General features: G+C 42.6%; 1 protein-coding gene across 10 annotated transcripts; it reads left to right on the plus strand.

The window, feature by feature from the left end:
• Positions 1–4,005: 4,005 nt before the first annotated feature.
• Positions 4,006–43,706, plus strand: MCUR1 (mitochondrial calcium uniporter regulator 1). Of its 10 annotated transcripts, none has more exons than XM_036348794.1 (9): positions 4,008–4,553; positions 14,380–14,499; positions 19,948–20,051; positions 21,156–21,257; positions 22,101–22,142; positions 22,945–23,016; positions 26,540–26,593; positions 28,207–28,321; positions 29,139–32,444. In XM_036348794.1, the coding sequence occupies exons 1-9, from the start codon at positions 4,133–4,135 to the stop codon at positions 29,192–29,194; spliced, it is 1,086 nt and encodes a 361-aa protein (XP_036204687.1). In that variant the 5' UTR covers positions 4,008–4,132; the 3' UTR covers positions 29,195–32,444. The 10 variants fall into 10 exon arrangements, 7 of the variants coding, with proteins under 7 accessions (XP_036204688.1, XP_036204693.1, XP_036204687.1 ...); XR_004973962.1 differs by lacking the exon at positions 28,207–28,321 and adding an exon at positions 43,249–43,706 and having other exon boundaries at positions 4,010–4,553; positions 29,391–29,485; XR_004973963.1 differs by lacking the exon at positions 28,207–28,321 and having other exon boundaries at positions 4,010–4,553; positions 29,386–29,485; positions 31,783–32,444.
• Positions 43,707–72,089: the final 28,383 nt, after the last annotated feature.

Below are 72,089 nucleotides of genomic sequence, written 5' to 3' on the forward strand. Positions count from 1 at the left end.
TCGCCTGCCTGCCGGCCTGATCGCCCCCTAATTGCTCCCTCCTGCCAGCCTGATTGCCCCCTAACTGCCCTCCCCCCTTGCCAGCCTGATAGCCCCTAACCACCTCTGCCTCAGCCCCCGCCATCATGGCTTTGTCTGGAAGGACATCTGGAAGATGTCCGGTCTAATTAGCACATTACCCTTTTATTAGTATAGATGTGGTATGTAAAACTAAAACTTGTGTACACAAACAGCAATGTGGTGGTTGCCAGAGGGAACGGGGTAGGGGAGAAGGAGTTCTTAACCTGTGGGTCACAGCCCCTTTGGGGGTCAAATGACCTTTTCACAGGGGTGGCCTAAGACCTTCGGAAAACACATATATAATTACATATTGTTTTTGTAATTAATCACTATGCTTTAATTATGTTCAATTTGTAACAATGAAATTGGGGGTCACCACAATATGAGGAACTGTATTAAAGGCTCGCGGCATTAGGAAGGTTGAGAACCACTGTACTAATGTATGGTGACAGGAGATTTGACTTTGGGTGGTGGGCACATGGTGCAATATACAGATATTGTAACAAAAACCCACACTTGAAACCAATATGTTCATGTTGACCAATTTCCATTGGTTTTTAGAGAGAGTAGAAGGGAACGGGAGAGACAGAGAGAGGCACATGGATTGGTTGCCTCATACACCAGCTAGGGCCCTAGTAACCTTTCAAGAACGTGTCTATTTGCACCTTAATATTTTTTTAATTCTTTATAATTTGATATCCATTTACATCTCTTCCACAAGTATATGCACTTTCTATCTTACCAAAGAGAGCACTTTGTAGCTCTCTTATGCCTCATGTATATGTACACTTAAGGGTGTATAATAAAACAACTTCTGAAGGTCAAGAACAACCTAATTTTTCTTTATCTCCTAACCTAGGGCTTTGTGCATGTCATTCATTCGCTCAAGGAACACTATTGGAGAACCAAGATGGCGGCATAGGTTAACGCCGGAGTTTGCTGCCTTGAACAACTACTTCAAAAGTGAAACTAAAAAACGGAACGGACATCACCCAGAACCACAGGAACGCTGGCTGAGTGGAAGTCCTACAACTAGGAGAAAAGAGAAACGCATACGGACACTCAGAGGAGGCGCAGTGCTGAAGTCAAATTCTGAGGTGCGGAGTGCGCGGTTGGCGTTTTCAATCGGGAGGGAGTCGCAGACTCTGAGCTCCAGATACAGGTGAGTCTTTAGGGACTCAGACTCAAACGGGAGAAGCGGGACTGTCTGGCTTCGGTCAGAGCGAGTGCAGCTTTCTCTCTGAGCTTTGCAGCGGGTGCTGGGACTCAGAGAGGCAGAGCCCCTGGGGACAGGACTGAGAGCTGCCATAACTGCTCTCTCGGGCCCACCCTGTTGATCCTGTGCGACCCGCCCCGCCCAAGCCCTGCACAGAGCCATTTGCCGGATAGCCTCAGGCAAAGGCTAGATTAGCACCTCCCTAGAGGACAGAAATTCTCTCACTGCAGACACAGCTGATTCTCATAGCCACTTGGCCTGAAGGTCAAACCCTCCCTGGTATTAGCTACAACAATCAAGGTTTAACTATAAGACTGCGAACAAAGACCACTAGGGGGTGCACCAAGGAAGCATAACAAAATGCGGAGACAAAGAAACAGGACAAAATTGTCAATGGAAGATATAGAGTTCAGAACCACACTTTTAAGGTCTCTCAAGAACTGTTTAGAAGCCGCCGATAAACTTAATGAGATCTACAAGAAAACTAATGAGACCCTCGATGTTATATTGGGGAACCAACTAGAAATTAAGCATACACGGACTGAAATAACGAATATTATACAGACTCCCGACAGCAGACCAGAGGAGCGCAAGAATCAAGTCAATGATTTGAAATGCGAGGAAGCAAAAAACACCCAACCGGAAAAGCAAAATGAAAAAAGAATCCAAAAATGCGAGGATAGTGTAAGGAGCCTCTGGGACAGCTTCAAGCATACCAACATCTGAATTATAGGGGTGCCAGAAGATGAGAGAGAACAAGATATTGAAAACCTATTTGAAGAAATAATGACAGAAAACTTCCCCCACCTGGTGAAAGAAATGGACTTACAGGTCCAAGAAGCGTGGAGAACCCCAAACAAAAGGAATCCAAAGAGGACCACACCAAGACACATCATAATTAAAATGCCAAGAGCAAAAGATAAAGAGAGAATCTTAAAAGCAGCAAGAGAAAGACAGTCAGTTACCTACAAGGGAGTACCCATACGACTGTCAGCTGATTTCTCAACAGAAACCATGCAGGCCAGAAGAGACTGGCAAGAAATATTCAAAGTAATGAATAGCAAGAACCTGCAAACAAGATTACTTTATCCAGCAAAGCTATCATTCAGAATAGAAGGTCAGAGAAAGAGCTTCACGGATAAGAAAAAGCTAAAGGAGTTCATCACCACCAAACCAGCATTATCTGAAATGCTGAAAGGTATTCTTTAAGAAGAGGAAGAAGAAAAAGGAACTCTTACCATTTGCCACAGCATGGATGGAACTGGAGAGCGGATAAATACCACATGATCTCACTCATTTGTGGAATATAATGAACAACATAAGCTGATGAACAAGGACTGATCCAGAGACGGAGAGGCATTGATTGGACTGTCGGGACTTGGAGGGAAGGTAGGGGAGGGTGGGGGTAAGGGGGAAAGATCAACCAAAGGACTTATATGCAAGCATATAGGCCTAATCAATGGACATGGACAACGGGGGGGTGAGGGCATGAGCGGGGGGGGGGGGGGGTAGAGGGTAACGTGGGGACAAGGACACATATGTAATATCTTAATCAATAAAAAATATATTAAAAAAAAAAAAAAGAAACTTTGCAGGCCAGAAGGGAGTGGCAAGAAATATTCAAAGTGATGAATACCAAGAACCTACAACCAAGATTACTTTATCCAGCAAAGCTATCATTCAGAATTGAAGGTCAGATAAAGAGCTTCACAGATAAGGAAAAGCTAAAGGAGTTCATCACCACCAAACCAGGATTATATGAAATGCTGAAAGGTATCCTTTAAGAAGAGGAAGAGGAAGAAAAAGGTAAAGATACAAATTATGAACAAATATGCATCTATCAACAAGTGAATCTAAGAATCAAGTGAATAAATAATCTGATGAACAGAATGAACTGGTGATTATAATAGAATCAGGGGCATAGAAAGGGAATGGACTGACTATTCTTGGGGGGGGAAAGGGTGTGGGAGATGCGGGAAGAGACTGGACAAAAATCGTGCACCTATGGATGAGGACAGTGGGTGGGGAGTGAGGGCGGAGGGTGGGGCGGGAACTGGGAGGAGGGGAGTTATGGGGGGAAAAAAGAGGAACAAATGTAATAATCTTAACAATAAAGATTTAATTAAAAAAAAAAAAAAAGGAACACTATTGAGTTCGCACAATGGACCAGTAACTGAGATAGGTGCGGCAGGCATTCAGGACGTTCACCGAACTGAGCACCCCTAGTTTCAGATATCCTTTTATTGTACCAGTGGGTCGCATTCCACATACACGCCCCGCGTTTTAAATTTCCAGATTGAGACTTTCTCATTTCTATTGTGCACTAATCCGGAAATAAAAGCGCTGAACCTTTAGCCTTTAAATGTATTGACTATGTACAGGTCCTTCCCTTGGCCCTGTTAATAATTCCTTAAAACGCACCCAAGCGCCATACTCTGGGGGACTTCGAACCGGGAGAGTAAAATCGAGGGCAGCCTGGCGATGCAGGGACTTTTCACCGAAGTCTGAAGGGCACCAGGGTGGTGAATGGCTCCATAAGGACGCCTGTGTAATAGATATGCAAATCATGCCGCACAGGCTCGCTCCGGGTCCGGGAGCGCCCGCAGCCCCACCCCACTTCCCCGGGTTGCCTTACTCAGCGGGGCGGGATCGCCTCCCGCGCGGAAACCGAGGCCAGCCCCGCCCCCGCCCCGCCCCCCGCCCCAGGCGCGCGCCCGGAGCCCCGCCCATCCGGCTGGAAGGGCCGCCGGCGCTGCGGCACAGCGTCCTGCCGACGGATTTGGGCCGGAGCCGCCCGTGACCGGCGCCGCGCGCGGACGCCATGCGCGCGCGCCCGGGCCAGTGACAGCCTCCGGGATGGACGGTGGCTCTGTCTCGCGAGAGGGGCCGAAGCGCCCGCCCGACCGCCGGCGGCTTCTGCTCTTCTTACTCGCCGGCCGCTGCGGAAGCCCGGGCGGCGTCCCGGCGCGCCGCTGCCTGTCCGCGCTCGCAGAAGGTCTGGAGGCGCTGGGCCCCCGCGCCCCCGCGGCCCGCGTCGCGTCACGTGCCTCAGCGCTGTACCTCCTGGTGCAGGTGCCCGTCCCGCGCCTGGCCGCCGCCGCCCCGCGCCGACCCCGGGGAGACCGGGAGCGCTCGCGCCTGGGGCCCTCGGCACCCCCAGCCGGGCGCTGCTGCGCGTGGAGGTGCCAGCCCGGCCTCGTCCCAGGCGTCGCCTGTGCCGCAGGCCCCCTCCACCTGTGCCATGGCCGAGTGCCCGCCCTCGCTTCCGCCCGGAGAGGTAGGGTCCGGCGGTCGGAGGAGAGGGGGCTCGCCCCGTGGGGCTGGGACAGTGGGGCGGGGAGGAGCTGTGGCTTTGACCTCCCGGGGGAAGGCCCGGAGACCCAGAGGTCGGGTCACTTGAGGTCACCAGGCTCCTAGTGCGTGGGGACGAAGGTCTGTCGGGCCCCGCCCTTCTGGTCCTCGGTATACAGGACTTGGCCAGCTAAGAAGACCTGAGTTACTCGGAATGCCGGCCCAAGGGTTTGGGCGCAAAATTGAAATGGGATGCGGGGAGGTGGTGCGTGTCGGGGCGGTGAGTTTGTGCACGCCCCTGTGCAGAGCTACCACGTGGGCGCTAGCACACAGGTTGCTGTTTTGCCAGCAACTCTGATGAAGGGTGTGCGGAAGGCTTGCACGTTTGAGAAGCGGAGCTCTGGGAAATGAAGGGACTGTTTTACAATTTAAGTTTAAACTCTAATGGGTTCGTTGTTTCCTTCAATTAAGCAATAGCTCCTATTCTGTGCCTGGTACTTTCCTAGATACTTGGGATCTATCAGTCAACAAAATGCCTTCCTTCTGTTAACGTAAAAAAAAAACACCATTGAAACCTGTAACGAATTTTTGTTAGTTTATTTGAGCCAAACTGTTGACATATGCCAGGAAGCAGAACCTCAACGAATTGAGATAATGCTCCAGAGAATGGCGGGCTACGTCTGTATTTATACATTGCAATCAAAGGACAGACGTAGGTGGGTTACATGAAATCCATTGGTGATAGACTAGAGAGGCGGGAGAAAGCAAAGCAGGGTAAAAAGTAAAATAATAGAAACATACTTAGGTGGGTGCAGGAACAATTAACATAACAATGAAGGAATTTGTGGTATCTGTCCTGGAGCCCAGACACATTAGGTTGTGCCCTAAGGGGTCCAGAAAAAGGGAAGTCACAAGTTACCCAGACATTTCAAGGGTATGTTTTATAGATGCAAAAAGACAGATAGGCTCAGTTAAGATAAAGGCTGACCTTGTCAGTGAAGATACCAGCCTAGGACATAACTACCCACCATAATTGCTTTTAGTTAAAGTTTAATTTCAGACCATCCTTTGTGGTTACTTTAGGTCTCTGAGTTTGCAAGACCGCCATGCAGGCCCCCCCTGAGCTTGTCAGGTTAGCATGTGGCCCCTTTTGTCCACACTTCTTGAAGCTTAATTCTAGCAGAGGAGATGATACACAAATATGTTTAAATAGATAGATATAGATATAATTTTTGTATACATATACAATTTACATATGCACATATGATATTTATATGTACATAATGGATAAATACTACAGGAAAAAATAGAGGTGGTAAGGGTTAGGAAGTGAGATGGGCCTCCAGTTACGAATTTAATAGCATCATCAGAATAGGTTTCATTGAGAAGGTGGCTAAATACTTGAAGGGGATGAGAGCAGTCACTGTCCTACATGAGATTAAGGAAACCTAAACAGGTTCAATTTACTAGGTTTGGCTGGGGACGATACTGATTGGTAGAGCAACAGAGTGAACCAAGCTTGACATACAGAGGTTGGCGAATGAGTAGTGAATGAACTCTGTCAGTGTCCTGCAGTAATTTTGAGTTAGAGATGGTTTTGAACTTTATTTCTGTACTTTGCCTTTTGGTGCTCTTTTTTGACAAGCTGGAAACTTGTGATTTATTTTCCTCTAAAAACTCAAGATTATGGGACAAAAGGGAGAGTGTTCCTTCTCATCAGTTTTTTGACGAGCAAAGTAGTAATGTTGGTTTAGTCTCAGATTATGTCATTCTTCACAGTGTGGATGGATTAATAAATACTTTGGGGAAACACAGCCAAGACAGTTAAGGATCATGTATGCCCACTCACCATCAGTAAGTGAGAGTTTTGTTCCTTTGTCTTCAGCCTAATGGTTTGTTTGGTGCCGAAGGTTCTAAGTAGGGCTACTTAGACTTAAGGATGTTATGGATAGGAAATTTGTAGTTGGTTCCTTCCTCTGGTCAAGGGTAACTTTGGGCTTCTTTTGTGTGTTTTTTAATATCCTTTTGATATACTGAAGGTCCCCCAAAGGAGAATTTCATATTACACTTTAACATAGCTCGGTTTACTTGCTTCCTGGTTATAAATAGGAATTTATAGTTCGTGGGAACCGTTTTGTTATCACAATAAAAGAAGAAAAGTGAGTCAGAGGTGTTCTGGATGTCTGAGTATTGCTGTTACCCTTTGACAGAAAGCAAACTGGCATTCACCTTCTGTCAGCAGGGGTTGGAGGGCCAACTGGGAAGTGGCCAGCCCTTTTCTCCACTTCTCAGATGACAGTATTTCTTTGAAATAAGCTTGCAATTGAAATAAATTCCAATACTTTTTTTTTTTTTAAATCAGCAGTATCTAAGTTGGAGTTGGCTCTTGCTTAGAAAATAGTCATAATGCTTTGTTTTGTTGGGGAAGGGGGGCAGATTATTTTGTTATTAGAAACAAGGAAATTGGGAGTAGACTAATCATGTCATTCTTCATAAGCCAGCTTTTAGACTCCAATGTTTTCAAGCTCCCTAACTCATTACACAGTCCTGAACAGTTCTGTGATGGATGGGGTGGCCTGTGGAGAACCCCTTGAGAGGTGCATTCATTAATTCATTCATTCACCCACCCAATGTTTTTAGAGCTAGGTCTGTTTTGTGTCAGCAGACATTCAGGTTCTCTTCTCATGAGACCAGTTTTTGTCCCAGAACTGTAGATAAAGAATGAAAAAAGAGATACTCATTTATGTGAAAAAGGAAGACCATAGGCAAAGAGCAACACTTGTTCCTGTGATTTTTGTGAGCATATAATCAGATGTGCCTCCCTTCGCACAGTATCTGTCACCTAATAATTGGTGACAACCTTATTATTTTTGCCATTGTTACTCTGTCTTCTGAGCATGCTCCCAAGCCCTATCCCCACATGTGGTGGACACTCAGCTGCGTGCATAGACATTATGACTCTGCCCCCTAATCAGAAGTGGCTGGGCCCAGCAGGGCCTCTCAGAGGTCGAAAGGCTGGCTGTGCCACTAACCGGCAGTGACTTTGGGCAAGTGTCTCAACCTCCCTGAGTCTTATATTTCTTGTTTGGAACATGAGGGTCATAATAGACCTATATCCCCCATAGGTTTGAGCTGAGGCTCAAATGAGTTACTGCATGAACAGCATTTAGCACGTTGTGAGGCACATGGTAAGCACCTTTAGATATTAACTATTCGTGTTACTACTGACCCGTGTGACTGCAAGTTATTTGAGTGCCTATTGCAGTGATGGCGAACCTTTTGAGCTCGGCGTGTCAGCATTTTGAAAAACCCTAACTTAACTCTGGTGCTGTGTCAACATATAGAAATTTTTTGTTATTTGCAACCATAGTAAAACCAAGACTTATATTTTTGATATTTATTTTATATATTTAAGTGCCATTTAACAAAGAAAAATCAACCAAAAAAATGAGTTCGCATGTCACCTCTGACACGCGTGTCATAGGTTCGCCATCACCGGCCTATGGTATACCAAGCACTGTCCTTAGTGCTGCAGGTACATAGTGAACAAAACCAGGCACACCCTGACCTTGCAGAACTTAGATCTAGGAGGAGAAGGCAAACAATAAACAGGTAAATATAATATCCAGTAGGGAGCAGTGCAATGAAGAGCATTAAAGCAGGATGGGTCTGTGATACAGATGATTAAGAAAAGGGGTAACATCAAGCTGTTCACTGAATGTTTTGGGTTCCCCTTCCCGACCTTTGTGACTTGATTTGGCCAATGAAATATGAATAGAAGTGGTAGGTGTCATTTCTGAGTGGACCTGCAGAGGCACGGTGTGATTCTCCACACCCCTTTAAAAATATAAAAAAAAGGAACAAAAAAGAGGTACTACTTTATGTAAAAAGGGAAGATGATAGGTTAAGAGGAGAAAGGAGTTGATCTCAAAATTTCCTTCTAGACCAGTGGTTCTCAATCTTCCTAATGCCGTGACCCTTTAATACAGTTCCTCATGTTGTGACCCAACCATAAAATTATTTTCGTTGCTTCTTCATAACTGTAATTTTGCTGCTGCTATGAATCGTAATATAAATATCTGATATGCAGGATGTATTTTCATTGTTACAAAGTGAACATAATTAAAGTGTAGTGATTAATCACAAAAACAATATGTAATTATATATGTGTTTTCCGATGGTCTTAGGTGACTCCTGTGAAAGGGTTGTTCGACCCCCAAAGGGGTCACGACCCACAGGTTGAGAACCGCTGTTCTAGACAGTCTCATGATCCAGATCTTAGAAATCATCCAATTGAATTTTTGTTTTTAATATGTTGTTGGCCTGCAGTATGGCAGGCCCTCTGCTAGATGCTAACAATACAAAAATGACTAAGATTGGCTGCTCTTGGGGTTGTGGACTAACACATGATACAGATATGGAAATGATATAACAAGTGCTATGATAGAGCCATCTGTACCAGGCTGAGAACACAGATAAGGGAGCAATAAAGGCTGCTCCCTGACCTGGGTGGGGTTGGCAGAGAGAACTATAAACTGTATAATCATAACCAGAACATAATGAAGACTTAGGAAGTTGTCAAATTAAATGAAGGGGGTAAAGAAGGTGCTTAAAATTTACCAGTTGAGAAAGGGAGCAAAACAAGCTTCAGGATGGAATACCAAAGTATGAAAGAAAGTTCAGGAGGCAGAATAGCTTAGGTGGCTAGAAGAAAGCTGAAAAGGTAAGTGGAGGCCAAATTGGCACAGGCTTTGTGTGCTTTGGTAAGGACTTTATAGTATAGTCTGGCTAGTGATTTTTTTGAATGTAAGAGCCCTTTTTAACCATTAAACACAGATAGACAGTTGTTGCATTTTATATTATGTCAGTCTGCAAACTGTGTGCTACAGAGTGATTATTGGATCTCTTGATCTTACTTGATGCTGACTATGACCAGCAACCATACTCAGTCCAAGTCATCAGTAAGTTGGGAACCACTGCTCTAGGCTTACAGAGAAGAATCAGATCCGTGGGGTTCTGTCCATGTCATCTTTTTGCTTACTTTGCAGTTGCTATTAGAGTGTGTAAGGCTGAGAATAGGAGTTGATTAGCTGAAGTATCTTTCTGGTCATTTAGGAGATCTACTGAGAAAACCTTTGAACTTTGAGTTAGTAGATGACTGTTCTCTCTTCTACCACTCTTCTACAACACCTGGCATCATTTGAAAAGTAAGAACAAATATGTAGCAAGATTTACATATCTATGTTTATTACATTTAAATGGAGGATTTTTATTTTATGTTGTCCATCTCTTTTTTTTTCCCTTTGCTATCAAAATGTCTTTTTTAGTATGATTATAATAGTAAGGAGCTATTACGTTTACATGTCCTTTTTTGGCAAAATTATAAATTGACACTGCAGTTGTTCCATTAAAAAAAATAAATAAAACTATTATTGTGGTTCATGAAATACAAAAGCCAGGAAGCCATTACTATGCCACCTCCTTTAAATGAGCACCTTGAAATAAGTATACAAAACAGGTTGGATCTGTGGTTAAGTGCACAGAAATTCATAAAAGTGGTAATATACAAATCGTTAGACTTCATCTCTCCAAAAATGGGCTTTTGCAAAGACATCACAAGGAAAGAAAATGACAGATCAATGTCTCTTGTAAATAAGGATTAAAAAAAAAAAAATACTAGCAGACCAAATCTTGCCATACATAGCAAGAGTATACACCTTGACCAGATGGGATTTTGTCCCAAGAATACCAAGTTCATTTAGTATCTGAAAATCAATTTATGTACTGCACCTTATTAACAAAATAAAGGAGAGAAACCACATGATCATTTCAAAAGACAAAGAAAAGGAATTTGAAAAAATTTAGCACCCCTTCATGATTTTAAAAAAAGACCACTTGACAAATTAGGAATAGAAGGGAACTGCCTCACCTGATAAAGGGCATCTGTGAAAAACCCATGGCTAACATACTTAATTAGGGGCCCAGTGCACGAATTTGTGCACCTTGAAAGGAACTGTGGGCGTGGGGCAGGTCTCGGCCCATCCTCTGCGCCCCCGCCCACTTCCTCCCACCGCGCCCCTGGTCACCTGTTCATGGGCAGCTCTGCTTCTGCCACCGCCACTCCCACACGCTGACAGCACTGGCCCTGCTCGCACCCATCAAAGGCGCAATTGGGGCCGGCGCCAGCAGTGGGTGCAAGCAGCAGCTGCTGCCCTGTTCGCCCCTCAGGAGCAAGGGGAGGTGGAGAAGCCCTGGGGCAATCAGGGCTGGCAGCTGCTGCTAACACCCAGTGATGGTGCCTAGTGATTGGGACCAGCAGTGGGTGCGAGCTGGGCCGGCGCTGGCAGTGGGTGCAAGCTGTGGCTCCGGCACTGGCAGCAGGTACGAGTGGGGCTGTCACTGGCAGCAGGTGCAAGCAGCACCTGATCTCCCCTCAGGAGCAGGGGGAGGTGGAGAAGCCCTGAGGGGCAATTGGGGCTGATAGCCGTCACTCGCACCTGCTGACGGTGCCAAGTGATTAAGGCCGGCACCAGGCGCCAGCAGTGGGTCAGTGCCGGGCGGGACTGTGGCGCGTGGGAGCAAAGAATTTTCAGTAACCACCAGAGGCTCGCCCCAATGACAGCGACCGGTGCCCCGCCTTGGTCTGGAGGCCCTGCTCACCTGCTCCACCATCCCGCCGGGGCCAACGCCCGCCAAGTTCTGCTCATGCCCCCTGGTAGTCAGTGCACGTCATAGCGACCAGTTGTTCGGTTGTTCCGCCATTCAGTCTATTTGCATATTAGCCTTTTATTATATAGGTTGGGGAAAGACAGACTGCTTTCCCTCTAAGGTCAGGAGCAAGGATGTCTGCTGTCATCATTCCATTTAACATTGTACTAGAATTTCTAACCAGGGAAGTTAGGCAAGAAAATGTAAAAGCATTCAGATTGTAAAGGAAAAAGTAAAACCATCACTGTTCACAGGTGACGACCTTGTACATAGAAAACTCTAAGGAATTCACTAAAAAACTATTGGAGCTAATAAGTTCAGCAAGATACAAGGTCAATCTATTTTTTTTTTAATATACAAAAATCAGTTTTATTTCTACACACTAGCAAGGAAAAATCTGAAAAATCTAAAAAAGAATTCCCTTTATAGTAGCATCAAAGAGAATAAAACACGTAGGGATAAATTTAACAAAACATAAAATTTGTACTCTGAAACCTATGTAAGATTATTAAAGGAATTAAAGACATAAATAAATGGAAAAACATTCCGTGTGTGAATCGGAAGACTTTAATATTGTTAAAATGGCAGTACTCCTCCAAATTTATCTACAGATTTAATACAATTTCTATCAAAGTTCCAGGTGCCTTCTTTGCAGAAACTGAAAAACTGACCCTAAAATTCATATGGAAATGCAAGGGACTCAGAATAGCCAAAAGCAGTCTTGAAAAAGAACGGGGTTAGAGGATTCACTTCCTGATGTCGAAACTTACTACACAGTAATCAGGAAAATGTGGCACTGGCATAAGAACAGACATACTAGTATAGATCAATGGGATAGAATGGAAAACCCAGAGATAAGCCCTCACATTATAGTCCATTGATTTTTTTTTTTTTTTTTTTTTTTTTTTTTTTTTTTTACCAGAGTCACAGGACAATTTAAGGGAGAAAATAGTGCTGGGACAACTGGACACCCACATCGTTCAAAAGAATGAAGTTGAACCCCCTTCTCACAACGTCCTATCTAATAAAAGAGTAATATGCAAATTGACAATTTCTCCAACTCACAAGATGGCCACCCCCATGTGGACACAAGATGGCCTGCAGGGGAGGGCAATTGGGGGCAATCAAGCCAGCAGGGGAGCAGTTAGGCATCGATCAGGTTGGCAGGAGAGTGGCTAGAGGGTGATCAGGCTGGTAGGGGAGTGGTTAGGGGTGGTCAGGCTGGTAGGGGAGTTGTTAGGGGGTGGTCAGGCTGGTAGGGGAGTGGTTAGGGGTGGTCAGGCTGGTAGGGGAGTCGTTAGGGGGTGGTCAGGCTGGTAGGGGAGTGGTTAGGGGTGATCAGGCTGGTAGGGGAGTGGTTAGGGGTGGTCAGGCTGGTAGGGGAGTCGTTAGGGGGCGGTCAGGCTGGTAGGGGAGTGGTTAGGAGCAATCAGGCAGGTGAGCAGTTGGGAGCCAGCAGTCCTGAATTGTGAGAGGGGTCCCAGATTGGAGAGGGTACAGGCTGGGCTGAGGGACACACACACACCCCCTCCCCCATGCATGAATTTTGTTCACCAGGCCTCTAGTATACAAATATTAACTCAAATCGATCAAAGACCTAAATGTAAGAGCTAAAATTGTAAAATAATTAGAAGAAAATGTAGATGTAAATCTTTGTGAACTTGAATTAACCAATAGTTTCTTAGATATGACACCAAAAGCACAAGGAACAAAAGGAAAAAATAAATTGGGCTTCACTAAAATAAAAAACTTTTGTGCTTCAAAAAGCACTACAAAGAAAGTGAAAGACAACTCACAGAATGGGAGAGAATATATGAAATCATGTATAATACGGAACATGTATCTAAAATATATAAAGAACTCTTACAACTCGCAATAAAAAGATAATCCAATTTTTTTAATAGGCAAAGGGTCTTAATAGAAATTTCTTCAAAGGAGATATACAAATGTCCAATAATCACATTGAAAGATGCTGAACATCGTTAGCCATTAGGGAAATGCAAATCAAAACTACAATGAGATACCACTTTACACCCACTAAGATGATTATAATAAAAAAGTTAATACCAAGTGTTGAGGATGTGTAGAAATTGGAACCCTCATACATGGCTGTTGGGAATGTGAAAAGGTGCAGCCACTTTGGAAAACAGTCTGGCGTAACCTCAGAAGGTTTAACATAAAGTTACTGTATGGTGTAGCAGCTCCACTCCTAAGTATGTTCCCAAGAGAACTGAAAACATGTTTACACAAAAACTTATATACAAAGGTTCATAGCAGCAGCATTCATAATAGCCAAGAAGAAACAACTCAAGTGACATTCAATTAGTGAATAGGTTAAATAAAATTGGTATATTTATACAATGGAATAGTATTTAACAATAAAAAGAAATATGGTACTGACACGTACTACAAGGTGGATGAACTTTGAAAACACCATGCTAGGTGAAAGAAACCAGTACAGAATACCACATATCTTATGATTCTGTTCATATGCAGTATCCAGAGTAGGCAAATCCATGGAGACAGAAAGTAAATCAGTGTTTGCCTGGGAATAGGGGTGTTGGGAGTTTAGGTATAGGGCTTCTTTGGGGGATGATGTCAGTGTTTTAAAGTTGATTGTGGGGGTGCTTGCACAACTCTATCTATATATATAAAAGCCTAAGTGACTGTTATGACCGAATAACCGATTGACTGGTCACTATGATGCGCACTGACACCAGGGGCAGATGCTCAATGCAGGAGCTGCCCCCTGGTGGTCAGTGCATTCCCACAGCCAACCTCCTTCAGCTGGCCAACCTCCCACAGTCCCTCCCCCAGCCAGCTGGCCCCGATCAGGACTGGGCAAGATGGCCCTGATCGCCAGCCAGGCTGAGGGACCCCACCCATGCACGAATCTGTGCACTGTGTCTCTAGTATATAACAAAAACAATCAAATTATATACTTGAAATGGGTGAGTTGTACAGTAGTATGTGAATTATAGCTCAATAAAGCTCTCGTGAAAAAACAAACAGGCTTTTGAGGTATGACTGATTTTTTTCATGTTGCTGATTTGCTTTTGTTTACCATTATGTCTGTTTGAACTTTATTGTCCTTTCTGTTTTAGAGCTAAGCCTCTCTGCTGGGTGCCTACAGTTGGAGCACAAACGCCGAGATTTCACCTCCGCTGGGAGTAGGAAGCTCTACTTTGACACCCATGCCTTAGTGTGTTTATTTGAAGAAAATGGTAATCCTCTCTCTTTGGTCACTCAGTGCCATAGAAGAACACAATAAATTATGACTTCTCTTATGGTTTCATCTAATTTCTCTTATTTCTCTTTGACTTTTAAGTCTACAAGTAATCTTTTGGTCAGTCTCCGTTTCTTAAGTCCTCATTTTCTGTTGAAGGACATTTTTGCTCCATCAGGGCAGTAGAGATTTTCTCACACAGTCTGTCCAGGTGAAGCATATTCTTTTAACATCACTCCAGAAATACAGTGCTAAAGATACAAAGTTAGACACAAGTCAGCAAAACTCAGGGGTGGTTCTTATGATGACTACCTGAAGCACAGAGTGATGTTTTATTACTGCATCTTGTGTGCTCTTAGAATTTTTATGAAATTAAAATGTTGCTGAGCAGTAGTTATTGATATCAACTCATTGTGTTCTTTATAAAAAACATTCAAACTAACATTTTCCCTCACTGCTCTTGTGTTCATTAATGTAAAAGATTGCTCTGAATTTTGTTGAAAGTGCACTTAATCTATAATAATAATAGAGTATATGCAAATTGTCTGGGACGCCATCACAGTAATAATAACAGTAACGACCAAAAAGCAGGCTGCATGGGGCCACCAGGCCGGCAGGGGAGTTAGTGAGGGACGACCAAATGACTGAACAGCAGGCTGTGTGGGGCATCCAGGCCAGCACGGGGGGCAGTTGGGGGTGACCAGGCCGGCGGGGGGGCATTTGGGGGCAACCAGGCCGGCAGGGGGGGCAGTTAGGGACAATCAGGCCAGCAGGCAGAGGCGGTTAGGGGTGATCAGGCTGGCAGGGGGGGCAGTTAGCGGCGATCAGGCAGGTGAGCAGTTAGGAGCCAGCGGTCCCGGATTGTGAGAGGAATATCCGACTGCTGATTTAGGCCCCATCCCCAGGATTGGGCCTAAACCGGCAGTCAGACATCTCCCAAGGGGTCCTGGATTGGAGAGGGTGCAGGCTGGGCTGAGGGGACCCCCTCCTCCCCGTGCACGAATTTTGTGTACCAGGCCTCTAGTATATAGATAACATCCTTATATTTAATCTTATCAAGACAAATACACCAATACTGAGACACATATGCTCTCAAAATCAGAAACTCATATATCATAGATTATGCCTTGGAAATAAATATATGTGCTTTTACTTCATTGTATAGTTATTTACCCAGCTGTGCATGATTGTATCAGAAAAGCTGCCCTCTGTAGATGTACTGTATGTCCAGGGCAAGGTGATGGAATAAATTGTGTTCCTATGGGGCAATTAGAAGCTCTGGGTTCAAGCTGTGCTGGTTTCTAGCCTAGGCAGTCCTTTTATCATCCTCAGTTTCCATTACCTCATTGATGGCATGGGCATAATAAGAATTCCAAAGAACCTTTTAAAAATATATATATGTTTTTAGTGATTTTAGAGAGAGATAGAAACATCTGTGAGAGAGAAACATCGATCAGTTACTTCCTGCATGCCCCCTACCAGGGATCAAGCCTGAAACCCGGGCATGTGACCTGAACCCGTGACCTCTTGGTACATGTGCTCAACCACTGAGCCACGCCAGCTGGGCTCCAAAGAACCTTTTACTTTTTTTTCTCTATTTAATTTTTTTCCCCAAAGAGCCTTTTAAATATTAAATGAAATAATGTACGTAAGTGTACTCTGGAAAAAATGTCAAATGCTATATAATAATTTTGGCAACCATTTTCTTCTCAAACTTGAAATAATAGGCCTTTTTCACCAAAAACTTCTTTCATTGGCCAAAAAGAAAAGTGGAAGTGAGAAGAGGGCCATCTAAATTATCTTGATGAACAGCAGTCTTCCTAGTTTTTTTCTTATTCTTTTTTTGGGGGGGGTGGAGGGTGGGGTGGGGACTGTGTGTTTGTATTCAAAGTAACCAATTGTAAAAGGAGATTAGAGACAATGGGGACATTTCAACATCCACTAGGTGTATGATGGCGTTGAGGGAGCACAGGTAATTTTGTTAAGTGGAACAATGCAAGGTAGCTGCAGTGGACTCTAGATGGCCCCCAATCCTTCCAACGAGAGGTGGAGTTTATTGTCCCTCTCCCTCTTTCAGATTTGCTTATTTAGACAGGAATTGCATATGTCAAAAATATGATGTTTTGGTATATGTACTTTCTGCTTTTCTTGGGTTCAAACCTCGGTCCATGAATATTTGCATATTTCAAGAACAGCGATGTGAAGACCCCACTAAAGTGTGTGTAGGGTATGACCGTGCTGAGATCAGTGATGGATGTGTAAGTTGTCTGGGTTAGGGCAAGGCCAGGAAGAACCCTTCAAGGAATATTCCCTCCTTTACCCTTTTTTTCTTCAGTTATGTCTCCTGATTAACAAAACTTGCTATGTCTATAATCTCACTAACCCTGATGTGTCTTGTTCTCTCATTCCTACAAAAAATAATTTGTATCTGGTAAGTCAGCAGGTTTTCAGGCATCTGCTTTTCCATATTCCCTTTCACCTTCCACGGGTGCTTGTTAAATTTTAAGGCTTTGGAGTTTGCTTTTTATTATCAGCAGAAGTCTTTTCCAGTCTCTATTTTTATTTTCTTCATGATTGCCAGATCTCATTATGTTTACCTATGAACTTTTCTTAAAGTTTTATAAATTGCAAAAGACATGTTTATTTTCAAAAAATTAGGAAGACAGAAAAGAAACATGAAAAACTATTCTGAATCCCAATGTTAACACTTTGGTGGGTCAACCTTTTGGGTTATTTTTCCAGATGTGCATGACCTACACGTTGAAAACTAAAGGATTTTGAATGAAATAAAGGGAGTAGGTCTTCTTTTCTTAACTAGTTTTTTAGAACTTTATTGATTTTAGAGGAAGGGGGAGAGAGAAACACCTATTGTTTGCCTCCCACATGCACATGCCCCAACCAGTAACCTGGGTATGTGCCCTGACTGGGAATCGAACTTGCCACCTTTTAGTGTATGAGGTGATGCCCTAACTGAGCCACACCAGCCAGGCCTGGGAGTAAGTCTTTGAAGGTCTTTTTTGTCGCCTTTAAGTCTGTGCCTTGTTCTTTTTTTTTCTCTCTCTCTTTTTTAAAATATATTTTTATTTTATTTTAAGTGTGTCTGCTTTTTATTTTTTTCCCTATCAACATTATATTTAAAAATCTGTATTGTTGAAAATATTACATATGTCCCTCTCTTTCCCCCATTGACCTCCTTCAGCCCACCCCCCGACACCCCACTTCAGGCCTTCAGCACCCTATTGTCAGTGTGGCCATGGGTTATGCATATATGCATACAAGGTCTTTGGTTGATTACCTCCCATCCACCCACCCACCCTCCCCACCTTCCCTCTGAGATTCCACACTCTATTCCATGCTTCCATGTCTCTGGATCCACTCTGTTCATCAGTATATTTTGTTACTTAGATTCCACATATGGGTGCGATCACGTGATACTTATCTTTTTCTGACTGACTTATTTCACTTAGCATGATACTGACCCTTCATGCTGTTGCAAATAGTAAGAGTTCTTTTTTATAGCAGCATAGTACTCCATGGTATAAATGTACCATAGTTTTTTAATCCACTCATCTGCTGATGGGTACTTAGGCTGTTTCCAAATCTTAGCTATTATAAATTGTGCTCCTGTGAACATAGGGGTGCATATATTCTTTCTGATTGGTGTTTCTGATTTCTGGGATATATTCCTAGAACTGGGATTACTGGGCCAAGTGGGAATTCCATTTTTAATTTTTTGAGGAAACTCCATACTGTTTTCCACAGTGGCTGCACCAGTCTGCATTCCCACCAGCAGTGCATGAGGGTTCCTTTTTCTCCACATCCTCACCAGCACTTCTCATTTGTTGATTTGTTGATGGTAGCCATTCTGACAGGTGTGAGATGGTACTTCATTGTTGTTTTAATTTGCATCTCTCTGATGATCAGTGACTTTGAGCATTTTTTTCATATGTCTCTTGACCATATGTATGTCTTCTTTGGAGAAGTGTCTATTTAGGTTCTTTGCCCATTTTTTAATTGAATTAAAAATAAATAAATAAAATAGATTTTTTTACTTATTTCAGAGAGGAAGGAAGAAGGAGAGAGAAATAGAAATATCAATGATGAGAGACAATCATTGATCAGCTGCCTCCTGCACGCCCCCTCCTGGGCATTGAGTACTCAACCCTGGCATGTGCTCTGACAGAATCAAACCATGACCTCTTGGTTCATAGGTCAACGTTCAACCACTGAGGCACACACCAGCTGGGTTGTGCCTTGTTGTTTTTTTATTATAGTCTCATGCTTAATCTCATCCATATTATATCAGCTATAACTTTATTCAAACAAATGTGCCATTAATTAATTATAAGAATCAACAGAGCCCTAGCCCATTTGGCTCAGTGGATAGATCATCAACCTGCAGACCAAAGGGTCCCAGGTTCAATTCCTGGCAAGGGCATGTACCTCGTTTGCAGGCTCTTCCCTGCTCCAGGCCCTAGTTGGGTGCATGAAGGTGGCAACCAATCGATGTATTTCTCTCTCATCGATATTTCTGCCTTTTTCTCTCTCTTCCACTCTATCTAAAATCAATGGAAAAATATCCTTGGTTGAGGATTAAAAAAAAAAAAAAAGAATCAATAGATTCTTCTGAAATTCTTATAGATGGACATATTTAATAGAAAGAATTACTTTCCAGGGACTTGGTTTTAAACATTTTATTAGCATTTCCAATGTGAAATATAAATTACTATCTTAAGTTATTAAGAACAGTAATACTCCTGAGTCGAATCTTTATATAATTCAATTTAGCATCATTTCTTGAGTATAAAAGTATATATATTTTTTCCAGTGTGGGCCCCTATCACTAGTGACTGAAGAGAATTGTGGAGGAAAAACGAAAGGATTGATTTTAACATTATCTTTGAACATTAAATTAACAGCAAAATTATAATTTCCATAGTCAATAATTTGATTTATGCTCGATATAAAACAAATGAGCTTTTCTATGTAAGTAAATTATTTTTGCTAAATATATACATTTTAAAATTAAGGAAGTCACGTCCATTGAAGAAAATAAAAATTATCTAGAATCTTTGTTAAATCACAAAAGTGATAAATTCTATCTATAATATTGAGTCTTGCTTTTTTTCACTTGACCTTGCATGACAGGCATCCCCTATGTTGTTAGACATCTTCTGAGAACATGGTTTTTGACAGTGCAGAAGGACATTAGAGAGCAGTTAGCCCACTGCTCATTTCACATGAGGAAACACTCAGACGTGTCATACTTGTCCAGATGACAGACACATAATAGCCTGTGACTGTAGTCTCCTCATCTACTTCCCACCTGCTTCTCAAATTCAGACATTTGCTCCAGGTGTAACTTTGTGTTGTCTCCCTTTCTACGAAGGCTTTTCTTTGACAGCTAGAGTCTCCTGAGTGTGATTGTCTTTGTGTGTTTGCTTAGGGTTTACTACTCAACAAGCAGAAATCATTGTATCTGCATTGGTGAAGATCACGGAGGCCAACATGGATATCGTCTACAAAGACATGGTCACCAAGATGCAACAGGTTAGCTTTGTCAGGGCACCTTTGCAAATTTGAAATATAAAGGGAAGATGTCACTTGTAATATATATTTTTGGATAATATTGAAAAGTATGTAGTTAATTTTTATCATAGTTGAGAGGCTAATTATTGCAGTGGCATAAAAAGTATTTGCTCAAAGCTATTTAGTAAACTCTTGTAGAATCAAATTATTATGCTAGAAATGCACTATACTTGAAAAGTCTCTCTGCTTGAAAACTGTTTCAGTCCACCATCCTATATAATAAAAACCTAATATGCTAAGTGTCTGGTCTTCCATTCATCCAATCAAAGCATAATACGGCTGCTCAACCACTCGCTATGACGTGCACTGACCACCAGGGGCAGACACTCCGACCGGTAGGTTAGCTTGCTGCTTGGGTACGGCCGATTGACAGCGAGACAGCCAGACATGCCCTGGAGCCCTCCCGCAGTCCATCCCTGGCTGGCCAAATTCCTGCGTCCCTCCCCAGCCCCAATCATGCACTGGTGGGGTCCCTCAGCCTGGCCTGTGCCCTCTCGCAATCCAGGACTCCTTGGGGGATGTTGGAGAGCCAGTTTCGGCCCAACGGCGGAATGGCCGGTCGCTATGATGCACACTGAGCACCAGGGGCAAATGCTCAATGCAGGAGCTGCCCCCCTGGTGGTCAGTGTGCTCCCACAGAGGGAGCACCGCTTATCCAGAAGCCAGGCTCACGCAGGGAACAGGCCTAAGCCATCAGTCAGACATCTCCCAAGGCCTCCCGGACTGCAAGAGGGCACAGGCCAACCTGAGGGACCTCCCCGTGAGTGCACGAATTTCATGCACTGGGCCTCTAGTACTTTAATAAATGGAGGTGTGGCCAGAATTACTGCAGTGTGTTTTTGACCCAGTGGTCTTCAGACTGCCACCCTTTTAATTGTCATCCACTTGATGATGATACTAGACTTGAGTTTTTATTCTTTTCCTTTTCTCATTTTGGAAGAGAAAAACCTCTTTTCTTATGTCCCCATTCTTCTAGTTTCTCATTAAGATAATACCAGGTAGAGACCATAGGAGGTGGATTTCCTAGACTACACTAGGTTATCTGTTTTGCTTTCCTTTTCCTAGGAGATCACTCTTCAGCAAATAATGTCTCAGATTTCTAACGTGAAAAAAGATATGATTATTTTGGAGAAGAGTGAATTTTCAGCCCTCAGAGCAGAAAATGAGGTAAAACTAATCAGCCATTTATCCTTATAAAATGCTTCATATTCAGACATTGAGATATAATGTACATAAACGGAAGTGCGCAAGTAAGAGTACATCTTGATGAATCATCACAAAGTATGCAGTACCAGAGGTGGCCGCTGTCTTGGATTCTGTCACCATTGACTGGTTTTGCCCATGCTAGAACTGGAAGTGATGGGATCTTCAGTGTGTCTTGCAGCAGTAGGTCATTCTTTTTCATTGTCTGTGGTATATGAATATGCCACATTATTCTACTATGATGCATATTAGAATTGTTTCCAGTGTTATGAATAAATGCAGCTATAAAATAGCCCTTAGTTTCTTAAAGTGTGACATGGGATCAGCATTTAAATAAATGCTGTCTTTGCATCTTCCTTGTGTTGTTAGTCCTATCAGAATCTCATAAAGGAAGCTAATTTATTACCTGTTTGTTAGTCTTAGTCTTGCAAGAAACCTTCTAGCAAAGATGCTTTCTTTTGCTAGAAAAAGATGAAGTCTGAAACTCTCAGAATTATCCTTCAAGTCAGCTGTTTGAGGGCATTTAGTTAAAAAAAAAAAAATTAAAGGAGGTATTCAAGAAAGCAGTCTCTGAAGACAAATGTGTATGTTAAAAAAAAAATTGCACCATCCTGGCATGACAAGTAATCACTTCTCCTGTGGAGACTATTCAGCTAAGGTTGTATTCTGAATGTAGCAACTTCGCATTGAATGAGGGAAGACCTTGTGCATAAGTACATGTTCTAATATTAGTTTGTTACCAAGTTTTCTTTTTTTTCTAACCTTCTAAACATATTTTTGACTTGTTTCTTTTTAATGTGTTTTTAGAAAATAAAACTTGAACTACATCAGTTAAAACAACAAATAATGGTAAGATCCTCATTCCTATTTGCTTGCTTGTTTATAATTACCTAAGCTTAATAATAAATATAATGTTAGAAATACTTTATATGTTCTTAAAAATTTAATTCTATGTTAAATGTTTGTGTGATATGCCTCAAAGGTACACATTGAAAGATTTAGCTAAAAACACAGCCAATGAGTAAATTACTGATGTGTGTAACTAAATTCATTAAGAAAATTGTGTTCTAGAAGGAATTAAGTCATTTTTAAATAAGATTCTCTAAAGTAGCCAAGTGGAACCCTAATATTCTCTTTAAAGGGTTCTCACATGTCTTTAGAGAATTACATGTGATTTTAAAATGATTAGCACTGTGCCAGTTTGATTTTTTTAAATGGCAAGGACATTGATGTGAAAGAAGAAAAGATTTTGATGAGTGTCAGAAAGAAGGCTGTATTTAAATAAGACTGTAATATTTTACTTCTTTGAATCCATCTCTCCTTTCCAAAGTTGTCCAAGAAACAACTTTAATCATAAATTCTACAGGCTATTATCTTGGGAAGTTTGAAATAAAAAGCAACAGTGACCCATGCTGGGCTCATTTAAGCATAAAAGGCAATTATTTCTGTATATATTGGAAAGTCCCAAAGCAGGGCTGACTCCAGATGTGGATTGGCCAGAGTCTCCCCAATCACTGGTCCCCAGCTCTGTGAGCACCTGGGCTGACCCCTTACTTAGAAGAGTGGAGGCAGCTTCCACAGGCTTCACACACTCAGTGGGTTTTAATTTCTTACTTTGGATTTCTTTCTTTGTTGTTTGCCCTCCTACTAGGATGAAGTGGTCAAGGTCCGCACAGATTCCAAATTAGACTTCAATCTAGAAAAGAGCAGAGTAAAAGAATTGGTATGTTCCCTTATTAAAAATAGAGTATGAATTAAATTTTTTGCAGGATGGAATGCTTGGTCAAGTCTAAGTTTATACACAGTTCACAAGTACTATTAAATATTTCATTATTAAGACAGTTTTTTCTTTATTTTAATTATATTTTGGAGTAGGGCTTAAATTTGATGCTTTCATAAGTAACATTAAAATTAAAATGTTGCCCTGGCCAGTGTGGCTCACTCGGTTGGAGCATCGTCCCATACACAGAAGAAATGGTGATTTGACTCCAGGTCAGGGCACATACCCAGGTTGCAGGTTTGATCCCTGGTCAGGGAGCGTATGGGAGGCAACCAATCAATGTTTCTCTCTCTCTCTCTCTCTCTCTCTCTCTCTCTCTCTCTCTCTCTCTCTCTCTCTCTCTCTCTCTCTTGCTCTCTCTCACTCTTGCTCTCACTCTCTTCCTTCCTCTAAAAAACAAAACAACAACAAAAACTTTAAAATTAAAATATTGGTCAAATAAGTTTGAATCCTTTTTTGTTTCAGAGATACTAAATTATGTGTCACTTAGATATTAATAAAGAAATTGCCGAAACCGGTTTGGCTCAGTGGATGGAGCGTCGGCCTGCGGACTGAAGGGTCCCAGGTTCGATTCCGGTCAAGGGCATGTACCTGGGTTGCGGGCACATCCCCAGTAGGAGATGTGCAGGAGGCAGCTGATTGATGTTTCTCTCTCATCAATGTTTCTAAATCTCTATCCCTCTCCCTCCCTCTCTGTAAAAAATCAATAAAATATATTTAAAAAAAAAAAAGAAATTAAACTCAATCTTGACTTGATAGTAAATAATATTAAATTTTATACCATAATTCAAGATTTAAAAAATATTTCCCTTTTATCTTTTTCTTTAATAGAGAACTCGCAATGACTTTACTATATTATTTTGAAATGCAAATTCTAAATGAGTAAGTTATGTTAAATTGAAACTTTTAATTAGGAAAGTTAGTGCTGCACATTTGTTACCAAAAAGATAAACTAAGAAAACTGGAAATACAGCTCTGTTGCCCTTGCTTTTTCAAAGATAATGCATATAAATACAATATTTTTTCCCTCAGAGCTTTTGCAGTAATCTTTTTTTTTAACTGAGGTGTAATTGACATATATTAGTTTCAGGTGTACAACATAATGATTTGATATTTGTATATATTGCAAAATGATCAACACAGTAAGTCTAGTTAATATCCATCACCATATTACGTAGTTAAAAAATTTTTTCTTGTTATAAGAACTTTTAAGATTTACTCTCATAGCAACTTTCTAATATACAGTACAGTATTATTAAGTCCAGTTGCCCTGTGGTACATTACATCCCCAGGATTCATTTTTTAACTGCAAATTTGTACCTTTTGACTCACTTCACCCATTTTGCTCACCCTCCATCCCTTGCCTCTGGCCACCATTAATCTGTTCTCAGTATCTCTGAGCTCCTGAGGTTTCTTGTTTTTTTTCAGATTCTACATGTAAGTGAGATTATACTGTATTTGTCTCTCTGTCTGACTTAGTTCACTTAGCATAATGCTCCCAAGGTTCATCCATGTTGTTGCAATGGCAATATGTTCTTATTTTTTATGACAGAATAAGATTTCATTTGAGATATATACTATGTACCTCACATTTTCTTTATCCATTCACCCATCAATTGGCTCTTAGGTTGCTTCCATACCTTGGTATTGTATGCTGCTATGAACATGGGGGCAATAAATTGTATATTTTAATCTTTATGTGTTGGCTTGCCTCTGATTTTTAACCCATCTATCTTCTTATTCAGTCTTTATTTGGATTTAATAACATTCGGGAGATACCTTTTTTATTCTTAGCATAATGAGTAAGGGCATATAAAGCACTTTTCACTAACATAGAATTGGATACACATGCAGAAACTGAGTTCTCAAAATTTGTTCATTCTCATTTTTCACAATTTGCTTTCAACTAAAATATGCTACGCTGATAAATGAAACTAACATTGAAACACAAACAAGTATTTCACTATATTTTGGAACTGGGTATGGATTCAATAGTTAAGCTAAACTTTATTATACCAAGTAATTATTATTCTGTTCATATTACCCGTTTTCTAGTCTTAAAACGTTTTCAACCATGAAGATTAAATCACTTAGTATCACTAAAATACTTAGTGATCACTAGCATATGACTATATCTGGAAGAGGAGAGACTCTTTTGGTTACCTTTGTCCTTATAGTTTGTGTACTTAACAAATTTTCTGAGTTCACTTTGTTAAAAATTTTGTTTGTTTATTTTAGAGAGCAAGGGTTGGGGGGGAGAAACATAGATTTGTTGTTCCACTTATTTATGCATTCTTGTAAATGCCCTGACTGGGGATCAAAACCGCAACCTTGGCATATGGGACAGTGCTCTAACCAACTGATCTACCCGGCCAGGGCTGAATTCACTTGATTTAAGAAGATGCCTGTTGTTAACCAAGCTGGGAAGAAATATACCTAGAAGATTGGGAAATATGGGATGTGAGCCTGGATTAAAGCCTGTGAGTTTATACGATTTACTGATCTAGCTGAGAAGTTGTTCTTGGCGATCCTAAACTTAGATTATTCTGAAGTGCAGGACAGTAGCATAATATTATGCAGTTAGTATGCATTTAACATGCTTTGATGAAAATGAGTTATTTGACCCTCTCATTCCCTTGTTTAATAAAGTTGTAATATTGTGCCAATTACATTAACTGGGGTGATATTTACAGCCAGTTTCAAACGTACTATGGCAAGTGAACTGTTTTGGGATACAAGAAGATGGGACTTATTTTAAAAATCATGGCAATATCAAGATATGTAGGCTTTTCTTTACTCTTGTGGCTGAATCAATATTGACTTACTGAAGGCCAGAATTTAAAGGTGTGAAGAAAATCCAGTTCCACCTGCCTCTGGTGGGGATCAGATGCATAGCTCTCTCCTGGTCTGAAGCTCTGGCATTTAAAGACAGAGATGAGCATTCATTGGTACTATGACTAGTCCTTAGTTTGGGGTTTGGGGCTTTTTCTTCTTCATCTTCTTCCTTCTTCCTTGTTCTTCTTCTTTTTTTTTAATTTACAAGTAATGCTGTTGTAGTCCCAGGGGCAATTTTTCTTGGAATTATTCCCCACTTTTCAACTCTCTTGTCAAAGCCAAAACACGTATGACTCCGCATCCATCTAAATTGGTCCCTAGAGTGCCGGTATGAGAGTGGGAGGGACCTAGAGACATCACAGCTAAGAAATGAAAAGAAAAAAACAGAGAGAGAAAGGTGAAGGCTGACAAAAGGGAGTCCAGATACTGGAGTGATGAGTGAATATAAATAAGAAACCTCAAAAAAAATAGATCTGAAGGAAAGGGTCACGTAGACTCCTTTATCCTGGAGGCAGTTTCTAGTGTTACATATTCTTGGAAGTAGTGAGACCAGAATATTTGAGATACTAGTGGAGGAGGAGAGGAGAGAGAAAGAAATCAGAATCTGACCTATGTGACATGTTTGTTTCAGTATTCATTAAACGAAAGGAAGCTGCTGGAAATGAGGACAGAAATGGTGGCATTGGTAAGAATTGAGACCGACTTTTCTTGGTCATTTTATTCATCTCTGCTTCATCCTGTGCGTTGTTACTGCTATTTGTAGTGATGTATTATAGGAAAATATGTGCAGGTTTAATGTGATAGAATTTTTTAAATTGTTGTAAAATATACATAAACAGTACCATTTTAATCATTTTTAAGTGTATGTCATTAAGTACATTCACGTTATTATGCAACCTTCACTACCATCCATACACAGAACTCTTTTCATGTTGAAAAACTGAAGGTCTCCCATTAAACAGTAACTTCCCCCCGCCCCAGCCCCTGACTACCTCTATCTACTTTCTGTCTATGAATTTGACTAATGTAGGTACCTCATATAAGTGGGATTATACAGTATTTGTCCTTTTGTGACTGGCTTATTTTCATTTAGCATAGTGTCCTCTAGCTTCATCCATATTGTAGCATATATCAAAATGTCCCTTTTATAGTTGAATAATAATTAGATGGATACACCACATTTGATTATTCTGTCTCTGGACAGTTGGGTTGCTTCATCTGGTGGCTGTTGTGAATAATGCCACTATGAACATGGGAATACAAATATCTGTTGGGGTCCCTGTTTTCAATTTTTTTTTTTTTTTTTTAGCATATACCTGGAAGTGGAGTATCATAGGATTTTTTTGCATTTAACCAACTACTTGATTATCATAATAAAAGTTTAAACCTCAGTGATTTAAGAATAATAAGGAATGGACTTTTTAAATTACATTTTTAGTTAATGGCATGCATTTACTTCTTTTTCATTCTGTATTACTTGGAACCTCTGAAACCCACAGGAGATTTCTATGAGAGAATATTGGAATATTCCTCTGGAATACTTTTCTGTTCATCCAGGCTCTTGTTTTTTTATTTGTTACCTGAATTGTTAGCCATAGGGAACTACTTACCTGCTCTAGAATTTTTAGTGAAGCATTTCTAGTGCTTTGATGCATTAGTGAAGTATGACAACCCCTTTATAACATTAGCCAAACTCACCATCCTTTGGGGGTAATTATGTATCTAGTTTGACTGTTATATTTGAGAAAAACACAAATAGGCCTTTGGTATAGCCAAGCCTCATAATAATAGTAAAACACTTGGTGTTTGAACTATAAAAGAAGAAAACTTTAAAAAATGTGAATAGAAACAGTGTCAAGGCAAGCACTGTTCCTTTTAAATTACCCAAGATTCTTTTCATTTTTTAAAGCATTTTTGTATGCTTTTCATTAAGGCGAACTTAGAAGGGTGGAACATATTTATTGCCATTAAGAACAGACTGGCTTCATAATGTTAACATTACTTGCAGAGCAATTTTATGTAGATTATCACACTGGATTCTCTAGCCTGTGTGGAGGCAGGACTAATGGTTTTTTGTTTGTTTTTTTCAAACAGAAAGAAACAGGCCTAAGTATTTTAAAGGCCCTGACCAACGCAACATAGCATGAGGATAGTAGAACTAAGACTAAAGCCTAAGTCTCGTTAATCTTACCCCAGTTCCCCTTGACTGCACCTTGGTGGGCAGGAACTCAGGACTGACAGCAGAAGGGATGGTATATCCCAAGTGGTGTAATGCTGCGAATCTCTTTGTTTTAAAAGCATGCCCAGCAAGATCGGGCCGTCACCCAGACAGACAGGAAGATAGATACTGAGGTTGCTGGCCTCAAAACCATGCTCGAGTCGCACAAGCTTGATAATATTAAATATTTAGCAGGTAAGCTGTTTTATATCTAGGTAATTGCAACAAGCTGACAATAAAATAAATAAATTTTATAAACTAACTTGGATAGATATTGCATTTCATTGATTCTAACACATATTTTTTCATATTTTAATATCTTTGAATTTGGCAAGCTTCTTACATTTCCGATAGACAGTATCATATTGGCAATTTTTTCTTAGAAGTAAATAAAATGATGTACTTTACAGTCAATGGAATCTTAAATCTGATAAGATACTATCATTGAATTACAGTTATTTAAAAAATTTTAAGTGGAATTCAAGACGGAATATTGGGTGGATAGAACGAAAAGTTTTTAAGTTGTGACCTTTCTTCTTCTATTGGTGACCTTCCTCATAAGGAGGTATTTGCAATTTTTGAGACAAAACAGGGAATAAAGCTTCGTATACAAAAAAATTAGCCATTATTTTAACTCAAATTTAGTATGTTGGGTTCATCAATATTTTAAAGGTACAATAGTATTAAGAAGTGACATTTTGCTCATAAAACGAAGGCTGTGTCCCTTCCAGTACATATACATGTGCTTTGTGACCACAGACTTTGTGATTCTAAACTCTTATTGAAAGTTCTCTTGATTATTTGATACATTTGTCCTTGAAAAATGATGACTTCAAGGTGTGGGGGTTTTTTATGGGCAGGTGTCTCGTGGGATGTGGCACATCAGTGAAAAAGTTTCTTAATGTGTGGTTTCCCCCTTGTTAGATAGGTGGATATGTTTTCTTAATAAAGAGATGTTCTCTCAGGTAACTATTAATATAACTAATACTGTGCTTAATTATTTTTTTTACAGGGTCTGTTTTTACATGCCTAACAGTAGCTCTGGGATTTTATCGCCTGTGGATATAATAAAGTGTATATTTAAAGAGATCTCTATTGTTTTGCCTTGAGAATACCAGATTGTTGTGCTCCCCTACCCCTCGTTTCAACTTTTAACACCGATTTTTACTTAAAGCCTATTATTTATTTTATGCAAATTATGGACAATAACCAACACAAAGAAGTCAGGAATTTCACAGTTGCTCCTTTTCTCGTTTCTGTTTGGTTGACTTTATAACGCTGAGTGGCGGTGGACAAAACACGGAAGACTCCACTCAGCTGGATCGGTGAACTCGGCCTAACCTGTGGGACACAGCAACAGTAAATATTTGTGTAGCTACCATTGTAATCTTTTGTCACACAGAGGACTTGGGGTCTCCGTTTAAAAGGCACATTGGCTTTACTGAGCGCTGAAGAATCACAGAAAGTAAACCAAGAGCACCATATCCGCTTCGCCTGCCCCGACCTTAGCATCAGCGTCCCTAATGAAACAGCTGTACTTTACTTCCAAAGGAGGGTTTTTTCTTTCAATTGCCATTGTCTTAGTTACTGTTATGGGTATTTTTATGTGCCTTCAGGCTAGAAAATCTTGTTGCCTGGTGAGGTGTTGTAATTGTAATGGGGACTCTTGTACTTGTGGGTTTCTCTCCCTCCCTCTCCCTCACTGGGCCCTTCTTCCCCTCCCTCCTGATTGGAGAGCTATGGTCACACTCCACTGTACCATCCTGGAAAACTTGCTGATTCTCAGCGTGGACGTCTACTTCAGTTTGTGGGATGGGGTCTGCTTCCTCCTCTCGGCTTCTGCCTTTTATACAAGGGAGGCAGTCTGTGGCAGCATCTGGATATTTAGAGAGTGTGTGCACTTTTAGAAATGGCCCATTACAAGCTCAGATCCTAGGCTTTCAAAATTAGAAAACTCATGCCAGCTATCATCTGAGTTTAGGTTGATTTCTTTGGTTATTAAAGAGACTCTCATATCTACCTTACCTCTATATTTAAGACAAATTCCTAGATAAAAGGGTATTTTGAGAAAGCACCATCTCAAAAGCATCCTATTGGAATGACTGGCAGGTAGGAGAAAATGAGCATTTTAGACCGGATGACATTGGTAGGACCTTTGCTGTCCTCCACATGCAGACATGTACGTAATCTGGTACAGTGGAGAGACCACGTTAAGACCACCTGATCAGACTGGTAGAATGAATGCCCACAATCACTGTTCCAACCACACTGGTAAAAAAAAAAAAAGGTCACCTGTTGTCCTGTGGATGTCATTTCTAAACTTCGGAAAGTGTAAGCTGTTGCCTTTTAAAAAAAAAACATTTGTGTAGCACAAAGATTCTGAATTCCAAATAAGTCTGAAATTCAGTCGAGTACTTTTGCATTAAGTGAATAACAACTTAATCTTTCCAACTAGATTTAAAATGACTTAACTGCTTCATAAAATATTTTATCAATATATTCTTTCAGAAAAGGATCCCCAGAAAATGCTGCACATGTAGCAATTGCCTTAAGTAGTAAAGACTCAAGGACATGACATCCCATTAAGACCACAGTTGCAACTACTTAATAACTTTGGTTGGCAGAGCTCAGAGAAAAGGCGTGGAGTACAGACTCTCCTCCGAAATAAAGAGCACCCAAGGGAGGAAGTGTTATATGTGATTATGTTTCAAAGCAGACATCAACTTGTACAGGTTGAAAACAGTGAAGTGGCCTTATATTCTGATAAAATATTTTTAAGGTAACATTCAGTGGGGTGACTTTCTTTCACAGGCCAAAAGGAGTCCAAGTCAGTGGTCGCCAACCTCTCAGACCTCGTGGACCACCAGTGATCTGCGGACCACCGGTTGGCGACTGCTGGTCCCAATGACATTCCTACTGCTGATAGTGGGCTGCATCAGCCCTTCACTTATTTGGGCCGTTGATTTTGCTGTGGAGTCAGCCCTTTGCAGTACAGAGCAGCCTCTTTTACCCCTCTGCCTTGGGAACAAGAGCTCTCCTTTGATGGAGGGATTGCGTGCTGATGTGGAAGTTCAGAGGGTTCGGAATGATGTTCCCTTTATTTAGTCAAGTGTATTCTACTTGAAAAGCATATGGGCCAAAAATACAAGTGTCCCTTTCCCACTGCTGGCCCAGATATTGTGAACAGTGTAAGCATGCCGCGCCGGGACACCGTGTGACAACTTCCTAAGCCCGCTCGGCTTGGCAGGCTTCAGATCACTTTAGAAAATGAAGCATTCGCACTCAGAAGGGGGCAGATGCCTGGCAAGGCTTCAGAAAATCTGTGTCTAGCCCTGGGGAAATTAACCACAGGTAGCTCCTGAAGCATACCTCTCAAGCACAGGTGCCTAAGGTACAGATGCCTGCAGCAGAACCTCACAGATGGAAACTGTTTCCTTGTACTAATTGCTCCATTCCTAAGGGCTCCTCTGCATTCCCACTGTCTCCTCCCCCTTTATCTTTTTGAAAGAGCTGAACTACATTTCCTCTTCTTATCTGCCCCATTATTAAGCAAACCCTGTTTGTGTGTGCAGTTCTTACAAGAGACATGAATTTTTGGTTTTCTAGCTAAATATCTGACAAAACTAAATCTGAATGTATTCATTTTTCCCCTTAAGTATGCTAAGTGCCTCAGTTGAGAAGTCACAAATTCACGAAGAAAGGCTTGATGACGAAAACCACGAGTCCTGCTGGGATTTGTCTCTGAACACATTAAAAACCAAAACCCTGAACCACTGTGAACGTGATCCTGACTGGACTGTCTTGGGCTCAGCTCTGCTTTTCCCTTCGCAGCCCCACTCAGTGGCATGGTCCCACTTCGTTCTGGTCGCCTCCAGCCTCGCCGCTTGTTAGTTAGCCGTGTCAGCATCAGCAGGCATTCCTCTTCCCTCACCCTAGTGTTTCTCTTCCCCTACCCTAATGTGCTGTGTTCTGAGAATTCTGGCCTCATTTCTGAACAGATACACAGTGGTACTAGAGAACTCATAGAAAACTCTGACTTGAACGTACATTTACCAAATTTGTGATTTTTCTGACACTACAGCAAAAACATGTTAATCGGAAATAATTATGTATATAAAATGTTTGAGAATGTTTATCCTTTTATTGGAATTTATTTGGAAAATACCCTTCTACAGATTTACGCTTATTATGTTCCTCTGATTATAACCCAAATAATTTCTTAACCCTTTCATTACTTATGCAAATATTCAGTTATCCTTTATGATATATTAGAGTGGGTATAACATTTTTATCATCTAAAATAAAATATTTAATTCTCTCCGTGTTACTAACACACTTTTCTATTTGTTCAAATTGAATCTGAACACTAGAACTTCGCCTACACTGTATTTCAACTGTTATTCCCTCCCATTGTATATGATAACACAAATATTATAAGAAAACCTAGTATCTAAAAATTTGAATTTGCATAAAAGACATTTGAAAGTAAATATTTGATTTACAAAATAATTTTTTATTTTTCAAAACAATTCTTTTAGCATGTTCGTGGGAAACACTTGACTTGTTTGAGGGGAAGTGGGGTATATACTAGTACACAAGTTTTTTAAAATAGCTGAAGATTCAGGTTGCAAATGATAGAACCTAAATCGAACCAGCTTGAGCAAAAAGGCAATGCTTTTTTGACTTACGTAATCAAAGTTCAGAAAGAAAAAAACCAAAACACCATCACTTCTCCGTACCTCTTACCACTCAGTTTTCTCCAAGCGGGCCCAGTTCTCTCAGTCCAACTTCAAGTATGGAGAGTCGGAAATAGCCAGCAGGTGTGCTACAACCTCACAGTTAGAGTTCCACTTTGAGAAAGCCTGGAAGGAAGTACCCCTATGGGTCCGTTCCTTGCAGGCTTCTTCCCTGAGGACCTGTGAGCAATTATCCCACCCCTGAAGAATCAGCTCTGCAGTCAGCCTGCCCTGGCTGATGTTTGCAGCAATAAACGTCTCCTCAGGAGAAACTCAAAGGAACACCTTGGCAAGACATAAATGGCAAATAGCCTGGAAATTGATTTTAGATACATTTCATTTTCTCTAACCAGAACTCTTTTACCAAAATTAGAGTCAAACTAAGTAGATTTGAGGATGAGCTGTTAAGTTTCTCAAAGGCACTAAATGATTTGCAAACTCAGTCTGTGTTTAAAATGGTGTGCCGTGGTTAGAAGGTCATCTATCCACATTTCTCACCTGGATTCCACTCAGCTGTGGTGTGTGACCAACTTAAAAACATTTCCTTTGCTTTGGGGCTTTGGTTTCTTTCCAAATAAAATTTCTAGAAGCTGCGTTCTCTCTGGAATCAACCTCTGGCATTCCACGGCAGAGCTTCACCACGCAGTGGTGTCTCTACCTTAACTGCAGTTTCCACACAAAGATCAGACTGGGAACGGGAGAGGGGTCATAGAGCCACTGTCAACCTCACGGGTCTGAGGTTTGGTGCCCTTAAAGAGGGAACACTAAGCTTGTCTTGTACATACAGATATGCAGGTAACTGTTTTTTAGACCAATACTGAGGAATAAGAAGTTGAAATACTTGGGCATTTTACAAGGTCCTAACTTTTCTGTTTATACTAACCTGTGTGCGTGCGTGCGTGCGTGCGTATACTCTGTTTCAGTAAACCCCAATCAGTGGCTTATGATCTTGAAGTTTCAGGTCAGTGTAACACTAAAGCCCAGGAAGCTGCACTCCATTCCAGGTAGTGTGTCATTTCTGAAGTTACTGTCTTGAGAGGTCTTTCAAAACTTCCCTCCTCAGCCATTTAGATTGGACAACACCCATTCTCCCAGGAGAAAAGACAGCTGCTTGGTGGTGTCTTGTGCCTTCCGACATGAAAGTCAGGGTCTGCCTAACATAGAAGTGGGGTTTTTTTGTTTGTTTGTTTTTACCATTTCTCTTTAATTTTACAGTAATTTATGGTTTGGATGAACCTCACAGCAACCCAAGCCAATGCTGTAACAGGCACTGTCTCTCTCAAACCTCAAGAATTGCTATCTGAAAACCTCAGTGGGAAGGCTGTGGGGAAGAGACGGAGGCCAGAGATCAAGACAGTCTGAACCCATGCGAGCACGTGTGCATGTTTTCATTGCATTTGTGTCAATTGGCTGCTTTCAACTGCAAGTAACAAAACAAACAGTGCTTGTGCCTAATGACTTCAATTCTTACTTGAGTCTAGAAATAGGTGATCCTCAGGGTTGGGTTGGCAGCTCACTGTTGCTTTCAAGAACCCATCTCTTTTCATCTTTGGCGTTTTTACCTTCCTCTATTTGTTAGCTTTCAGCTTCAGCCTTGGTCACCAACCTACTCACGATATTGCTAGCACAGCTCCAGGCAGCACGCCCTCGCATGGCAGCATCCAAAGGAAAAGAGGTGGGAAAGAGCTCTTTTCAGATGTCTCCTTTTAATCAGGGAGAATGCTATTCCCCTCCCGCAGAAATCCCCTTATGTCTCGGGCCAGGACGAGGTCACTAGAGCAAGACAGGTAGCAAAGGGGAATATTTCAATTCTTTAGCCCCTCTGGTAGGATATGGTCAAGGAAGAAGGAGGCTAGAAATGGATGTTGGTTGGCATTCAACAGTGTTGGTTACAATGTTCATGAAAATACAGAACAGTCTGCACTCTGAAGAGAGCCGTACAACTAACTTGGAGTGACCACCCTTTGGTGACTAGAAACAGTCCAGAATATCCTTTCCCTTTATTACTAATAACGTGGGAATTTTAGTCTGTGGTGCGTAATATTTTTACTGGCTTTCCAACCAAATCTTCAATCCCTTTTTTTTGTTTTACAAACCAGTTTTCAGGGTTCCACCATTATTCTGAATAAAGTTGCATGATTGAGGGGGGGGGGGGGAAGGTTGTTCATTAACAAATTCACATACACACTTGAATATTTCTCAAAACTGCTCAATATACAGGGTTATGTATCCTTAGCTTTGCCATATTATTTGAGCCAAACCATAGCATACCCCAGGCTCCACTCTCTCCCCTTCAAAGCAGCAGGGTAGCCTTCCCACAGGCCCTGCATCCCTCAGCACCCACAGGTTTATGTTGCTTCAGTTACTTTAAGCTGCATGGCGAAAGCATGTCGCCTGCACTCCATCTCTCTTCTCTTCCCAGCTTCCTGGTTTCCTCTTTGCTATCTCCTCTAAAAATAACCCAGAACATATATTCTTGATCTGAAATTCACAGGGTTGCAGGAAGTGTAAAAAGTAAGTCCGTATGTGTTAGGATTCGAGGTTGGAGGGGATGACTGGGCTTCTTTGGGGGTGGACCTAGATGGCACTGTGGTCTCTACTGAGCAATATATTCTTTGTGGGATGTTGCAAATTACAGATTATGTCCAACTTAGAGGCCCGGTGCATGAAAATTTGTGCACTCGGTGTGGGGAGGGGGGAAGGGAGGTTCCTCAGCCTGGCCTGCACCCTATGCAGTCCAGGACCCCTGGGGGATGTCCACCTGCTGGTTTAGGCCTGCTCCCCGGAGGATCAGGTCTAAGCTGGCAGTCAGACATCCCTCTGGCAGCCCGGGAGCCCTCGGGGGATGTCTGACTAACAGCCATTAGTCGGACATCCTTAGCGCTGCTGAGGAGGCAGGAGAGGCTCCCGCCACCGCTGCTGCACTCGCAGCCATCAGCCTGGCTTGTGGCTGAGCAAAGCTCCCCCTGTGGGAGCGTACTGACCACCAGGGGGCAGCTCCTGCGTTGAGTGTCTGCCCCCTGGTGGTCAGTGTGCATCATAGCAACCAGTTGTTCCCAGTTCCACCTTTATGGTCAATTTGCATATTAGCCTTTTATTATAAAGGATTTCTTCGTATGGCCTAGGACAGAAAAGGTATGCTTATGGTGCCTGCATGCAATTCAGTCACAAGGTCAGATGCTCATGAAAACAAAAAGCTGTTGAACCAGGCTAGGTCAGTCAGTCCTGAGTTTTCTCCATTAATATTTCTGTGAATCCTGTGGCATGGTCAGGAGCACCAGCAAGTGCTGTTAGAGAGGCAGTAGCAAGCCCAAAAGTTTAAGATTGAGAAAAGTCTATTAACAGCTTTCTGTCAGTTAGTAAAACCATGATTATTTTGTTTTAGCTGCACAATATCTTAGTCTGGTTGTTAAACACCAGTTTTTAGGGGCAGATAATTTCACAACCACTAATATGATGAATTCAGCTCCCCAGCCTTGCCATGTTAAACCTTTTAGCCTTGCCTAGCCTTAGTTCTCCCATTTCTAAAAGCATAACAACAGTAACGATAATAGTATCTGGGAATAGTATAGTGCATTTGTTTGCTGTATTCCAGGACAGTCCTAAAGTTTTTACACACTCATTGAATCTTCACCACATTTCTATGAATTAAGTACTACAATGACATCTGTTTTTAGAGGAAATCAAGACAGAGAGAGTTGAAATAACTTGCCCAAAGGCACCCAACTGCTAAGTGGTGACTCCAGATTCAAACCCAAGCATTCTGACTCCAAGGAATAGAAATCCTACCCAACTCATAGCACTTGGTAAGGACTGAATGAGGTCAAATACCTGAAAATGTTTTGTAAACTGTAAAACCATACATGCACAGCAAACATAATGCAGTCCATGCGCCATAACTAAATTCACTTCGTAGTGGTTACTAGTAGTATGGCTTATATTACCACCCAAAGAACTAAATTTCCCTTAGTATGCTCCTTAGCAACCACTCCAGAGTACCCAGACAGACACATTTCCAGGGAAAGATGCAGGATCTTAGCAAAAGTACATAACCCTTCGAACTCCTAGGGTATAGATAATAGTAGGTATTAGGGGAATAAGGTAGCCTACAGGAAATCAGCATGAGCTCTCAAGTGCTGGACCCCACCAGCCCTCATATAAATTCCAGATGATTTTGAATGTTCATATTTATTTGGAAGTCTTTATATAAAAAGATTGATGTTGAGCCCAGCCGGTATGGCTCAGCAGTTGAGCATTAACCCCGGAACCAAGAGGTCACTGGTTCAATTCCCGGTCAGGGCACATGTCCAGATTATGGATTTGATCCCCGGGGTGGAGGGGGTGTGTGCAGGAGGCAGCCGATCGATTATGTTTCTCTCTCATTGATGTTTCTCTCTTATGAAAAAGGCCTCCCATTAAAGAAGACTCATTACAGCCATTAAAAGTAATATAGGTTAGCAAAAAAAGGAAACCTATCTTTTTTTTAATCTAACACAGTGGCCAGTATTGTGCTTATGGCAGCCACGGCAGGCAGAGCCACCCATCCTGACCACAGGACCTCTTCTAGGGAGTGAGTTAGTGTTGGGACAGTAGGGGGCGCTGTAACAGGCAGAAAGGCCCAGAGGTTAGCCATCCAGAGAGCCCCAACCAGTGCCCTCCACAGAAGCCCTCTGACAGGACCTCGCTGAGTCCCTCTCCATGTCCCTAACTCTGGGCTAACCCAGCCAACATAGGTAAGCCAGGTGTGCCTCAGAATTCCCCAACTGTGACCATCTTAGACCTGCAATAGCATCTGAGAAACGCTTGTCCAACTGTGCTCCTCTCGTCCCAGGCCCAGTCCAACTCAGGCTGCTGCATTCAGGAGGTCACATAAGGGGTGGTGGGGGAGGAAAGGCCCTAGACTGACAATCAGGAGTCTGGGGTGTGCTGGTCTGGGCACCACAGAATCTCTTTGAGCCTAGGTTTCCTTGTCTATAGCATAAGGAGGTGAGCCAGGTGATTTTATCGTTCTTTCCAGACCCACAGCTCTCATTCTAAAGCACTTCAATCTTGGAACTCAGAGCAAACAGGGTCCCAATAGCCAGTACTTACCTATATATATAAAGCCTAATATGCAAAGTGTCCCCTCGGGAGTTCTACTGACCAGGAGTTTGATAGCTCACTATGATGTGTGTTGACCACCAGGGGGAGGCGTGGAACAAAGGAAGGCCCCAACCAGCAGCCGGCACTCAGGGAAGGGAGGCTGTGGCCAGCAGCCGGCAGCTGCTAGGGACCCAAATTTCATGCACTGAGCCTCTAGTGCAGCCATTCTCAACCTGTGGGTCGTAACCCCTTTGGTGGTCGAACGACCCTTTCACAGGGGTTGCCTAAGACCATCCTGCATATCAGATATTTACGTTACGATTCATAACAGTAGCAACATTACAGTGATGAAGTAGCAACGAAAATAATTTTATGGTTGGGTCACAACATGAGGAACTGTATTTAAAGGGCCAGAAGGTTGAGAACCACTGCTCTAGTGGAATGATAAAATTTAAGCATTTATGGAAAAGGCCTCCCATTAAAGAATGCTTATTGCAGTCATTAAAAATAATATAATTAGTTAATCTAACTCATTCTCATTCACCTCCAACATTGCCCTGACTCCTCATAATTTATCAAAAGAATTCCTGCCCTGGCTGGTGTGGCTCACTTGTTTGGAGCGTCCTCCTGTAAACCCAAAAGGTCGCAGGTTAGAATCCCGGTCAGGACACATACACAGGTTATGGGTTCAACCTGGTCAGCTCTCGTGCAGGATGTTTCTCTCACATCGATGTTTTTCTCTCTCTCCCCTCTCCTTTCCTCTCTCTAAAATCAATTTAAACACACACACACACACACACACACACACACACACACATCCTTGGGTGAGGATTAAAAATTAAAACTTAACTCCCCCAGCAAGCTATCAACCCCATTCTTCTCTGTGTCCCTCCCTGTTAGTATGCTGTGGATGGTTAGGAGCATGACCCCCAGAGCCAGGCTGCCTTGGCTTGAATCCTGTGCGACCTTGGGCAAATGACTTAACCTCTCAGTGCCTCTGTTTCCTCATCAGTAAATTGGGGACGAAAACAATACCTACGTCAATATGAGGATTAAGTTAGTGTAAACACCCAGTACCCAGAAACAATCTTGTTAGCTCCTCTTATTGTTGTGTGTCATTGTCTACTTATTGACTTGTTTTATAGTTGTTTCTAATCATTCTTGGGAGGATTGTCCCCTAACTGGTGTCCTTTCCCAGGGCTTAAATAGTGCTCTGCACACAGCAAAGACTTTGATAAATGCTTATCAGTTTCCCAGAGCAGTCTGTTTCAAATAGGAGAAAGTCCTTCGTCAGAATTGTGGTAGGGGGTAACCTGCCCTTACTTTAAACTCTGGGTGAGTGTTGGAGAGAAGAGTTATCACTTTGTTTGAAGCCTTGTTTCATGTTTTCCCTGAGAGTGTCCTTTAGCCAGAGCCACCTCGGGACTGCCCTGCACTGGGCTTCAGACTACAGGTTAAAATTAGCCACATCACGCTGGGAGGGGGGACAGAGGAGGCAGGATTGTGGTGGGAGAAGATGAAACAGACCTGCCATGGTGACAGTGGTGCGGAAGGACAGAGACAAGAGCCCCCTCAAATGTTGGCATCCATCGAGGGGCTCTAGAGCCTAGGGATCCCCAGGGTTAGAAAAATCCTGAATTCACGCTGTGCATCTGTGTCTTGTGCAAGGTCTGCTGCTGCTGCATTTTAGCGCTTGACAAGTGGAATCTTCCAGACTACTCCTTTTGTAATTACAGAGTGTCTTTGGAGTTGGTGTGGGTGGATGCTGTTTATAGAACTACTTGGACTAAGAAGCCTGCTCCTCAAAGGAACACTAGCTTTACACTCGTCCAGTGTTGTTCTTGCAAAACAACATCATATGTCCATCTGGGGGGAAAGAGAGGAGAAAGGACATCATTGAATTTAAGGACATGAGAAATACCAGAGCATAGACCAGCCCTGAATAGAATTCAGCAGTAATTATCTGTCTTGTACGCATCCTCCCTCCTCTCTCTGAACCTTTTCCTCATTCCATGGTATACTTCCTCTGTCCAATGCCCACCGCCTTCCTGTAGTCTCAGTACCGTAACCCGCCAAAAATACATACAAAACCCTCCGCTCTCAGGACAGGGGTGCACCTCGCCCTTTTATGGCTGTATTTTGAAGGCGGGCTTTGACAACAGAGACCTGGGTTCCAATCCCAGCTCTGCTGCTGCCAAGTTTTCTGAACCACTGTGCATCACCACCCATCTCCTATGTCAAATACAGGTAGTAACGCTAACCCCACCTGGTAATGTGCTGTCAGCTGCAAGTAACCGAAAAGCTAACGCAAGGGGTTTAACCATTAAGGAAACGTATTGACCCACGTAATCAGAAGTTCAAAGGTGGGACAGAATGATTGAACCCTGGTGTCAGGAACACAGGTTCTTCCTGCAACTCTGCCTCCCATCCTCAGTGTCAGCTGCATCTTCAGGCTCCTTCCAAAGTCAGAGTGGCTGCCAGAGGACAGAGAGAGCCACTCCCTCCACCACAAACTAATAACACATCAGGAGATGCTGTGTGCTGATTGGCCTAGGCCTGGGTTCCTAAACCAATTACTAGCAAAGTAGGGACAGGATGATGTGATTGGTACATAGACCAGTGGTTCTCAAACGTGGGCATGCATCAGAATGACCTGAAGGACTTATTAATCCACAGATGCTTGGTCCTCAGCCCCAGAGTTTCTGTTCCTCTGAGTCCAGGGAAGAGCCTGAGAATTTGCCTTCCTAACAAGTTCTGAGAGGAGACTGCTGCTGCTGGACCACACTTTGAAAACTGCTGGCATAGACTAATCGGGGGTGCCTCTGGACTAAGGTCAGTTCCCTAAATTGCAAGTGTAATGGATATTGGAGAGTTAACAGCTATCTTCAAAACCCTGCAGAATCCATGTGGGATTGTTTCAGTAGTCATTGCTGTGAAACAGGACACTTCATGACTTACTGGCTTAAAACAGCAATTCTTTGCTATTTCTAATGGTTCTGTGGGTTGACTAGGCTCAGCTGGACAATTTTCACTTAGGGCCTCCTATGCAGTTGTGGTAAGAGGTTGGTTAGGGTGGAATCACCCAAAAGCTACATTGAGCTGGACGTCCAATATGGCTTCCTCACTCGCATGTCTGGAACCTGGTGTGGGATGGCTGGTGTGGTCTCAGAAGAGTGACATTTCTTTTTCTTCTTCTTTAAATATATTTTTATTGATTTTAGAGAGGAAGGGAGAGGGAGAGAGAGAGAGAAACATCAATGATAAGAGAGAACCATTGATCGGCTGCCTCCTACATGTCCCCTACTAGGGATCCAGCCTGCAACCCAGGCTTGTGCTCTTGACTGGAATCAAACCAGGGACCCTTCAGTCTGCAGGCTGACACTCTATCCACTGAGCAAAACCAGCCAGGGTGAGTGACAATTTTTTTATGACAATTGGCTTTCCCCAGAATGACAGTTCAAGAAATCAAGAGAGAAGCTGGAAGGCTCCTCCTGATCTAGCCTTGGAAACGACACAGTGTCACTTCTGCCGCATCCTAATAATTACATAGGAGTCACAGGGCAAGCCCAGCTTCAAGTGGAGGGCACCTCTATGACTATGGGCATGACTATGCAGAGAAGCAAGGGTCATGGAGGGGCTGTCTTGGGGACTGCCTACCAAAGGGATAAAAGGAGTTCACTCATGTACAGTCCTGAGTATAAATGTAAGTAAAGCGTATATGACTCAGAGAAGGAGCATCCTATATAATAAAAGCCTAATATGCAAATCGACTGAACGGTGGAATGACCAGTTGCTATGATGCGCACAGACCACCAGGGGGCAGACACTCAATGCAGGAGCTTCCCACAGGCCGCAGGCCAGCCAAGGCAGGTGCCAGTGGGGGGGCCCCGATCACCCCACGGTTGCCCCACAGATCGGCCCTGATTGTCGGCCAGGCCTAGGCACCCTACCCATGCATGAATTTCATGCACCAGGACTCTAGTTATTATTATTGCTGTTCTTTTCAGTGGCTTTTGCTTATTACACTTTATCTGTTATTGAGGAATTTAAGACTTTCTCAACCAGAAAGGATTTTCAGGCAACTCACTATCCAGAAGGTTAGGCAATATTTTCTTGAAGTGTGATCTTTCCAGGGTCCCCAAAACCATACTTACTCCTGAACCAGGAATGAAGCCCACACTCCCCAGTACATCTGCTGTTCAATGGAAATGCTCCTTTTCTATTGGTTTCACTGTGGCTCCTCTATTACAATGTTGGCTTTTGATGAGTGATTTTTTTTAAGCCAGGTTCCTGTAGATTGGCTGATTTTACAAATATTTATGACAGCTTGTATTCTGTGTCAGTACCTAGGTAAATGCCAGTCCTTCAATGTCCTCATTCACATTTCAATTATGGAAAAAGTCTCTAGACCAACAACTTATCAAGTTACTCAGTATCACTCTCATCAGCCACCTCTATTCTGAAGACAAACAGACCTTCCCAATTTGCAAAACACTATGCAACCACTTAGTTTCAGAACAGCTTCATAGATAGGATGACTTTTCTTATTTCTGCCAAACATGGACATATGTGTCTTAGCTTTATACTTACGGGTTTTCCCCTCTTCTTTAGAGTCTGAAAGTTGGGTTTTTAGTCAACTGCATGGCTAAGGAAACTTGGGGGCTTTCAGTTTCTGCATGTTGTTCGGGGTGGAGAAGGAGCAGGTACAATCTATAAGACTCCACTGGCTCAGAGGGGGAAAGCCAGCAGAGTCTGAGGAACCAGAGTATTAAGGTAACCATGTGGCCTGCAGAGCCCTGATGTGTTTAGACTTGAGCTTCATGGGGAAGATTGCACACAGGCAAGTTCCTAGGATTGGTTCTGTGGGCTGGGTAGGCTGGGGTGTTCTCACCGAGCTATTTCTGTATTAAAAGCTTTCTGGAACCATCTGAGAACCCACTAACCACTGCAGCTCACTGGAATTTATCTAGTCACTCTCTGTTGCATCATTTCCCCTCTGTTTTATGCTTAAGAGAATGACTGTGTGTGCACACGTGTATGTCCGTGTGAGTGTGTGTGCTATGTGTGTTCCAACGTTATGTTACCGTGGAGAGTTGTTTGAAAAGGCATTTTATGAACAACTGCAGCTGAACATATAAAAATGCATTTCAAAAATCAAAGCTCCTCTTATATGTGTAGACTGCCTGGAAGGACACAAAATGTTAGTAACAGTAGTTGCTTCCGGGGAAGGGAACTGGGGGTCAGTGGGCTGAGGGAGACTTACTCTTCCCTGTGTCCTGTTTAATTTTTTCTTCATACCATCAGCATTTCCTACTTTTTGGAAAATGAAACCCTGAGTCTGTATGCCTGGAGTCTATATATAAGGCTTCTCCTGGAAAACACTTGCTGGCTCACATGCCCCCCTGACTCCTACACTCAGCTTCCCAGGAGGAAATGGGGAGCCTCTGAACAACCATGAGCTGGACAGGAACAAGGAATCTGACTGCCTTCTTGGAAACTGTCCATCGCAATGGATCAAGTGCGCTGAGGGGAGAGACTGTGTCTCTCAGACTCAATAGTAATCAATGACTTAAACACACTCCTCCTGGCAGAGTCTCAGAGAAAAGGCAGCTGGCGGTGAGACAGCGCCGACTGCAGAGAGCTCAGCATATGCATGACGTCTGGAGCGGCCTGCCAAGCCAGCATGAAACAGCTCATCCAGGTTGGCCAGGGGAGCACCATACCTGGCCATGTGGAAGAATATTAAACACGTTCATCATGTGTCCACACGGGTTTTCATTCCCGAAGAGATGCTAGCTCAGACTTCAGATATTGTGGTGACCTTACTGTATATTCTTAGACTCTCTTTGTTGAGCTGATGACCCACTTTCACACCGAGAGTAGAAATTACAAATGAGTATCCCAATCGCATTCCCGTTTCCATCTTTACTGGGAGCCCCCTAAAACAGAGTGGACATAGCTCCTCTCAGGACCCTGTGTTCAATGTGGGCTAACTGGATTGCACTGGACAGAGTTCTAGTTGCTGGAAATCATTAGCCAACTCAAGAGGGAGGAAAACATTGCCCCACACAGAAATAACTCTAGACTTATGCAACCTGCCCACATTGGTCATTTGTGTTGAACTTGCTTTCAGCACTCTAGTAAATATATCGCATCCTACCACTGAAGCAATTGCTCCCTTCCTTCGAATAACATAATAATGAGAACTAGAAAAGTTTCTGGGAATTTGGCAAAGTTTAAGTATAAATGTTTCCATTAAATCTGGCAAATGTGTGAATGGGAGAGAGAAATCATTATGCTTCAGTACCACCTGTCTACTCAAGGCTACCTTTTCGGGGTGAAGCTGTGCTTCCCGTACATGAGAGAATGCCTGGACCTAGTATGTACTTGGCTGACTATATATTTGGCTGCACAGGTTATGGTTATATTGGTCCAATGTGTTTGAAATTATTATGGAACTTCATGTAATGCTGAATATTTTCCCATGGGAAATATTCTATTTGGCACACAGAGCTATCCAGTCTCAGAGTTTCCTGCTGAGGACATGGTGTTACTACACTGAACACACTAGGGCAGATGTTTCAGAGGATTTCGGTAGCGTCAGGAGAAATTTGCAGACCGCCAGCTTTGCACCAGACCCTTTCATATGTCCCCATGTGCTGTTGGCAGCCACTGGGAGAGGCTGACATCAATGATTGCACTTTCCAAGGGAGGAAGCCAGAGCACAGGGAAGTGAAAGACTTGCACAAGGATGTACCCCTGTAAATGACAGAGCTGGGGTACACACTCGGGCCCTTCTTTCCTTACAGCAGTGCCACTGCCTGTCAATGCCCTCCTTGGTGCTGAAGGTAAGAGGTGTGGCTCATAGTTTGGACCTGAACAGGCAGGCTGACCAGACCATGGGTGGACATTGATGAGGACTTGGATTGGGGGGCAGGGGAGTCTGGTAATTACAATACAATGACATCTGGATTTCTGCTCATCTAATAGCAGGTAAATAGGACCTGCGCTATAGGAGCAGGACTGCAATCTCTAGAAAAACTGAGGAGGAACTAACAAGGCAGACCCTTTGTCATGGAGGATAGAAGCCAGGAAGGCATTGCCTCAGAATCCAAGGGGTCAGCAGGTCAAGATGGAAGCCCACAGGCAGGACTTCCATTGCAGGGACTATGTCAATGGCCAATGACTGGCATCAGGTCAGAGCAAGACAAGCACCAGCCTGACTTGGTGCTGAGTCTCTACTATGTGTCAGGCACTAGTCTGGTTTCCATGGAAATGGCAGTGAACAAAATAGATGAAGTCCCTGCCCTGAGGGGGATAGTATAGCAGGAGACAATTAAACAAATAAACAAGAGAGAATATATCAAATGATGATAAATACTGTAGAAAACAGTTCAGCTGAGTAAGGCAGACAGTAATGTGGTGATGGTGGTGCCTGCTAGTTCACACAGGAAGTCAGGAAGGACCACTTGCTCTGGGACATTTGAGCAGAGACTGAAATGTGAGGGAGTAAACTATGTGACTATCTGGGAGGAGAGCCTTATAAGCAGTAGGAACAGCCATTACAAAAACCCTGAGGAAAAGGGTAGTTGAGGTGTTAGAGGAAAAGCAAAGAGCTTTGTTCCCAGGTTGGGTTCCCCAGGAAACAGTTTCTGAGGTGGCGATTAGCACGGGAGATGTTTATTAGGGTGCACTCTTGGGATCAACCTGTAGAAGGGATTGGAGTGGAAGGAAGCAAGACTGGGAAGAAGATGAGCCGGGATACAGTCCAAACAAGTGCCCCCAGACAGTCCAGGGGGAGTTCTGAAGTTTGGGTTCCCTTCAGAGCTGTCCCACCCCAGGGAGAGGGGCTGGGCCCCTTGTACCAGCTTGCCATTCAGCTGTGGCTGCCATGGGGAAAGGCTGGGGTGAGATGTTGGGGAGGCCATTCTCAGTTCCTGAGGACTGTCAGCCAGCAGTACCCCAGTCCCTGAAGGGTGATGGGCAGTGCCTCTCACCATCCGCCGCATGCTGGTGTGGTTGGAGAAGAGTAACAGAAAGTGGGCTCAGAGAGGTGTCCAGGGGCCAATCATGCAAGGAACGAGTGTGGATAGGGAATGTATAAAATGGAGTCTCTTTAACTAGGCTGCTAAAATTATTAACATTATGCAGGTTGAAGCATGAGGAAACAATCCTATTCCTGTTCTAACTAGCCTGGGAACTTAAACTTTTGTTGCTATTGTGAATCCTCACCCAAGGATATTTTCTCCATGGATTTTTTTTTTTTTTAAGAGAGAGTGGAAGGGAGGGAGCAGGGGCTGGGGGTAGGGGAAAGAGAGAGAGAAATGTGAGAAAAACACATTGATTGGTTGCCTCCCACACATACCCTGACCAGGACTGGGGATCAAATCTGCAGCCCAGGTACGTGCCCTTGACCAGTAATCAAATCCATGATCCATCAGCCCTAGCTGGTTTGGCTCAGTGGATAGAGCATTGGCCTGTGGACCAAAGGGTCCTGGGTTCAATTCCAGTCAAGGGCACATACCTGGGTTGTGGGCTTGGTTCCCAGTAGGGAGCATGCAGGAGGCAGCCAATCAATGATTCTTGTCATTGATGTTTCTACCTCCCTCTCCCTTCCTCTCTGAAATCAATAAAAATATATTTTTTTAAAAACACACACAAATCCATGACTCTTTGGTGTGTGGGCCAGCCAATGGTCTAACCACTGAAAAACACCAGCCATGGAAGTGGTGATGTTTTTAATGTGAAAAATCCTCTCCAAATATAACCATGTTAAGAGAATTTTCAGGTATCCGTTTTCCAAAAACTGGGTACACCTATAATTACACTTTTGGTTCTTTGCTATATCTAGTATAAAACTAAATATAACTACATATTTTCTTCAAAGAATACTAAATTTTTATTAAAACCTGAGGCCATCAAAATATGACTGCAAGATCATAGAATGGCATGTAATTTTTAAAAGCTGAAACATGGAGCAGGAACGTTATTGTCCAGATGTCGCTAGATGAGCCTGGCTGCGCCTGGCAATGAAGCAAGAGAACTCCCGTTCAGGGCCAGAAAGTCAGCTCCCCTCAGGGCCCACAGCAGGAGCCACAAGCCGTCGTTTCAAGGCTTTAGGAAGGCTTTAAAAATTAAGGGAGCATCATCTATATATATAAAAGGCTAATATGCTAAGTGTCCAATCATCTGACCTGTCACTATGACACGCACTGACCACTAGGGGGCAGATGTTCAATGAAGCAGCTGCCTTGAAGTACACAGAGAAATGGCCCTGTGGACCTGGCGCCCACAAAGCAACACTTGGCTTCTCCTACAGGCCCCGCCACCACCCCGGAGTGACACCCCACCAAATTGCAGCTGATGCTGCTGAGACCCCATGGCACAAAATGTGGCGCACAGCCCAGCCCAGCCTGGAAATGGTGGCTGTGGGCGCCAGGTAATGACATTATGTAGCAATGCCCGGCTTCCTCCCCCTAGTGACTACTAGCCTCCTTGCAGTTTCTTCAGCCCAGGAACACAACTTGCTTTATAGCCAGGTGCAAACATTTCACAGGTGAACCAAATGTCTGTAAAGCGTTTACCAGTGCCTCATCTCATTTGATTCTCACAGAAGTCCGGGAGTAGTAGGTAGATAGGAGACTCGATGGAATCTTATTTTCTTTTCATTAGTCGGAAAATGGAGATTTAGAAAGTTTAGAACAGTGGTTCTCATCCTGTGGGCCGCGACCCCTTTGGGGGTCAAACGACCCTTTCACAGGGGTCGCCTAACACCATTGGAAAACACATATATAATTATATATTGTTTTTGTGATTAATCACTATGCTTTAATTATGTTCAATTTGTAACAATGAAGTTGGGGGTCACCACAACATGAGGAACTGTATTAAAGGGTCGCAGCATTAGAAAGGTTGAGAACCACTGGTTTAGAAACGTGACCTGACTGAAAAGAAGTAGGAAATGATGGACCTGGAAAATGACTTCAGGTTTTCTCACTGCATAGAATATAGTCAAACACTGCTGCAGTTAAATATTTTACCCTTTGTTCTCCCTGCATGATCTACAATAATAATCTGCTCTGTGTTGATATTTACTGCTGTGTTGCTGACAATTACCTGAAAGAGAAGTTGGGGTGCTTCACTGGGCTGGAAAAAGTTTAGCTACATCAGAGAGCAGGTCTAATTAAGCAAGTTTATTCTATATCTATAAAAGGCATGCACAATACATATAAAGCTCTCACTGGTGCCAGTCGCACAGGTGTGTTTCAATCTGTCATTGTCTATTGTGAATTTGGTTGACACTTCTATTATAGAGAAAGGGCGAATAGTGACATTAAAATATTTCTTCTAGCCGAAACCGGTTTGGCTCAGTGGATAGAGCGTCAGCCTGCGGACTGAAGGGTCCCAGGTTCGATTCCGGTCAAGGGCATGTGCCTGGGTTGCGGGCACATCCCCAGTGGGAGATGTGCAGGAGGCAGCTGATCGATGTTTCTCTCTCATCGATGTTTCTAACTCTCTATCTCTCTCCCTTCCTCTCTGTAAAAAATCAATAAAATATATTAAAAAAAATATTTCTTCTAATTAATTACCTTTCATTGTGCACAAATTCGTGCACTGGGCCACTAGTTTAATATAAACAGAACCCTGAGAGCAGCATGCGGTAGGGGGACAGAAGATGTGCGTGATATCTGTGGGGTGCATGGGGCTGCCAGCACTGGCTTGCACTAAGAAGGTATCTATCCTGAGCTTGGAGATTAAAGGCTGTGAAGTATCACCTTGACAGTGACATGACGAGCGCAACACCTCAAGTGCTTTCACATGGTGTTCCCTCTTCTTGGACTACTTGGCCCTAACCCCCACCCCTGGCTGACTCTTAACTCAACCTTCAGGTCTCATCTGAAATGTCACTTGGTAGGAAACCCCCCAGCCAGCTTCATTTCACCTGAATCCAGTTGTGGGGTCAATTAATTTGGAAGCTATGGATATTTCTTCTGGCATAACCTTAGAATACAATGAAAAGGGGATGGTGGGAAAGAGCCCAGGTTGGAAAGTCATCCCATACCCGTGGTCAGCAAACTGCGGCTCGTGAGTCACATGCGGCTCTTTGGCCCCTTGACGGTGGCTCTTCCTAAGCCTTAGGAGTACCCTAATTAAGTTAATAATGTACCTACCTATATAGTTTAAGTTTAAAAACTTTGGCTCTCAAAAGAAATTCTATCATTGTACTGTTGATATTTGGCTCTGTTGACTAATGAGTTTGCCGACCACTGCCATACACCAAAAGTTTATGGGACGATTCCTGGTCAGGTCACATACCTAGGTTGAGGGTTTGATCCTTGGTTCAGGTGCAATTGGGAGGCAACGGGTCTCTCTCTCTCTTAAATCAATAAGCATATCCTCAACTGAGGACAAAAAAAGTCAACATCTCATTAAATAAGGTATCATTGAGGCCATTACAAATGATCTGTGAGTTATGCCAATTGTGTGGACTTGAAAGCCCATGGTAATATAAGCTTCTGGCTTTTCCAGGCCTCCTATACTCAAGGACCGTAAAGCACTGTTTAAAGTACTCTTGCTAAGGAGGTCTGCAAAACCCACCCCTCCCGTCCTCTAGGTCTCCCGTCATCAGAAACGGCATTCCTGAACACTCTATACAAATAGCAAGTCCACCCAGGCCACACCATCACCAACCCTCCTACCTTGCTTTATGTTTCGCCTTAGTCTCTGATGACCTTTTCACTTGTTTATTTGCTTACTAGCTGACCTCCTCCTTGCCATGAGGGCAGGGAGTCTGCCTTGTTCGCTGTTGTATTCCCAGAGCCTGGAAGAATGCCTGGCAAGATGTAGGTGTTTGATAAATATTTGTTGAATGAATAAGTGGATCAATCGATGTCAGACGACGGGGAGGGAAGGCTGCCACGGCACTGACCTGGTCGTCAAGTCCCAGCTCCAGGACCCCAGGGCTCCAACGGAGGAAAAGCCTCCTGACTTCCGCCTTCTTTCGCTTCTCTACAGAGTGGCACCAAGCACCTCCACTTCTTGGCTTTGGTGCACCTGCTGTCCCAGTTCTCCTCTCACCTTGTGCTGGGTCTGATTTCCTGGTTCCTCTTGGCCTAATGCAAGCCCCCGACACACAGCCTGTTCACACACCGCCGGCTCCAGCTGCTCCCCTCTGCCTCCAGCCGCCCCTCTGAGTCAGTCCCACCTGATTATGAGATAGAGCGTCTCAGCAGCACTGCATCCAGTTTCTGAAAAGACGCTCACCTGCTCGCTAGCTATGCTGCGGGAAATGTTTTAAGGAAACTTCTCACTTTCCTGATTAAACAGTGATCACAAAAGGTTTTCCTGCAGCAAAATATTCCAAATAATTATTGAGAAGCACTTTGGGTTTTTTCTTTCTTTTTATTAAGGTATAATTAACATATGACATTATATTCGTTTCAATTTTACAACATAATGAGTCAACATTTGTATATATTGCAAAATGATCAGCACAATAAGTCTAGTTAACATCTGTTGCCATACATAATTACAAATTATTTTTTCCTGTGCTGATAAGCACCTTGATTGGTGTAGAAGTTGCCCTTAAAACTTCCCATTGTTCGTGGAAAACTTCCTGTGTAGGATTTTTTTTTTAATATATTTTATTGATTTTTTTATAGAGTGGAAGGGAGAGGGATAGAGAGTTAGAAACATCAATGAGAGAGAAACATCAATCAGCTGCCTTCTGCACACCTCCTACTGGAGATGTGCCCGCAACCAAGGTACATGCCCTTGACCAGAATCGAACCTGGGACCCTTCAGTCTGCAGGCCGACGCTCTATCCACTGAGCCAAACCGGTTAGGGCCTTCCTATGTAGGATTTTAGGTGACATATTTACATGAGGTTCTGACTAAAGTACCAGCAGAGAATGAACACATGGAAAGATTTCTCAAGGTCCTCATCATTGACTATTTCAAATATTTGACTGGAATGGGGAAGGGTGAGAGAGAAACGGCCAGAGGTTAGGGTGGCACCTTCCGCAGCTTCCTGTCAGTGCTGTTGGTCTTCCCTCACCATAATCAGGACAATCACTAGAATGCCCGCACTCAGAAACAAAACACAGCACCCAACTCTCAAAGGTCTGCTGGATTTTTACCATGTTTTTCTTTACTTTTTTTTTTTCTTAGAGAGGGAGAGAGATAGAAGCATCAATGATGACAGAGAGTCATTGATTGGCTGCCTCCTGCACGCCTCACACTGAGGATCAAGCCTGCAACCCGGGCATGTGCCCTGACCTCCTGGTTCATAGGTTCATGCTCAACCGCTGAGCAACATTGGCCAGACTACCAAGTTTTTCTTCTCCCAAACGACAAGCATGGCTAAGACACTTCAGACTCTACTAGCCAAAGACTTTCCATGGTTTGGATTTGTGGTCCTGAGGCTACTTCCTCAAATGCCAGGGACCATAGACTGCCTTCGCTCACTAGGACCACAGTCACTGTTTGCTACCACTTTAGGGGTAGGGCCCAGTGACAAAATGCCAGCTGCCACCAAGCCATCCTTTGCTTATTTTGTTGGAGCAATGCCATCCACAGGTAGAAAAACAGGTGAAGACATCCTTGCAGTTAATGAGGAATTAAGAAGTTTCACCCTTGCTCCTGAGGCTATTATATCTTTACACTGGCAGATGCCAGAGACCTCCTTCCCACAGGCCTTCAATACAGTGCCAGTTAGGCAGCGCCTTCCTCTGGGTGAGCTTCGTGTGAGGACGCAGACTCTCTTTAGCCATTACTGTACATCCAACATATTCGAGCCTGCCAGGAACAGATATAAATATTTGTTGAATGGATGAATGAATGAATGAAGAGTAAATAAATAAATTACATTTAAGGATGGTCTCTGGGAACAGAGAAGGCTGCAACTTTCTAACTAAGTGACTTGAGGGAATTCACAGAGCCCCTCTAAGCTTCAGTATCCCAGTATGCAAATGAGGATGACAATCGTACCTATTTCAAGGTTGTTTTAGAGATTGGACAGCACAGCATAGCACTCACTGCACACAGCACCTGGCACAACTCTCAATGCAATATCCTTATTGTTTCCCGTCTCACCTTCCACCCTATTCTCCTCGTAAGGCCTCCAGTTCCTGGATTATAGCTCAGCAACCGAACAAGAGGCACTACTACCTTTTGAATATCTGGGGCACGGTGGTTCGATATTATATCATTGTTCCTTTTCAGTTCCTGCAGGTGTGAACTTCTGTGATGTAAAAGGGGATTCAGCTAATATAGTTTTTCAATATTAAAGCACTTTCTGGTTGAAAATGATTCCTTGCTTGTAAATTTTTGCTACCTAATCAACAAAGATCTGATTAACAAATTCACATCAATATATTGATGACTAAAGATAATATCTCGCTTTAGGAAGCAGTGTAGTGTTAATGGTGGAATTTGAGACAGCTAAGTGAGAACTGTAGAGTAAGTATTTTCCTAGGGCATTACTATTTAGCATGTGGTCCTTTGGGGGTTTGTGAGAAATGCAGAATCTCAGGCCCCACCAGAGTCAGAATCTGTATTTTACAAGGTACCCAGGTGGTTCATATGCACTGTAGTGTGAGAAGCACTTGTCTAGGGGTCTATGAGATACTGGAATTGCCCATTCAATCTATACGGAAAACTCACTGTGTTAAAAACTGAAGAGGGCAGATGGATGTAGTAAAACTTCTACAGGTAAGCACCCATTTCCCACTTATTTCTGTTGCCCCCTCCTCCCTACCTGTTCTAAAATCCACTTATCATTATCAAGCACCTCCCTCTACCCTACACACCTGCTTTGTCTAGCAATGCCACACAAAAGCACACCTCCACATACCAACAGTGGTGAAAATTGTGAACCTATTTATCTATTCTTACACTTTTATGGTTCAATTGTGTTTTTTTTAAAAAAAAAAGATGAATCAAAACAAGTCTGTTGCTGATTGTCTCCAATTTTTATAATAAAGGATATAAATTCAGTTGTTCTATCTTCTAAATAAATTCCCATTGTAGTTCATTAGGACTGTCCTCTCTGAGATGGCCTAATTTAAAACAATTCTAACTCCTGAATTTTTTCACACATGTATTATGACACAAACTGATCAATCCTCCTCACCCTGATATCCATGGGAAAACTGAAAAAAATCAAACTGATCAGATTGGGCACCATCATGCTACAATAACAAAAAGAGAAACTATTAAACACTTCTTTGGGTTTTTGTGATGCCTGCAAAATATGGAGGACAGGAGAGAGCTTACAGCTTTCCTGCTCCGTACAAGGGGAACTTATAGTTCTTAAAGAATAAAACAAGGGCTATGCTCAATGGAGGAACATTCTTTCCTCAATATAGAATTCAACTGACCTTGGGCCCTGAGCAAAACTGTTTCTGTCATGTATTTACTCCATAGATAACTTAAGGAAAAGCCATTCATAGCTCTCACAGATGGGAAAGGAAATTAAAATTAGGAGGCTCATATTCAGTTTCTACTGTGGGAGCTATATTAGTCAGGGTTCTCAAAACAAACAAACAAACAAAAAAAAACCCAACCAGATTATATTATATACAGAAGTGAGCAAAAGTAGGCTTACAGCTGTTTGCAAAACACAGTTTATTCTTGCATTATTACTTAGTAATTATTGTATTATTTTCTACATGAATAACTGTAAACCTACTCTGCCCTACCCTGTATATACATAAACAGAATTATTATAAGGAATTGGTTCACAAAGTTATGGAGGCTGAGAAGTCCCAAGATCTGCAGTCAGCAACCTGGAGACTTAGGAGAGCCATGGTGTAAGTTCCAGTCACAAAACTGGCAGGCTTGAGACTCAGTTTGAGTCAGGAGGCAGGAACGGACCAATGTCCCAGCTCAAGGCAGTCAGACAGGAAGAGATCCCTCTTACTGACAGAATAGTCAGCCTCTATGCTCTATGCACGTCTTCAACTGGTTGGATGTGTCCCACCCATATAGGGAGCATTATCTGCTCTACCCAGTCTGCTGATTCAAATGTTAATCCCATCCGGAAACACCCTCACAGACACACAGAATGTTTGACCACGTATCTTGGCAGCCCGTGGCCTAGTCAACTTGACACCTACATAAAATTAACCATCACAGAAGCACAGATGAGGCAGAGAAGCATGTTAGTGTTAGAGTCACTACTTAAATTTTCTGGATGACAAGGAACCTAACAGGGAAATCTCTTTTTGTGAAAGGGAATATGACTGTCTGCCTGAGGACTCTGACTGGCTGCAGGAGCCTGATCCATCTGCATGCTGGGTAGGCTGGAAGGTAGGGAGCTACTGATTTGGGGAGAGCAGTCTTCAACCAATAATGATTAGGAATTGGTAGAGAAATACCCCAATTTTCTCACCCCTCACAAATCCAGTGCACATTATGTACCACCTTTAGGGGAGTTTTGTAAGAGTTGTTTATACATTTGAATATGAGTCCTTTGTCAGATGCATATGAATATCAGAAGTTAAAATTTGTCTAATTTATCAGTTAGATAAATTGCGCCCCAGTGATCCAATAGTAGCCTTCTCCTCATAAATGTACCTATCCCATTCCTTTTCTTATCTCACTTCCCTACTGGGTGATCTGAGATCACCTCCAAAATAAACAATTTGCACTCAAATCAGGTCTCAGGGTCTGTTTCTGGGGGAACCTGACCTAAGCTAAGAGAATAAACTAGACTTATAAGTTCACTGTTACATGGGTTTAGAGTTGCAATTCACACTACATGGTTCTCCAAAAATCCATACCTAAAATCAAACACTTGGAGGCGAAATAGCATGCTATTAAATAATGATTGGGTTACCAAAGAGATCAAAGAAGAAATAAAAAGCATCCTGGAAACAAATGACAATGAAAACACAACAATCTAAAATCTATGGGACACAGTGAAAGCAATCCTGAGAGGGAGGTTCATAGCTCTACAGGCCTACCTCAAAAAAAAAAAGAAAAAAATGGTAGTAAATTATCTAACCCTACAACTTAAAGAATTAGAAAGAGAGCAACAAGAAAAGCCCAGAGTAAGCAGAAGGAAGGAAATAATAAAGACCAGAGTGGAAATAAATGACATAGAGACCAAAAAAAACAACACAAAAAAATCAATAAAACCAAGAGCTGGTTCTTTGAAAGGATAAAAAAGATTGATGAACCTCTAGCCAGGCTCACCAAGAAACAAAGAGAGAGGACCCAAATAAATAAAATAAGAAATGAAAAAGAATCCGAAAATACGAAGATAGTGTAAGGAGCCTCTGGGACAGCTTCAAGCGTACCAACATCAGAATTATAGGGGTGCCAGAAGATGAGAGAGAGCAAGATATTGAAAACCTATTTGAAGAAATAATGACAGAAAACTTCCCCCACCTGGTGAAAGAAATAGACTTACAGGTCCAGGAAGCGCAGAGAACCCCAAACAAAAGGAATCCAAAGAGGACCACACCAAGACACATCATAACTAAAATGCCAAGAGCAAAAGACAAAGAGAGACTCTTAAAAGCAGCAAGAGAAAGAAAGTCAGTTACCTACAAGGGAGTACCCATACGAATGTCAGCTGATTTCTCAACAGAAACTTTGCAGGCCAGAAGGGAATGGCAAGAAATATTCAAAGTGATGAATACCAAGAACCTACAACCAAGATTACTTTATCCAGCAAAGCTATCATTCAGAACTGAAGGTCAGATAAAGAGCTTCACAGATAAGGAAAAGCTAAAGGAGTTCATCACCACCAAACCAGTATTATATGAAATGCTGAAAGGTATCCTTTAAGAAGAGGAAGAAGAAGAAAAAGGTAAAGATACAAATTATGAACAACAAATATGCATCTATCAACAAGTGAATCTAAGAATCAAGTGAATAAATAATCTGGTGATCATAATAGAATCAGGGACATAGAAAGGGAATGGACTGACTATTCTTGGCGGGGAAAGGGGTGTGGGAGATGCGGAAAGAGACTTGACAAAAATCGTGCACCTATGGAAGAGGACAGTGGGTGGGGAGTGAGGGCGTAGGGTGGGGCGGGAACTGGGAGGAGGGGAGTTATGGGGGGGAAAAAGAGGAACAAATGTAATAATCTGAACAATAAAGATTTAATTAAAAAAAAAGAAATGAAAAAGGTGAAGTAACAACCAACCCCACCAACATACAAAAGATTGTAAAAAAAAAAAAAATACTATGAACAACTCTACTCCAACAAACTGGACAATCTAGATGAAATGGACATATTCTTAGAAAAATACAATCTTCCAAAACTCAATCAGGAAGAATCAAAAAAACTGAATAGGCCAATAACTACCAATGAAATTGAAGCAGTAATCAAAAAACTTCCACCAAACAAAAGCCCTTATCTGGATGGCTTCACAGGGAAGTTCTTACCAAACATTCAAAGAAGAATGAAAACCTATCCTCCTTAGACTATTCCAAATAATTCAAGAAGAAGGCATGCTTCCAAGCTCTTCCTATGAATCTAGCATTACCCTAATACCAAGACCAGATAAAGACACTACAAAGAAAGAGAATTACAGGCCAATATCCCTGGTGAACAGAGATGTTAAAATCCTCAACAAAATTCTAGCAAATCGGATCCAGCATTACATTAGGAAGATCGTATACCATGATCAAGTGGCACAATTCACCACAGCTAAGATTTGGAAACAGCCTAAGTGCCTATCAGCAGATGAGTGGATTAAAAATTGGTGGTACATCTACCCAATGTAATACTACATGGCTGTAAAAAAGAAAGAACTCTTACCATTTGCAACAGCATGGATGGAACTGGAGAACATTATGCTAAATGAAATAAGCCAGATGGAGAAAGATAAATATCACATGATCTCACTCATTTGAGGAATATAATGAACAATATAAACTGATGAACAAAAATAGATCCAGAGACATAGAAGCATCGAACAGACTGTCCAACCTCAGAGGGAAGGTTGGGGAGGGATAAGAAAGCAACCAAAGGACTTATATGCATGCATATGAGCATATCCCATGGACACAGACAGTGGGGGGATGAGGGCATGTGCTGGGGAGTGGGAACGGCCAGAGAGAGGTCAATGGGGGGAAAAGGAGACATGTAATACTTTAAATCATAAAGAATTTTTTAAAAAATTCATACCTGGAATTTTGTTTAATGTAGGCCAGGATAGTAAGTTATGGCTGGAAAAAACAAAGACAAATCTCCTCTAAAAAGCACATTTTAAATTCCTGCCTCAAAGAATGATCAGAGATAGATTTCCAAGAGATATGAGCTCACAATAAAAAAAATCTCAGAACACACAAGGATACAAGCCCTCATGCACGAGTCAGCAAATTCTGAGTGATATTTTTAAATGAAAAAAAAAATTGATATATAGATTCAGTGTAATCCCTATCAAAATTTCAGTACACATTTTTGAAGAAATTAACAAGCTCATCTATATGGGATTGAAAAGGACATAGAAATGTCAAAAAAAATTTTAAAAACAAAGTTTGAGGAATTGCAGTAAATGATTTCAGTTTTAACTACAAAGCTACAGTAATTAAGACAGTGTGGTATTGGTATAAGAACAGATGTAGAGATTAATAGTATATAGTAGAGAGTGAAGAAATAGATCTTCTCATATATAGCCAATTTCTTTTTGACCAAGTGCCAAGGTTATTCAATGAGATAAGGGTATCTTTACAATAAAATGTGCTGGAACAATTGGATATCCATATAGAAAAATGAGCCTTGATTTATACCTCACACCATATCCTAAAAGTACATGAAATAATCAGAGACCTATATTTAAAAGCTAATACTATAATATTTATTTTAAAAAAGATTGCAAAAGTATTTACAATATTAGATTAGGCAAAGATTTCTTAGAGGGAACACAAAAACATAATAAAAAATTGATAAATTAGACAAATTTTAACTCCTGATATTCATATATATCTGACAAAGGATTCATAGCCACACGTATAAACAACTCTTACAAATCAATAATAATACAAAAACCTAATTTTTAAAAATGGGTAAAAGATTTAAGCAAAGATTTTACAAAATAAGATATGCAACTGACTAATAAACACATGAAAAATGCTCACCGTTTTTTATTCATCAGAGAAATGCAAATTAAAACTATAATAAGATACCAGTAGACATCCACTAGAGAGGCTAAAATCTTAAAAATTAACACCAGTAAGTGTTGGCAAGGATGTAGAGCAATAAAACTCTCATACACTGCTGGTGGAAATACAAAACAGAACAACCATGTTGGAAAACAGTTTGGTGATTTCTTACAAAGTTATCCAACCATATGACCCTGCAATTCTACTCCTAGTTTTTTACCCAAGAGAAATGAAAACATATATCCACACAAGGTCTTGTACATGAGTGTTTATAGAAGTTTTATTCATAATAACAGAAATAATTCAAAACTGAAAATAACCAAAATGTCTATCAGCAGGTGAGTCGATAAGCAAATTTAGGAATCTACACTAATAAAAGACAAAGATGCTAATTGACCATAACTTTGCTATGCCCAAGCCATGCTCACCAGCCAATCAGAGCGACTATATGCAAATTAACCCAACTAAGATGGTAGCCTGCAGCCACGGAGCTGGAGCAAGCAGGAGGCTTGGTTGCTCCAGCGATGGAGGAAGCCAAGCTTCTTGCCTGCTCTGGCTGGCTGTGGCCTCTGCAAAAGGCAACAAAGTTTCAATTATAGAAGCTAAATAAATCCCAGATACCTGTTTCCAGCCAGCCTCCACTGGGAGCTTGGGTGGCTGGGGGCTGTGGCCAGCCTGCAAAGAGCCATCAGCCCCTCACCCAGGATGGCCACACCCTCATGGGGTGAGAGTCCCTGCTGGGGGGCTTGGCCAGCCTGCAAACAGCCCTCAGCCCCTCACCCAGGCTGGCCAGGCACCCCAACAGGGACCCCCACCCTGAAGGAGCTGTGGCCAGCCTGCAAACAGCCATCAGCCACTCACCCAGGCAGGACCCCACACCCTGATCCAGGACACCCTTCAGGGCAAACCAGCCAGCCCCCAACCATGCACCAGGCCTCTATCTTATATAATAAAAAGGTAATATGCAAATTGACCCTAACAGCAGAAGGACTGGGAATGACTGATCACTATGACACACACTGACCACCAGGGGGCAGATGCTCAATGGAGCATCTGCCCCCTGGTGGTCAGTGTGCTCCCACAGGGGGAGATCTGCTCAGCCACAAGCCAGGCTGATGGCTGCCAGTACAGAGGTGGTGGTGGGAGCCTTCCCGCCTCCTCAGCAGCACTAAGGATGTCCAACTGCAGCTTAGGCCTGCTCCCCGCTGGCAAGTGGACATCCCCTGAGGGCTCCCAGGCTGCCAGGGGGATGTCTGACTGCCAGCTTAGGCCCAATCCCCTGGGGAGCGGGCCTAAGCCAGCAGGTGGTCATTCCCCAAGGGGTCCCAGACTGCAAGAGGGCACAGGCCAGGCTGAGGGACCCTCCCAGGTGCACAAATTTTTGTGCACCGGGCCTCTAGTAGCCATATAATGAAATACTATTCAGCAATAAAAAGGAACAAATTACTGGTAATATATATATAACACGGGTAAATTTCAAAAACATTAAACTCAGTGAAAGGAGCCAAATACCAGAGTATAAATATCTGATCACATTTTTAGGAAATTCTAGAAAAGGGGAAAATAATCTATAATGCTCACTCTCATACACAATTTTTTTTAAAGGCAAAGTAAAACCACAATGAAGTATGTTTTTTTGACCTCAGGATAGCAAAAGTATGTGCTTTGAGCAAGCACAAATCTAGCTGAGAGGTCACAAGTGGAGTTTGGGAACTGACTGCAAAGGACAATGAGGGAATATTTTGTGGTGACAGAAATGCTGTATCTTTTGATTATGGTAGTGATTACTGAAGAATATACATTTGTCAAAATCCAAAGAAGAATGTATACTTAAAATAGGAATTTTAGCCTGGCCAGTGTTCCTCAGTGGTTGAGGTCATGGTTCAATCCCCCATCAGGGCACATGCCCAGGTTGTGGGCTCTATCCCCAGTAGGGAGCATACAGGAGAGAGCTGACCAGTGATACTTTCTCATCATTGATGTTTCTATCTCCCTCTCCCTCTCCCTCTCCCTCTCCCTTCCCTCTGAAGTTAACAAAAATAGATTTAAAAAATATAGGTATTTTATTGCGTGTAAATTATACCTCAACCAGTGTTTAATGAGCACAGATTTTCAATTGGGGAAGATGAAAAAGTTTGTCTTTTTTGTGGTGGCGATGGATAGCATTTAATGTGCATGTTTAAAAGATAATGTAAATGTATTTAATGCCGTAGACTGTACACTTAAAAATACTAAAATGGTAAAATTTGTGTTTTGCATATTTACCACACCAAAAAAGGATATCTCAATAATGTTGATTTTACAAAAATGAAGGAGGGTTTTTCAAATAGAAGTTTGAAAAGGAATGAAATATGATGTCTAGAAATAAATGTATAATATTTGGAAAGAGTTATGGAGGATGCACTAGAAACTAGAAAGATGCTATTGGACTGTCGAAGAATATAAAAATGGCAGCCATAGAGCATAGAAAGAACTGGAATTAAAAGCCAGCATTCTGGCTCCTGCGTGGTGCATGGTGTGACCTGGCCATGTCACTTTTCCTCTCCAAGCTTCAGCTGCCTCACCAGGATCATGTCGGGGATGAATTACCTTGCACCCAAAGTCCCTCCCAGTTCCAACACTCCCACTTTTATGTCCATTAGGGATGTACTTCCTGATAGAGTAAGATTAGAAAAGGGAATCCATAGTTTAGGTCAGAATGACCTCAAGGTGTGCTTTAAAGAAGGGAACAATATTTGCATTCATCATGATCATTTGTCTTAAAAAAGTCATGCCAGTTTTTTGTTTTTTTTTTCAACTAACTTTACTAAGCACTCATGTTTTATGTCTAGGCTTTCTCCCCACCCCTCCCGTCCTCGCTTTTTCTCTGTTTCCCTTCCCTTCCTCTGTTTCTGAGACTCCAATCTATATCTGTTTCATCCTGCCTCCAGAACGGCACTGTCTCAGCCTCTTCTTTTTCTCTTCATACCTTCCAGAGATCAGAAGGCGTTTTCTAAAAAGGGCCAGATAGGAACTACTTCAGGCTCATGGGCCCTATGGTCCCATGACATATTCTTTGTTTTTTTGTTTCTTTGTATGTTGCTGTTGTTTTAAATCCTTTCCAGTGTAAAAGCCATTCTTAAATGAACACTTCCATTCTACTGAAAGTAAAAAGATGAAAGAAAATATTTCATGCAATTAAAAAAGAAAAAAGGCTGTTATATATTACAAAATAGACTTTAAAACAGAGACTATAATAAAAGACATAGAAGGACATTACAGAATGATAAAGGGTTCAGCCCAACAAGAGGATATAATCCTTCTAAACATTTTTGCACACAGCACCTAAATATATAAAGCAAATCTTTATTGACAAAAAATGGAGAGATCATAGTAGGGGACTTTAACACCCCCAGTGAGATAAAAGGATAGATCTTCCAAACAGAAAATCAACATGGAAACACTGGTCTTAGAAGACACACTAAGCCAGATAACTTTAGTTGATATTTTCAGAGCATTTCACCCCAGAACAGAATATACATTCTTTTAAAAGACCTGTACTCAAAAAAATTGTAAGACATTGAAGAAATAAACTGAAAAAGATACAAATAAATGGAAGCATATACCATGCTCATGGATAGGAAGAACTAACATCATTAAAATATCCGTACTACCAAGCCAATCCATAGATACAATGGAATTTCTATTAAAATACCAATGGCATTTTTCACAGAACTAGAACAAATATTCCAAAAATTTACATGGGACCACAAAAGAGATCAAATAACCACAGCAATCTGGAGAAAAAAAGAACAAAATTGGAGATTTTATGCTACCTGATATCAAACTATACCACAAGGCCATAGTAATCAAAAACAGCATAAGACATACTGGCATAAAAACAGATAAATAAATCAATGCAACAGAATAGAGAACTCAAAAATAAACCCACTCCTATATGGTAAGTGAATATATGACAAAGGAGGCAAGAAGATAGGGTAAAGATAGTTTATTCAATAAATGGTGGAGAAAATTGAATAGATTTATGCAAAAAAAAAAAGAAAAAACGATACCACCTTCTTATATCATGTGCAAAAATAAACTCAAAATGAATTAAAGACTTAAATGTAACTCACAGAAGAAAACATAGATAATAAATCTCTGATAATTCTCTTAGCAATATTTTTTCTGACATATCTCCTTGGGCAAGGGAAAGAAAAGAAAAAATCAAATGAGACTATATCAAACTAAAATTGTTTTGCACAGCAAAGGTAACCATCAACAAAACAAAAAGACAACCTACTGAATGAAAGAAGATATTCATCAATGATACATCTGATAAGGGGTTAACACCCAAAAGTGATAAAGAACTCATACAACTCAACACGAAAAACTAACAATCCAATTTAAAAAGTGGGCAGAAGACCTGAATAAACACTTCTCCAAAGAGGACATATAGATGGCCGAGAGATATATGAAAAGATGTTCAACATCTCTAATCATCAGAGAAGTGCAAATTAAAACCAAAATGAGATATCACCTCACACCTGTCAGATTGGCTATCATCAACAAAAAACAAGTGTTGATGAGGATGTGGAGAAAAGGGAACCCTTGTGCGCATTGATGGTAATGCAGATTGGTGCAGACACTATGGAAAACAGTATGGAGGATCCTCAAAAAATTAAAAATGGGCCCTAACCGGTTTGGCTCAGTGGATAGAGCATCGGCCTGCGGACTCAAGGGTCCCAGGTTCGATTCCAGCCAAGGGCATGTACCTTGGTTGCAGGCACATACCCAGTGGGGAGTGTGCAGAAGGCAGCTGATCGATCTCTCTCATCGATGTTTCTAACTCTCTTTCCCTCTCCCTTTCTCTCTGTAAAAAATCAATAAAATATATATATATTTTTAAATTAAAAATGGAACTGCCTTATGACTTAGCGATTCCACTTCTGGGCATATATCCTAAGAAACCCAAAACACTAATTTGAAAGAATATATTCACCCCTATGTTCATTACAGTATTATTTACAATAACCAAGATATGGAAGCAAAGGGGGTACCCATCAATAGACAAGTGGGTAAAAAAGATGTGGTACATATATACAATGGAATATTATTCAGCCATAAAAAGAATGAAATCTTACCCTTTGTAACAGCATGGATGGATCTAGAGGGTATTATGCTAAGTGAAATAAATCAGAGAAAGACAAATGCCATATGATTTCATTTATATGTGGAATCTAAAGAGCAAAATAAATAAGTGAAATAGAACAGACTCATAGATATAGAGAACAAATTGATCACTGCCAGAGGGAAGGGGAGTTGGGGGAACTGGGTGAAGGGATTAAGAACTACAAATTGGTAGTCACAAAATTGTCCTAGGGGGTTACAGCATAGGGAATCTAGTCAATAATCCTATATTATAAAATCTTAATATGCAAATTGACCGAAGGGTGGAATGACCGGCAGAACGACTGGCCGCTATGAAACACACTGACCACCAGGGGGCAGACACTCAATGCAGGATGACACTCAACCCACAGGCCCCAGGTCAGCCAAGGTGGATGCCAGCGGGGGCCTCCCCAATCGCCCCACCTGTTGCCCAACAGATCAGCCCTGATTGCTGGCCAGGCCTAGGAACCCTACCTGTGCATGAATTTCGTGCACCAGGCCTCCAGTATTGTAATAACTGTGAACAGTGCCAGGTGAGTGCTTGAAATATTGGGGGGACTACTTTGTAAAGTTTTTGATTGTCTAATGACTATGCTGTACACCTGAAATTAATACAAAATAATACTAAATGTAAACTGTAATTAAAAAATAAAATTTAAAAAAAGAATGCAGCTGACCCAACAGAAGGTTGAGAAGAGGGATGGAAAGAAACCAACTCCTTGAAGACATTATGAAGTTGCCAAATCACAGCAGACCTCTGACCTTCCTGTATGTGAGCAAAAGTTCCCCTTTTGTACTTAAGCTCCTTTGAGTTAAGCTTTTCAGTACTTACTAGGTAAAGACACCTAAATGATACATATTTAAAGTAAAGAAGTGAATGTCTCCCCCCTTCCACACCAAAGGAATAACCACTGTAAACAATTTGGTGTGTGTCCTTTTTTACATACACACGTTTAGTTTTTGTGTGTGTGTTTTTTTAAGTCATCAATTACATTACTCATGATTTTTACAATTTGTTTTTTCCCACTCAATTATATGGCAGGAGTAGTTTCCCTGTCAGTACCTACTTGCTGCCTAGTATCCCATAGTACACTGTAACTTACTTATTGAACCTTCCTTCTAATCTTACAATTTTAGATTTAGTCTCTATATTATAATAATGCTATATAGAAGGTGTCCTCAAAAATGTATACACACACTTTGACTAATTATAAAGATAGTGTTTATTAAAATACATTTCATTTTCAAAATTGAGCTATCAGCTGTTAAAGTGTGCATACATTTTTGGGACACCCTGTATATCTTCTCATGCACATGTGTTAAACATGTTAAAGGTAGTGATTATATGTATGGGCTCTGAAATCAGACTGCCTGGATTTAAATCCTGGCTTCACTAATTAGTAGCTGCAAAAACTTAACTTCCCTAAGCCTCAGTTTCTCTTTCTGGAAAATGGAGGTATAGACCCACACTCAACAGGCCATTTTATGACAGAAATCTGGCATAGGAACAGACACATTGTAAGTGTTCAGTTAAGGTTAGTTGTGTCATTATTGAAGTCAGTTTCTGGAATTGGCCCAGCTGGTGTTGCTCAGTGATGGAGTGTCAACCCATGCACCAAGAGGTCACCAGTTCAATTCCTGGTCAGAGCACATGCCCAGGTTTCAGGTTTGATCCCCAATAAGGGGTGTGCAGGAGGCAGCTGATCCGTGTTGATGTTTCTATCTCTCCTTCTCCTTTTCTCTCTAAATCCATAAAAACATGTTTAAAAACATTTCTGGAATTGGACTTTCTGGGTACAAGCATTTTTACTTTTTAAATTTTGATAGATGCTGCCAATTGCCTTCTAGAAATAAACCAAGTTACGCTTTCCCCTGGAGTGTCCTTTGGCCCCCAGCTTTACCAACATTGGATTTTTGACAATCAAGTAGGCAAAATAGCTACTAATTGCTGTTTTATTATTATTACTTGGATCACTGGCGAGTCCTTTGATTGTCTGCAAACCATCTGTATTGCTAACCTATGAATTACTTGTTCATCTTTGGCTCTTTTCCTTTTGAGTTTTGAGTTTTTCCTCACTGGTTCTTTGTATGTATTTAGGATACTAAACCTTAGTCTAATATATAAGATGTAAATATTTTACTCTAGCCTATCATATGTCTTTTAATTTTTCAAAATGTCTTTTGTTTTATATATATACTAGAGGCCCAGTATATATACAAATTTGTGCACAGGTGGGGTCCAGCCGGCTGGGCCCCAATTGGGGCAGATCGGGACCGGACCTGTCGGGAGGAGATGACAGGAGGTTGGCTGGAGGACCCCGTCCCCGATTGGGATGGGGAGACTGATTGGGGGCAAGGCCGGCTATGGGGAGGGGATGTGGGTGGTGGGCCGGCTGGCCCTTCCCCCAAATGAGGTGGGGGGGGGCGATTGTGGGTCAGCGGCTGGGGGAGGGACCGTGGGAAGTTGGCTGGCCAGCCCCACCCCTGATTGGTGTGTGGGGGACTGATCAGGAGTGGAGCTGGCTGGGGGGAGAGGCTGTGGGCTGATCAGAGTGGTGGGGGCTGATCAGGGTTGGGGCCAGCCGTGGAGAGGGGCTGTGGGTGGTGGGCCAGCTGGCTCTGCCCATGATCAGAGTGGGGGGGCCAATCTGGAGTGGGGACAGGTGGGGGGAAGGGCTGCAGGAGGTTGGCCGGCTGGCCCCACCCCCTATGGGGTGGGAGGGACAATCAGGGACAGGGCTGGCCAGGAGGAGGGGCTGCGGGGGGGGGGTTGGCCAGTGAGCCCCGCCCCCTATTGGGCAAGTTTCCTGGCTGCAGCAGGCATCATTGCGAACGGTCGTTCTGGTTGTTACGGCATTATGGTCACTGGCTTTATATATATACTAGAGGCCTGGTGCACAAAAATTTGTGCACTCGGGAGGAAGGGGGGGCCCCTCAGCCCGGCCTGTGCCCTCTCGCAGTCTGGGACCTCTCGGGAGATAATGACCTGCTGGCTTAGGCCTGCTCCCGGGTGGCAGAGGGCAGGCCCAATCCCTAGGTGCAGCCCCTGGTCGGGCTCAAAGCAGGGCCGATTTGGGAGTTGGGGTGCCATCCTCTGTCATGCACAGAGCAGGGCGGATTGGGAGGTTGCAATGCCACCCTCAGTCACGCTCAGGGTAGGGCTGATGGGGGGTTGGGGCACTGCCCCCTGTCACACTCAAGGCAGGGTTGATGGGGAGGTTGCGGCGATACCCCCTGTCACTCACAGAGCAGGGCCCATCAGGGGGGTTGGGGCTCCGTACATTGTCACGCACAGAGCAGGGTGGATCAGGGGGTTGGGGTGCCACACCCTGTCACACTCACGGCAGGGCCAATGGGGAGGTTATGGCTCTACCCCGTCACACACACAGCAGGGCCGATCAGGGGCTGGGGTGCCGCACCCTGTCACACACAGAGCCGCAGGGCGATCAGGGGGTTTGGGCGCTGCCCCCTGTCACGCTGATCCCGGTGCCGGGAGGCCTCTCAGCTCCGCTGATCCCGGTGCTGGGAGGCATATTACCCTTTTACTATATAGGATAGAGACCTGGTGCACGTGTGGGGGCTGGCTGGTTTGCCCTGAAGGGTGTCCTGGATCAGGGTGGGGGTCCCCACTGGGGTGCCTGGCCAGCCTGGATGAGGGGATGATGGCTGTTTGCAGCTGGTCACACACCCTTCAGGGTGGGGGTCCCCACTAGGGTGCCTGGCCAGTCTGGGTGAGGAGCTGAGGGCTGTTTTCAGGCTGGCAGGTGACTGAAGATCCCAACCCCTCCTTTTTCTCTTTTTTCTTTTTTATTCTGGGCCAGCTTTATCTCTGAGGCTTAGCTCCAGCTCTTAGGCCTCCGCTGCTGAAAGCAGGTATCTGGTTTGTTTGGGTTCTATAATCGAAACACTGTTTCAACTCCAGCTCTGAGATCCCGGCTCGCTGAAAGCAGGTTTCTGGGGTTTTGTTTAGCTTCTATATTTGTAACAATGTTTCTTAAACTGCAGGCTCAGAGGCCGGCAGCGGCAGGCGGGGAACGCTGGAGTCCTCCGTCACTGAAGCAAGCAAGCCTCATGTTCGCTTCAAGCTGCCTGGCTGCCAGCCGCCATCTTGGCTGGCAGTTAATTTGCATATCGCCCTGATTAGCCAATGGGAAGGGTAGTGGAGTGACACCAATTTGCATGTTTCTCTTTTATTAGTGTAGATATAGATATGTTTGTTTTTTGTTATTCCTCAACCGAGGATATTTTTTTCCTCATTGCTTTTTAGAGAAAGTGGAAGGGACAGGGAGAGAGAGAAACATCAATTGGTTGCCTCCCACATGAGCCCTGACCAGTGCCAGGGATGGAGCCTGCAACCGGAATCAAACCTGCTTCCCTTCAGTCCCCAGGCCAATCTCTAACCACTGAAAAACACTGGCCAGGGCGAGGTTTATAATTTTTTAAATATAGTCACATCTGTCCATTTTTTTCTTTTTTTATTAAATATTGTTCAGATTATTACATTTGTTCCTCTTTTTCCCCCCATAACTCCCCTCCTCCCAGTTCCCACCCCACCCTCCGCCCTCACTCCCCACCCACTGTCCTCTTCCATAGGTGCACGATTTTTGTCCAGTCTCTTCCCGCATCCCCCACACCCCTTTCCCCCCCAAGAATAGTCAGTTCACTCCCTTTCTATGCCCCTGATTCTATTATAATCACTAGTTCATTCTGTTCATCAGTTTATTTACTTGATTTTTAGATTCACTTGTTAATAGATGTGTATTTGTTGTTCATAATTTGTATCTTTACCTTTTTCTTCTTCTTCCTCTTCTTAAAGGATACCTTTCAGCATTTCATATAATACTGGTTTGGTGGTGATGAACTCCTTTAGCTTTTTCTTATCTGTGAAGCTCTTTATCTGGCCTTCGAATTCTGAATGATAGCTTTGCTGGATAAAGTAATCTTGGTTGTAGGTTCTTGGTATTCATCACTTTGAATATTTCTTGCCACTCCCTTCTGGCCTGCAAAGTTTCTGTTGAGAAATCAGCTGACATTCGTATGGGTACTCCCTTGTAGGTAACTGACTTTCTTTCTCTTGCTGCTTTTAAGAGTCTCTCTTTGTCTTTTGCTCTTGGCATTTTAATTATGATGTGTCTTGGTGTGGTCCTCTTTGGATTCCTTTTGTTTGGGGTTCTCTGCGCTTCCTGGACTTGTAAGTCTATTTCTTTCACCAGGTAGGGGAAGTTTTCTGTCATTATTTCTTCAAATAGGTTTTCAATGTCTTGCTCTCTCTCTTCTTCTGGCACCACTATAATTCGGATTTTGGTACGCTTGAAGCTGTCCCAGAGGCTCCTTACGCTATCTTCGTATTTTTGTTTTCTTTTTTCATTTTGCTTTTCTGGTTGGGTGTTTTTTGCTTCTTCATATTTCAAATCGTTGGCTTGATTCTTGCAATCCTCTAGTCTGCTGTTGGGAGTCTGTATAATATTCTTTATTTCAGTCAGTGTATGCTTAATTTCTAGTTGGTTCTTTATCACAACATCGAGGGTCTCATTAGATTTCTTGTAGATCTCAAGTTTATCAGCAGTTTCTAGAAAATTATTGAAAGACCTTAAAAGTGTGGTTTTGAACTCAATATCCAGTAGCTTGCTTTCCTCTATTTCTGTCATTTGTGTCCTTTTTCTTTGTCTTCGCATTTTTTATGCTTCCCTGTGTTGATACAGTGGTTTTCTGTGTTAAGTGTCCTCTAGGGCCCAGTGGTTCAGCCTCCCCAATTACCTGAGGAGGACACTCTTGTTGCACCCCCTTGTGGTTTTGTGCACTGTGTTCTTGTAGTTAAGCCTTGATTGTTGTAGGTATCACTGGGAGGAATTGGCCTCCAGGAATTGGCTGTGAGAATCAGGTGTGTCTGCAGTGGGAGAACTTCTGTGCTGGAGAAACCCCTCTGGGGCAAAACTTGCTTCAATGGGGCTTTGGTGCTCACTGAGTCTGCCCCCTGAGTGTGTCCTTTATGTTTCCATGGAGCTGCAAACTGGATGGTCCCACTTTGACCTCTGGGCTTCCTGGCTCCTGGATCTCTAGGGAAGTGCTAATATAAGCTTTGCCTGAGGCTATCCAGCAAAAGCCTCCCTACAGGGCTTGGGCAGGGCGGGTCCCACGGGATCAACAAGGCAGGGCTAGCAGTTATGGCTGCTCTCAGTCCTGCCCTCAGAGGCTTTGCTTCTCAATGTCCCGGTAATCGCTGCAAGCCCCTTGGAGAGAAAGCTGCCCTCGAGTTCCAACCACTGCCAGAGAGTCCCGCTTCTCCAGTATGAGTCTTAGTCTCTAGAGACTCGCTCGGAACTGGAGCTCAGAGCCTGAGACTCCCTCCCAATTGAAAACGACAACCGTGCCCTCAGCCGCCAGCCAGCTCCACACACCTCCACACCTTGGTATTTTACTTCCGCACTGCGCCTCCTCTGAGTCTCGGTATGCTTTTCTCTTTCCTTCTAGTTGTAGAATTTCCACTCAGCCAGCCTTCCTGTGGTTCTGGGTGATGTCCGTTTTGTCTTTTAGTTGTATTTTTGAAGTGGTTGTGCGAGGCAGCAATCTCCAGTGTTTACCTATGCCGCCATCTTGGTTTCCCTCAAGAATCTCATTTTTTTTCTTGTGGCTTCTGGATTGTGTCTTTTTTAAAAGGATACTTTCTGGTACACATTTGGCTTTTCTATTTTGAGCAGGGTTGTTCCTAGGTTTGGGGCATACCATGGAGTTTTTTTCAGGAATAGTCTGAGCCTCCTGGACATTATTATAGGCTATTAACTTCTTGGTCTGAAAAAGGTTTATAGTGCCCAGACTGGAGTCTTGAAGCTGTGTCCTAAGCGCCCCCTCCTGGGCACTACAGAACACCCAACCTAGAACAGGCCTCTGAGCTGAGGAAGGGGGTGGGTCTCTGTTCCTTGGTTTAGTATTTATCGAGTGCGGTATTAACAGTGGGATACAGGAATAATACAGGATATGGAAATAATATAGTTCCTGACTGGAGGTGCTTGGAGAAAATCGACACAGAAACAGATAATTTCAGCTTTTCTCCTATGCCTGATTACCAGTCTACACTATCTTCATAAAACATTTAAATATGGGTAGTGATGTTGACAAGATTACTTTATTTAGAATTGCAGAATTCTACTTTTAAAAAATGGACCCAAAGAATTATGATCTAAGAAACCACAACAACAAAGAATTACCTGCTAAATGAGACTAATAAAAATAGCCTGGTGTAGACAGAAGCCACTGAACAGTCAATTCCTTTGATTCTCACCTGTGCCAGGAACAAACCTGTGATCCAGGGTGCTCCTTTGTGTTTTTTTAGTTAGCTCTCAGGATCTTAGGGCTAGGAGAGTTTGGTAAGAGGAGGGTAAAGGAAGGCAGAGACGCATAAGGATTGTTTTATTGTTGTTTTGTTTTTTTAAATATCACATTGAGAAATCCTGGCCTTTAGAATACACTCATGTTTGGTTTACAAAATACTTTGTCATCTGCCTTGCACCCACCCCAGCTGCATCTGGCCCTCCTGTTTCTGTTCCCAGACAGCCCTGAGTTCTCTGGTCTCTGCAAAGCTTTCACATGTGCTTCTGCTCTGGCCTTCCTCCCATCATTTCTGCTCTGGCCTTCCATCATTTCTGCTCTGGCCTTCCTCCCATCATTTCTTCACCCACTGTTATGGGGCGAATGTGTCCCCCAAAATTCATATGTTGAAGTCCTAATCTCAGAAAGTGACCTTATTTGGGGGAAAGGTGTTGTGTATGTAATTAGTTCAATTAGAATGAGGTCATACTGGAGTAGGGCGGGTCCCTAATCCAGTAGGGCTGGTGTCTTAACAAAAAGGGGTAAATCTGGACACAGAGACACAAGTCAAGAAATGCCAGAGATGGCCTGTGAACTACATGAAGCTAGGGGACAAGTGTGGAACAGAGTCACCCCCACAGCCCTCAGAAGGAACAAATCCTACCAAGGCCTTGATTTGGGACTTCTGGCCTCCAGAATTTATAGAGATAATTAATTCCTGTTGTTTAAGCCACTCAGACTGTGACACTTTGTTACAGCCGCCCTCTGAAACTAATGCACATATTTCAGGACTGCTCTCACACATCCCCCAGGAGATGGGAGAGGTGTGTAACAGATTAGCCCCCACAGTCTGGGTAACTTTTTATAAATAACAAATTTGGGTGTGGTTGGCATAAAGTTACATTTTGTGGACGTTCAATTACTCATGTATTTGATATTGTCATTTTCTTTTCATATTTTGGACATAATATATTTTTTTCAGGACTCAAACATTTTCACAGTTCCTGGGAAAACTTGTAGGCCTTAAGTTCCTGCCTGTGGTGCCTTGAATGAATCAAACCCTCTGGGTGTGTGGGTATAACTGACACTTCCTCGTAAATTCCTTGAGGACCAGTCTCTACCACAGCTCCCTTTGACGTCTAACCCTCAGCTGGCTGTTCAGGAGACTCATTTAATGAACAAATAAGCTTTTTTTTCTTTTTTCTTTTTTTTCAAATCCCACTTTTTAAAATTACTAAGCATGGCAACAATTAATATTTCTACTTTCAAGATCAGAAGCAAGGAATAACCACACACGAAACAAAGAAAAACCTAGGGCACAATTTTTACATGTGAGAAAATTTATACTCTGAGGACTTAATGAGGACAAACCCACATTTTACAGCATGAAGACAGAACCCTTGTCACTTTGCTAACCCTAACGAGCAGAGGCCGAGTGCTGGTAAGTAATTTAACTAGACTTCCATCTCTCTTGGCCTTTCTCCAAGGCCTTGGTTTAAGGAGGTTGCATTGGGCTCCACTTAAGGGTTTAGAATAAATGCTAGAGAGAAAAGGCCAGGTAGGAG

This window comes from Myotis myotis, unplaced genomic scaffold, assembly GCF_014108235.1.
Source record: "Myotis myotis isolate mMyoMyo1 unplaced genomic scaffold, mMyoMyo1.p scaffold_m19_p_2, whole genome shotgun sequence".
Lineage (NCBI taxonomy): Eukaryota > Metazoa > Chordata > Mammalia > Chiroptera > Vespertilionidae > Myotis > Myotis myotis.

Bases quoted from the DNA above. Each gene is read 5' to 3' on its own strand.
- MCUR1 (XM_036348794.1), top strand. From the start codon at position 4,133: ATGGACGGTGGCTCTGTCTCGCGAGAGGGGCCGAAGCGCCCGCCCGAC. The intron at 14,500-19,947 runs GTAATCCTCTCT...GTGTTTGCTTAG, and splicing joins GTGTTTATTTGAAGAAAATG to GGTTTACTACTCAACAAGCA. The intron at 23,017-26,539 runs GTATGTTCCCTT...TGTTTGTTTCAG, and splicing joins AGAGCAGAGTAAAAGAATTG to TATTCATTAAACGAAAGGAA.